This window comes from Rhinolophus sinicus, linkage group LG03 (assembly GCF_036562045.2).
Source record: "Rhinolophus sinicus isolate RSC01 linkage group LG03, ASM3656204v1, whole genome shotgun sequence".
Taxonomy (NCBI): Eukaryota; Metazoa; Chordata; class Mammalia; order Chiroptera; family Rhinolophidae; genus Rhinolophus; species Rhinolophus sinicus.
The window spans coordinates 166,672,266-166,744,354 of NC_133753.1; the positions used below are offsets into that span (position 1 = coordinate 166,672,266).

The following is a 72,089-nucleotide window of genomic DNA, read 5'->3' on the forward strand; positions in this document are numbered from 1 at the left end:
CAGCAAGGGTCCTCTGCCTGTCCCCCTCCCACCCATTCGTGTACTTCCTCTTCCTCTTGCCTCTCCCCCAATCCCTCTTCTGCAATTCTGCAGACATCAGAATTTTAAAAAATTAAAATCTGATGATATCCTTGGCCTGCCTGAACTTTGCAATGGCTTCCAATAGCACTTTGGATAAAATTTAAATCCTATGAGTTTTTGCATAGTCTGGCCCTTGCTCATCTCTCCAACTTCATTTTCTACCTTTCTCTTCCTCCCTTACTGAGTTTTAAACTCAATGACCTACTTACTGTTTCTGAAATAAACCAAGCTCTTTGATCCCTCAGAGTATTAGCACAAGCTGTTTCTGTCTGTCTGGGGGAATCTTTATCACCACCTCCAACCAGGTCACTGCTGCCTGCTAGTTCTTCTTCCACCTCCAAGTCTCAACTCCACTGACCCTCCAGTGTAGGTTAGGTTATACATTATTACCGTATTCTATACTTCATCTTTACACATACTACTTGTATAAGTAAAATTACTTAAACCAGTAGTAATTTTAATAGAAGTGCGATAGGTTATTTATTGTCTGTCTTTCTCACTAGATTTTAGCTCCACGAGGGCAGGGACTGTGTCTGTGTTGTTTATTATTGAATTCTACACACACAGCATTATGCTTGACTCACATCTGGTGCTTAATAAATATCTCTGGAATGAATGAGGGTGTAATATAGATGTTACAGGGCTCAATGGGAAACCTTGTCATTGCCTCCATGCTTACCTTGAGCCAGGATTCAGCTTTTTGTGTCATGTCAAAATTTCAAATCTAAATCACCTAAGAAAGTGAATGACGCAGATTTTTTAACTTTAATCTTTTATGATTAGTTTCAGGTGTACAAAACAACATAATGATTAGACATTGATACCCCTCACAAAGCGATAACCCCAACACGTCTACTACCCATCTGTCTGATACTGTACATAGCTATTAACTGTAATAGCTGTGTTACATTGACTATATTCCCTATGCTGTATTTTACATCCTGTGACTGTACATATATATACATACATACATAGTCACAGGGTGTAAAGATTCTTTTTTAGACTCTCTCTCTCTCTCTCTATATATATATATTCAATTATAGTTGACATTTTATATTAGTTTCAGGAGTACAGTGCAGTGGTTAGGCATTTATGTAATTTATGAAGTGATCCCCCCAATTAAGGCTAGTATCCATCTGACATCATGCTTAGTTTTAAAATATTATTGACTATATTCCCCATCTCCGTGACTATTTTGTAACTACCAATTTGTATTTCCTAATCCCTTCAACGTTCTCATCCATCCTCCCAACCCCCTCCCTTCTAGCAACCATCAGTTTGTTCTCTGTATTTATGAGTCTATGAGTATGTCTGTTTTGTTTGTTCGTTTATTCTGTTCTTTAGATTGCACATAGAAGTGAGATCATGTGCTATTTGTCTTTCTCAGTCTGACTTATTTCACTTAGCAGAGTATCCTCTAGGTCCATCCATGTTGTTGCAAATGGTAAGATTTCATTCTTTTTTATGGCAGAGTAATGCTCCATTGTATAAATGTACTACAGTTTCTTTATGCAATCATCTATTGATGGATATCGGCAGGACTGGTTCCTTCTCACTGTGAAGGCGAATCTTTTCCATGTTTCTTGTCTAGTTTCTGGTGGTTGGCTGGAGATCTTAGGCATTCCTTGGTTTGTAGAGCATCATCCTGATCTCAGCTTTCATCTTTTCATGGCGTTCTCCTTATGTACATCTGCATCCAAATTTTCTGTTTTTATAAGGACACCAGTCATAATGGATTAGGGTCCACCTGAAATGGCTTCATCTTAACTAATTACATCTGCAATGACCCTATTTCCAAACAAGTTCATATTCTGAAGTATTGGAAGTAGGACTTCAACATATTAATTTTCAGAGGACACAATTCAACCCATAACAATCCTCCTGCTCCTCATCCTTCTCCATAAAGAAAAGACTCTTTTTTAGACTCTATTTTCCTATACAAGGGGTTAGAGGGATTTATAGGTAAGGGGGATTATTAACAATGAATACTTTTTTGGGGGGGGAGAATATTGGGGAACATTGTGTTTCTCTAGGACCCATCAGTTCCAAGTCATTGTCCTTCAATCTAGTTGTAGAGGGCACAGCTCAGCTCCAAGTCCAGTCGCTGTTTTCAATCTTTAGTTGCAGGGGGCACAGCCCATCATCCCATGCGGGAATTGAAATAGCAACCTTGTTGTTGAGCGCTCGCGCTCTAACCAACTGAGCCATCCAGCTGCCCCAATAATGAATATATTTTATCTGTCCAAAATAATTTTCTTTTATAAGTGATCAAAAATTAAGAAATTAGTCAATCTTTTCTACAGATTTGTCTTCCAAAAACATAGATCAGGTGACATCATTCTCCTGTTCAAATACTGAGGGTAGGCAATATCTTGTCTCTCTCGGTGACCATTTCATCTCTAGTACCTGGCTCACTGCTCGTCACATAGTAGGTGCTAATAGATACTTGTTGGATGCAATTGAAAAACTTTAACTGCCTTTCACTTCCAGAACAAAGACCAAACTCATCAGCCTAACTTACAGGGATTTGACTGCAACTTATATTTCTAGGTTATCCTACTACTCCAATCCTTACATCCATATACTTTATGCTTTAGTCATAAAAATCATTCTACTATGGTTCTCTGATGACACTCTCCACTTTCACTCACTTCCTATGCTTTTCACAATAGCACTCATGGTAGAATTATTTAGAATTGTGTCTATTTCCCAGGTAGATTAGAATTCATATAGGACCAAGGTCATGTCCTATCCATGTTCTCTCTCACAAAGCCAAGCACACACCTTTGTACTATAGGTATCAGTCAACACAATTTTAATTAGTGAGTTTTAAAATTAAATGCAATTGATTTTGGACTTGTTTCCTTAAGCTAGCTTTTTAATTTTTTTCCAGTACAAATATTCTTTTGTAATTATGCTTTTTGACTTTCCTGAAAAACTGTATAATGACAAAAGCTACTATAAATTCAATGATGTTTTAAAATAAGTTTGTGTTCTATTTATCAACAAAGCATCTACAGACATAGGAAAAAATGAATATTCATATGTTATCAGACATATTACAATGTTTGGCATGTACATGAATTCATGGACCCTTTGCAGGCTCAGTAGCTTACAAATTGCAAACACTTTTCTAGGAAATAAGGACCCATTAATGGGTAACAACAAAGGAAAAATTGAACCATATAAACCATAAGATAACTGTTTTTCACAATACTCTGTTACCCTTTTCAAAAGGGTAACAACAAAGGAAAATTAAACCATATAAAGCATAAGATAACTGTTTTTCACAATACTCTGTCTTACATTCGTACCTTTATTCATTCAATGAATATTTGTTCAGTATCTAGTATGTGCTAGGCAGCATTCTACATGCTGGACATAAGGCAGGACCAAGTTGGTATGAGTGGAGGTGGTGAGAAGTGCTTGGACTCTGGGTATGTTTTGAAAGCAAGACCAACAGAATTTATGAACAGATTAGATGTAGTGTATGCAAGAAAAGATCAAGTGTGACTCCAAAGCTTCTGACAGGAAAAGTTAGAAGCACAGGGCTGCTGTTTGCGAGATTATAGAAGACTGTTGGAGGAGAGGTTTTAGGATGGGGATAACCAGGAATGTGGCTGTAGACATTAAATTTGAGATGATTAGTAGTCAAGAGAAGGTGTCTATAGATATATGCTAATGTGGGTATGTTCTTCAATAAGGATAAACACAGTTAGAGGTGTGCTAGAGCAGCCTTTCAGCAGGTCATGAGAGCTGATTGTTACATTTTAAGGAGTTTTGTGCGCCAGTTGTCAAAAATTAACAAATTATGATTCAAAAATAAGCTACAAAAATGTATAAAGTTTGATAATTATGCTGTATATCTGAAACTAAGATGATGTTGTATGTCAACTGAAATTAAAAATAAAAAAATAAAAATTATTTAAAAATGTATAAAATGTATTAAACAAATTATACTAAACCAAAAGTAATACACATTCTAAAACTAATCACATCCTAATTATTTTACCGTTTTCTATGGTGATGAGATTACGTCTGCATCGGTTCAGTGCAAATACTACAGAACGGTGCATATCTCTTTCTAGCGCTCGGTTCAGTAGCTTGAAATTGACTGTGATAGCATAATCAGTAAATGTCACAAACCAGGGCTTTTTCTCCTCCCTGGATAGCTGATTGTTGAATCATACTTACCAGCCCATCACTGAAAAACCTCAGTGGAAGCAAATTGTCTCTTCACTCTCATATATCCGTATATCCTCCTCCTCCTCCTCTTCATCATCATCATCACATTTGTTTTTATCTTCCCTGCTATATCAATGGTCTTACAAAATAGACTACGTTGTGTTATATCTCTGCAATTTGACACTTTTTAAAAAATGAGCCAGCTTTATATCGATGTGGAACTATCTATAAGATACAAAAAAATAGACAAAGCAAACGGCATAACAGAATTTTTACTACTACGGTACAATTTATGCAAAACAAAACAAAATAAAAATACAGGTGCATGCTTGCTTATCCACTGAATATTACAGGAAAATGGTAACATTAGTTACTTCAGGAAAGGGGAACTTGGTGGCTGGGGTATAGAGGTGGGAAACATGTTTTTCCTTAGATATCCTTTTGTTGTCTTTGAATTTCATAGCATGTGTATGTATTTCCCATTCAAATCAAACAAACATGCCTTTTTAGATTTTTAAGTGCTAAAGAAGTTTTAAGAACAAGACATACAAATCACTTTCAGCCTAGGGTGGAAGGAGGAACAAAGTTCTTCCACTTGAAATTTGTACAAAGTTTGTCTCTTTTATACACAATTATGATTCTTTATAAATTTCTATTAACATTTATAAGGGAATCTTTTATGATATGAAGCTTCTAAATATAAAGTTTTTTGGTTAACAATTATAACCTATAAACTTAAGGCTATGTTAATCTCAAAGTATGTTTAAGTATGCTTACTATAAGAAACTATGTATTATAATGTTTGTTATTCAAAATTACATTTATGTACTTAAAGTAATAAATATGTTTGTCTTAGGAATTTAAATTTATTTACCGACTTGTGATAATGAACACGTTCACTAGGATTTTACAGGTCTCTCCATTATACAAATAGGATAAGCTCCCTTTTTAATTAAAAAATGTAGCAGATTCTGAGTCTAGACTTTTCTCCTCAGTTAGGCAAGGAGATAAAAGAGTGCTTAAAGCAGACTCATTATCAAAAAGCACAATTGAAAAACGTGTGCTTTCAAACAAAATGGTACCACGGTTCTGGAGACAAGTCTGAACAGAGGGTGGTGGAATAGATTCTTTAACCTCCCTTAGGTTTTCAGGGGAAGCTGTCTGGCTTTGCTGCCTACTCCCAGTCTGAGAGCATGAAACTGCTGTATTCACTAAATTGGGTACAAAAAATAAATGCACACATTCAGGAGTATTGGGTAAGGATCCAAAGTAATGTTTTTTAAGGGCATGAAATGCGGTGAATCAACCTGAGAAGCAGTCGTATCAGGCTCTGGTAGAGAAACTATCCTCTCCCCGAGCGTTTTCTCCCTCCCTTTTCCTATATGAATTAAGGATTGATCAACCAAAAATCAGGTCTGAACAGGAAGTCTTAGAGGGCTCCTGTGTCAGTCAGATTTCTTGGCAGGAAGAGAGCATTCACCTCAGATGGTTTGTCAGAACCTACCTTCTTGACAGGACTATTTACAGTGGTGTGGGTAGGGATAAGGGTGTAAGCAAGTGAGGTGAGGCACTTAGACCAGCTACAATAGGAAGCCCTTACTTTTCCTACAGAAGAAAGGACAAGGGGAGGGAATAGAGTTTCTGGAGCTCAAAGACAGCTGGAAATGTATAGATCAGGCCACCCTGCTTTTCCTGAATGGTCATGGAGGAAAGCAGCTATTGCCAGAGATCTGGAGTTGAAAAAGGGACGGAACAGGAAATAAATAAAAGAGCACATCTCTCTGCTCTTTTCTCAGTGACCTGGCCCAACATAGAGGGAAACCAGCCTCCATGGGGGCATAGGAGATGCAGTCTACAGGGTTCAACCTTCCAGAGCAGAGAGCAGGAGAGAGAAGAACGGAGAATGAATGGGAAGTGGAAGTGCAAATAGAATAATCAGCAAACTCAGTGTTGCACACATTAAAATCCTCTGGGCAAATCCCAAGGTGGAACGAAATGTGTAAGTTTCTCTGGTAGGTAAACTATTAGTAATTTTAGTCTGTCTAAATGCCAACTAGCTTTGGGTGATTATGGGAGCACTATGTGAACTGAGGTAGGGTTTTAAGGAAAGATTCTCTCTGGATATCTGTTCATTTTTATATATACATATACGTGCATATACATCATTGCTATAGTATTTTGCATATTATATCTTGAAATATACAATTAATATTCTAGATAAACAACAAAGTGCTTGCACACATTCTCAAGTTTTCTTTCTCCAGAGGAATTGAATCATCAAATTAAAATCTGAAAAAAATAAAAAGTACACATCCTCCCAGAGAAGAAAAAGCCAGTATTACAAGAAATGTTAAGGAGACTTCTTTAAGAAGAAGAAGAAGACGAAGACGAAGACGAAGACGAAGACGAAGAAGAAGAAGAAGAAGAAGAAGAAGAAGAAGAAGAAGAAGAAGCAGCAGCAACAACAACACAGATAAAACATATGAATAATAAAGTGGCAATAACTACATACCTATCAACAATTATTTTAAATGTAAATGGATAAATGTTCCAATCAAAAGACAGAGTGGCTGAATGGATAAGAAAACAAGCGCTTACATATGGTGTCTACAGGAGACCCACTTCAGATATAAAGACACACGTAGACTGAAAGTAAAAGGATGGAAAAAGATATGTCCTGAAAATGGAAACAAACAAAAATCTGGGTTAGCAATACCTGCATCAGACAATATAGACTTTAAAACAAAGGCTACAACAAGAGACAAAGAAGGACCCAGTAATTCTATTTCTGGGTATTTATCTGAAGAAACCCAAAACACTAATTTGAAAAGACATATGTATCCATATGTTCATTGCAGCAGTTTTACACTAGCCAAGATATAGAAGCAACTTAAGTGTCCATCAATAGATAAATGGATAAATAAGAAGTGCTACATATATAAAATGGATTATTACTCAGCCATAAAAAGGATGAAATCTTGCCATCTGCAACAACATGGATGGACCTAGAGGATATTATGCTAAGTGAAGTGAGTCAGACAAAGAAAGACAAATACCATATGATTTCATTTATATGTGGAATCTAAAAAGCAAAATAAACTAACAAACAAAACAGAAACAAACTCATAGATACAAAGAACATTTTGATGATTGACAGGTGGGAAGGGGGTTGAAGGGATGGGTGAAAAAGGAGAAACGATTAAGAAGTTACAAATTGGTAGTTACAAAATATGTCCGTCCAGCACAACACAGGCAGTGAGCAAACGAGAAGGGGCGTGGAAGGGTTAAGAAAGTAAGAAACAGAAATCAAGAAAGTTATGAAACAGGGGCCAAGGGTCTCACAGCCTGAAAGGACTGAGAGCCCCGAATCCTGCAGCCTGTGGCTTTTATTGATGCACACACAAGAAAGCAACATTGTTTTCTCCAAGGTCTGTGAATTTCACACTAAGAAACTGATTTGAACTAATTACCCTTGCCTGCAAGCAGCTGAACCCTCAATTTCAGGATATACCTCCCCAAGAGACAAAACCTTTATGCTGAAATTTACTGAAATGGATAGATGGAGAACTGATGTTATTACACCATTGAATCTCTTCCCAAGCAGATTGTGGGAAGGAATGCAGCCACAAAGCCACAAGCTCGCCTTAACGGGGAAAATGGGGGTCTATGCCCACCTCTATCAACCCTGTGGGTTCTCCTGCTGGTCCCCACTCGACTGTGCCTGGCTTGAGTTGTTTCCCCCTTTGCCCCCCCCCCCCCACGTGCGGAATCTTACTTGTCATTGGCTGACCAGCCATCCTCTGGGGCCAAACAGGGAGACATAAGGTGTAAGTACAAAGGTGAAGCAAAGTCCCTGAAAGGATTAGTCTCACAGACTCTCCTTTCTTTAGAGGTAGGTACGAGGGGACAGATGGGTAGGCTGCTGCGTGGCAACAAAAATAGTCATGGGTATGTTAAGTATAGCATAAGGAGTATAATATAGTCAATAATATTGTAATTACTGTGTATGGTGTCAGACGGGTACTTAACTTATCAGGGGATCACTTCATAAGTTATATACATGTCTACTCACTATGTTGTACACCTGAAACTAATATAATATTTTATGTCTGCTGTAATTGAAAAATAAAAATTATTTAAAAAATGTGCACATCCAACTTTAAAGGATAAGAATCTGAGTAAGACTGGAGGATTTTGCAAAAAAGCTTGTTAAGGAGAAAAGACAGAATTAACTCTCTCCTCCTTCCACATTCTGAAAGGGAAAGCTGCAATCTTAAAACAAATTTGTGAAAAATAATTTAAATTAATTAAAGAAAATTAGCATTTAGATGGTAGGATCTAATTTTCTGCTTAGTTTCTAAGTGGGAAATACAGCATATTTATTTGGGGCATGAAAATTGTTCTTAAAGATGGAATAATTTGCTCTTATCAGAAAGATTGTGTATAAATATAGTTGCCAAAAGAAGTTGCAAACTTTTCGTTTCCTAGATGAAGTGTAACAAGTAAAAGTAAAATATTACCATAGATTAAACTGTTCTGTAGGAATTAATAATTCTCTTTCCCAGCATCACTTTTCACTAAAAAGAAGAAAAAATTGGGGTCCGGCCCGGTGGCTCAAGTGGTTAGAGCTCCATGCTCCTAACTCCCAAGGCTGCCGGTTCAATTCCCACGTGGGACAGTAGGCTCTCAACCACAAGGTTGCCTGTTCAACTCCTTGAGTCCCGCAAGGGATGGTGGGCTCTGCCCCCTGTAACTAAGATTGAACACAGCACTTTGAGCTGAGCTGCCTCCCAGATGGCTCAGTTGGTTGGAGCGCGTCCTCTCAACCACAAGGTTGCCGGTTCGACTTCCGCAAGGGATGGTGGGCTGTGCCCCCTGCAACTAGCAATGGCACCTGGACCTGGAGCTGAGCTGCGCCCTCCATAACTAAGACTGAAAGGACAACAACTTGAAGCTGAACAGCACCCTCCACAACTAAGATTGAAAGGACAACAACTTGACTTGGAAAAAAGTCCTGGAAGTACACATTGTTCCCCAATAAAGTCCTGTTCCCCTCCCCCCCAAAAAAAATAATAAATAAAAAGAGGAAAAAATTAACTTTGCTCACACATTGGCAGCACACCAGTAAAAACATGTGCTAACGTAATTAATTTCCTTAAGACTGTGACTGTTTTGATAGACAGGTGGGACCAAAATTATTCTTCCTCTTTTGGTAAAGTTCTTATATGAATTTGGTTGTTGTTCTTTTAATTTTATGCTAAATGCTTTTAGTACAAAAGTGGTATATGATAAGACTGGGATTTTTATCTTTGTCTTAGTCTGAGAATTTTCTTAGTAATGTTAAAAGAAATGTACATTGGTAAATTAATTTTTTTCCCCCCACAGAATTCTGACTCTTTTCCAACCACCTCTGTGGTCATAATGCAGTTATTACACTAATAAAACTGGGATAAAACTGTGGTATATTTTTAATCCATGGAGATTCTGGGTTTTTTTCCCACTGAACTAAAATCACTATATTTTCCAGAGCTATAATTTCAATGCTTGGTTTATATTTACCACCATCAAAACTGGTGTGTAAGGGTATAGAAATCTAATTTAAATATGGGTACACAACTAGAATGTGCTAAAGTATAACGATGTGTGTCTTTCATAAATTGATTCTTGTAAAACTAAAACAATTTGGAAATTAAGTGAAATTATTAAATTCTTCCATTTAAATTATCTGGGTGATTTAAAAAAAATAACAGTTTTATGAGATAAAATTCCTATACCATATGATTCACTCATTTAAAGTGTACAATTCCATGGTGTTTATATATTTACAATTGTGCAAACATCAGCACAATCAATTTTAGAACATCTTCTTGTAAAGAAATACTATACCCATTAGCAGCCATCCCCTCTTTCTCCTCCATTCCTCCAGACCTTGGCAACCACTAAACTTTCTGTCTCTATGTCTTTGACTATTCTGGACACCTTGACAAAATTTTACACCTTGACGCTTTGACAAAATTTTACAGGTACAATAGTTCTCTGACAAATTCTGAATTTTTATATTGGTTTACCAAATATTGTTATAAACTTGTTTATATTTTCCTCCCAACTAACTGTTAATGTTTTGCATTGATTTAATACTGAGGTTATATATAAGATTTTTAAAAAAATTATAGTTGAACCCCAAACTGTTGTTATAAAATATAAATGGATGACTATTGTGGTTTTTATTGGGGTGTAATATTGGCCCATAAAATGTAAAACACTTCAGGAGAATTTTAAACAGATAAACAATAAGTCAAACAAAACAACTTTCAAACTGTTTCATTCCCTCTGCCCTGGATGTTAGTGAAGGAAAATGTTTACCTTGATCTGATCCTTTTTCTTTTGTCCTGTAGATCTCTGTCCCATGTCATCAGCCCTGGAGAGCTGACTTTCCCATATAAAGGTCTTTGCTAATGTCAGAGAATTATTAATTTTCTACCAGCCTTTGCTTAAGGTTGAGTTCAGATTCTCAGTGCCACATTTGTCAGAAATGGCTCCTGCCCTCGTCCACTAGAGGCTGGAATTCAGGAAGCTTTCCCTGGCAAAACCTTCTCCCAAATGCTAACATGCTAACTGCTGTTCGTTCGTCATTTAGGAAATTGTGTTTTCTGTGTTTGCCTGATGTTGCTGTTCTCTACTCTGTTTTTCTGCCCTCACCATGTTCCTCTAAATTGTGCTGGGACAACGCAGAGTGCTTTTAGACTCTGCCATCTTATTGAATGGAGCATTTGACTTGTAGTAGATTATGAATGGCTTCTGGGTTGTGGAGTACTTCTGAGAAAATACTCTTGAACCTTGTTACAATTGGAAAAACCTATGCTCTCCCTCTGGCTGCAGCCACTTGCAATTCTACTTGTAACTACTTTATACTTACCTTATCTAGTAATAGCTACGCCATTGTGGCTGCCAAGATCTTTGGGACATCTTGTGTACTTTATTCTTCTCTAGGCTGAATTGTACCTTCCCAATTTAAAATGAACCCTGCCTTTTCCAGCTTCCCTTGCTAGGGACCAAGCAGATGTACTCTTATAAGATTTTGATTTGGAAGGAATCTATGTTAGGAAACAAGAAGGGTGAGGAGCACCCCTTTGTCGGGGGCAGTAGGTTGTGTAGGTCTCTCGTAGAGGTGCAATTTCCTGATCATAGAAGAGGAAGTATGATCTGAAGCTCAATAAAGTGTCAGGGCTGGTCATAGGGATCGACAGCCACTAGCATGTAGATTGAAGTGAAAACCATGATGGTACTGGAATGCTGTGGAATACACAGAAGACTGTGTAGATTGACAAGCAAGGAAGTGGAAGATGGAGTTCTTGGCTTACACTGTGATATCTGGTTTTCACATTTTTCAAGAGAAAGTAACAATCCAGATTTTTTTTGGTGGAATTTCCTAAGTTTTAAATATTGTCAACTAATTCAAAATTATTTTACAGGTTTGTGTGATCAAATAAAATATAAGTCAGATACAGTCTATGAGTAGCCAGCTTTTAATCCCTGCTCTACTGGTGAGAATACAAGGCATAAAGAAGCCACGTAAGAATGGTGAGATCCGAGGGGATGCGAATACAAAAGCCAGAGGAAGTGACAAGAATCTGGTTAACAGTGTACAAATCAAAGAGCATTCTGTTAGATAAGGACAGAATAATGTCGATTGCATTGGGAACTTGAAAATCACTGATAATCTTTGTCAAACCTCTTCAGATGAATAACAGGAGAAAGGTCCAAATTGCAGAGGGTTGAGGAATGTGGGAGAGGTGAGGCTGTAGAGATAGAGGGGATATTACTCTGCAGATCGTGTCTAGAGGTAGACACAAGGCTTTCCCGCCTGCCCCCCAGCCCCCTAAGGGCTAGCCAGGGCTTAAAACGTGTGTGTGTGTGTGTGTGTGTATTTGAGTTAGGAAAACTTTATTAATTATATTATTTCAATTTTCTATAACTTTATTTTTTTTAAAAATAATGAAGCATATTTATAGGCTCAAGTTAATAAAATCATTATAGAGGGAGAAATCTAAAATGATGGGTGGTGAATTTCTGGAGATGGAGTGAGGTGTGGTGGAAAACACAGATATGAAAATGAGATTCACTGAGATTGGAGAGAAGGTAATTAGAAATGGTATGGAACTGGGCAAGCTTATGGTTAATGCTGGCAGTGGAGGAAGCTGAGGTAATTTTTTCCGGATGTCAACAACTTTCTAGTTAAATAGATGTAGGAGTGGGTATGCTGCTTGACAAGAGTGGTGAGGGTTTGGAAATGCCAGAGAGGGGAATGGGAAAGAGAGATGTATATAAAACATTGCTCAGAAGGTTAAAGAACCCAGTTGAAATTAAATCTCATACTTGTGTAGAGGCATGAACTGGCGCTTTTTGAGGATTTCATCCTCGCTCAGCAACATATAGGTATTGATATGGAGAAGGTGGATTTCACTGATCCATGGTTAGGATTTTGGCCAGAGGGTGTGGGGAAATGGACAGGAATGTACAGAAACAAGGTTCTGATGGGAAAGTCATTGAGATGAGGTAGGAAATGATATGAAGCCAGGAGGGAAGAATAGCAGAAAACTGAGAGAGTGACCCTTTCACTCTTGTTTCATGCTATGGACCTTGGGACTCTGCTGCATCTGGCTGTATACTTGAAGGATGTAACTTACAGTTTCTTCGAGCCTGCGTGTCTATTGCATCTGGTTGCTTAGATCTCCCTGTTCTTGGAAAAGGTGGGTCAGACAAGTAGCAGTTTTGGCTTCCCGCCCCATGAATAAAGCTGAAGTGCTCTTCTAAGATAATGCAGATCTGGAAGAAGTTCAGGCAAGTGTCAGGGAAGAGAAGTGGACCAAATATCAACTGAAAGGAGGACCACGGTGGAATGTCACTACTCTTCATTCAAAATGCAAGTCTCTTCTTGAGAAACTTATCACTCAACGCATACGGATTTGAGGGATAACAGGCAAGTCCATAACTCCTAGCCAGCTGAGGTAATTCTTTCCTGATGTCAACAATTTTCTAGTTAAATATATGAGATAAAGTTCATTGAAAGTGAGAAGAGTAGGAGTGAATATGCTGCTTGACAAGAGTGGTGAGGGTTTGGAAATGCCAGAGAAAGAGAGATGGGAAAGAGAGATGCATATAAAATATTGCTCAGGAAGTTAAAGAACGCAGCTTAAGTCTCATTGGGAATACCTCATTTAGATGGTAGAGGATGAGAATATTCTTAGGAAAAATGTGCCTTGTGATGTCTATGGCCAAGTGCCTTTACCAGCAACAGGTACAATTCTGTAGGTTAAATTATGTGCGGGAACCCTGGCCAGGTCAGGCAGGGGAACAGGGTTCAACATGGCTCCCTTAGAGCTCTACCCATGCACAGTGTTCTGGTTGCCTTTAGGACATCAGGTAGCCAGTGTTCCCTCAGAGGTTGAAATGATGCTAGGGCAGCTGTTCTCAAACTTTAGCATGCGTAACAATCACCTGGAGAGCTTGTGAAAAAATAGATTCTTGGACCTTACTTTCACTGACTTTGGTTCAGTGTTTCTGGAGTAGTGCTCAAGAGCTTGTATTTCTAACAAGCTCCCTGGTAATGCTGATGCGATTGGTCCAGGCACTACACCATGAGTAGCATTGTTTCTATGTGAGAATTGTATTGACTGGGTCCTGGTCTCACATACCAAATGAATAAATTGCCATAAGTCCATTTTGATGACTTCTTCTGGGGCACCGATCTATCAAAGACTCTGCCTTAGGAATTGTAGGTGTTGCTGGCCTTTTGAGTAATCCAGTCCCTTCCATTGCAATCTCAAGAAGCTATAGCAACTGGCTTTCACCTTGGTCTTCAACTGCCACCACTATTTATGGGATGCATCAGGACCATGAAATCATCCCAACATTTTTTTTCATTTTTTTTTTTCGGTGCCGAAAAGGATAGAGGTCTATCAAGATCTCTTTTTGGAACTAGAATAGAGGTGTAGAGCCCCCTCTGCCACACCAGGATTGTAACTTTGCTTCTAATTTCTTGCTTGCCCCAAATTCTTCGGAAAAGCTTAGACTCGTTCTTCAGCCAGAGACCTGACTCCTTAAGGAATGCATACAAGAGACTTTTGGTGGGAGTATATCTGGCTCTAACAGTACCAGTTGGTTCCCGGGCCATATTCTTAAAATAGAAAAATGACAAATTATAGCTCTGCCAGGACTACATTTGGTGTAATCCAGAGAATATGTTTTTAAGTGTCTGAAGGACTCAGCCACAGGAATCTTGATGATGCCAGCCAAGATATCTGAGGTCCAAGGAGGGCAAAGCCCAGGGACCATCCAGTACTCATAGGGGGATTCCAGCTAAATAGAAGCTGGGATTCGGACATGTCTGGGCAGGTCTGCTGAATACGCAGGGCAGGCATGCCTGGAGTCTATTTACATGACAACTTTTGGCTGAAGAATGACCTTATGCTGATCTGAATGGAAAGTGGAACGGGAAAAACAAATTAGGACCCAGGTTTTGAAAAATGCTCTTTAATAAATGAGCTTATTAATTAAATAATGTATCATCTTTTTATATTGTGCAATTTACATTAAGATTTTTGATAGTTTGGAAATAGTTTATTACTATCTTTAGGAATCGATAGTTTTCATGTATCAAAATTAAAGAAGATTGATTTAATTTAGTTTACTACCAGAGATTATGTTGGGTCTGTGAATAAAAGGACAAAAGGCTAATTTTGTGACTTTGGAAATGTTAGTGGGTGAGTGAATGCTTTCTAAATTTCCAAGGGAAATAATGTATCTAAATCTGTTATTTTGAACTGTGTGCACTTTTGCTATAGCACCTAGAACCTCATGAAGTTTTGTTAAATATGGAAATGACTAAAATACTTTCAAATTATATTTACCTTCCATTAAAAACATTGCTTACACTTGTGCTTCTGATCTTGATTGGTGCCATTCCTCATTCATTGCATTGTGTTGATGAGCCACAATTCCACTTTTTTTGTTTGTTTAATTAATGACAATTATTATAATCCTAGAAGACACTTTTTTATTGACTTTTTAATGTGCCAGGCACTGATCTACCGTGTTTCCCCGAAAATAAGAGCCAGCTGGGCAATCAGCTCTAATGTGTCTATTGGAGAAAAATTAATGTAAAACCCAGTCTTATTTTACTATAAGACCAAGTCTTATATGATATGATATATGATATATGATATGGTATATGATATGACATAATATAAAATACCGTGTCTTATATTAATTTTTGCTCTGAAAGATGCATTAGAACTGATTGTCCGGCTAGGTCTTATTTTCGGGGAAGCACAGTTAGCACTTTACTCATCTTATTTCTTTTAAACCTCACATTACTATGAGGGAGACACTTTTATTATTCTGATTACATACATGGGGAACCAGGCACAGAGAGGTTAAATTATTTGTCCAAATAATATATAGCAAGCAGTGGGGAGAACTGAGGTTTTGGGTGCTTGGAGTGTTTTAGCAAAGCTACTAATCACTCTAAATTTTAAGATGATTATGGGAAAGAAAAGACTGTTTCTCAGTTCAAGTGTGGTTTAAGTGTCAGGAATTCTTATTGCCAATTTTGATTTTTTAAGTAAAGTCTCTGGAATTATTTTCCAGAGTCTTTTGTTCATATAAAATTAGTTTTTCAATGACGCTGATATTTCACTTGCTTTTTAAGAAAGTGGGAGAAGTAGTCTACTGTGCACCTCTCCTTTGTAAGAATGACTTTTTAAAATGTTAAACTTTTTTTATTTGTATGTAATTTCAAATTTACAGAAAACTTGCAGAAATATATTAAAAATACCCATATACCTTTTACTCAAATTCACTTACTTTTAAATATTACTCTTTTATCATTTGTGTGCTCTTTCTTCGAATACATATGAGGGAAAAAAACTATATAAAGCAGTATTTATTTCTGAATTGTTTCAGGGTAAGTTACATACATTTTGGCCATTTCTCCTAAATACTTCAGTGTATATTTCCTAAGTATAGGAATATTCTCTTACATAACACAATACAGTAATCACACAATACAGTCAAATTTACTGAATTTGGCATTGATACAATAATCTATGGACAATTTTGTCAATATATAGCTTTTTCCTCCTTGGATACAGGACCCAGTCTAAGGTCAGGTACTGCATTTAGCTGTCATGTTTGAGAATGATTCTAATTATGCCAGATTTTATTTTTGCCTTACTCTAGGAATCATACCCATATAGCACATAAAAATCTTAAGAGAACATCTGTTGAAAATTATACTTCTGATATTTTTCATTACTTGGTATTTTGCAATTCCTAACGATTAGGATGTAGTCATACTAATTAAAACTAGTTACCAGAACTGTTTCTGTTAAATACATTATATGCCTAAGTGAATTACTTTTTTGAATCATAGCTGAAATTCTAACAATAGCCTAATGATATTAATCTAATTTTAATTTTAAAAGAGACTTCTGTTTTTTGGTACTAATTAGCCTAATGCAGGATTACTGGAAAAGTAGGAAACTTCAAGAAGGAAAATGAGATTTTTTTTCTTCTTGAGAGGAATGATTAATCCTGACAAATATGAAATAAAAATTTTAAATAATCTGAATGTTGTTTTAAAGGCAAGCTGTTGATTTTATCACTCCCCCTTGCCAAGAAACACATCCATGCCTGTTAAATTTGACGTTTTTACTCTCATCATCAATGGCAGCTTTAAAGTGTCTGTACCATACCAGGACAGAGTAAGAAATAAACTCCAGGAAGGGCTGTGAAACCATGTCTACCAGCTCTTTCCTTTTACGAGCCAATCCCTAGTGGCAAGCCAGTAGCTCCTGGGCACTAGTCATGACCCTTGTCTTCTCCTGGATTTGTCTTTGGCCCTTTTCTCCTCTCTCTGGGAACCTGGGCTGAAGGCTAACAAAACCCTACAAATTCAGAATCATACAAGCACTACCCAAGAGGTCCCTCGGTCTTCACCAAATTTCTCATTTGGTGACCACAGCTGAGAGCCAACAACAGTCTCCTATGATCATTTTAAATGGTTATTTAAAGAGGGTTTTCACAAAAGGGATAAACTTTTAAAAACGAACTTGGGTCATGGTCTTTGAAAGAAAAAACATATTTTTTAGTAATGTTGGCAGTATTGACTTTTCTTTGTTCTTTCCCTCCCACGGTACCAATCCTCACTTCTTCGCATCTTGCACTTTTGATATTTTTAATGTCCTTAGGCAATGAATTAGCATGCAATGAATTGGAAACATGATTATCTAGTTACTATTTATTACAACCAATTACAGCGACCACTGATGCCCCACATGCCAATCTGAGCTTCTAATAGTGACTTGGCTAGGGTTAACTGCAAAATATTGACAAGTCCTCGAATGTCATTTAGTCCTAATGAAACAAGGACATCTCGGAAATCCACCCCTACCGCTTCCTCCCTTCACTAAGTCCCTAGAATTCCAACACTATGCTTATTTCTATAGTTGATAGTCTGATCTCTAAAATGTGCTTATCCAATATTAGCCTATTTTTACTTTTCCTTGTGACATGTGCTGTATTTTAAATGTGTAAGGTCCACTTTATTTAGATGAGGAAACATAAACGGTGCCCCTGGCTATGAGTATGGAGATAAGCTTGCAAGAACAGCTAAGATGGTGTTTTTAAAGAGGAAATTTTAGGCTCCCTACATTGCAGGGAGGGAGGAAAACTCATACCTGTAGTCCCTTTTCTCCTGTGGTTAGTCACAGGTATGCTGCTAATCCTACAAAGGGTTTGCTGGATCTCAGGTCTCTTTATCTTTCAAACTCCACTGAAGTGATTTGTAATTTACTTTGCTTTGGAGCTTCCATTTGTCCTGGCCACCTAATTTCAGTGATAACTATTTCTCAGCAAACGTATTAAACACATTTTTACTCAAAAGCCCAAACAACTTCTTTGAAATCATATCAGCAATTGAGACCATTGGCTTTTTAAAATTTTTTTATTTTTTCACTCATCGTTTATTTACAAATACACATTATAACTTTTATATACATTGCACATTTACATGGTAGAAAAGTACAAAACTATATATTTAAATGAATTTATATTTAACTTGCCATGTTTGAAAATATAAAATTGCATCAGAAAAAAGTATTATGAAAAGCAAGAAACTTGAACTGATAAAGCTTTGATATAACTTTTAGTGACACATTGGTTGAAAAATAACTAATTCAAAAGGTACAGCCGACTAGCTTAAAGGAAACACCTAACAAAAGGTTGAGAGTGTAGCATTCATTCCCCTTCCTTAAATCTCCCAACACCCATATCAGTCAATTTCTTTGGATCTGTAACATCTTAGAAGTACATTATTAGAAGTCTAACATTGCTATCACACCCTCTCACGAATGCCTTCATCACAAGAGAACTAAAGTAGGAGTTTCCTCAAAGATTATCCTCTGTACCTTCTATTTGAGTCAGTTATAATGCCTTTTGGTCAGTCAAGATTCCTTGTAAACAAAACCCGAGGATCATGTATGTACAGAACAGGCAGCAGAGAATCCAATAAATAAACATGACAGAAACTGACATGCAAATTTGTTAAAGTGAAAAAGAGTCTAACAACAGTGAAATGAAGGGAGACAGATGAGTGAGTGAATCATAAGGAATGGACTTAAATGGTTTACAAGAAAAAAAAAGCTTTTACTTTACAAGCAAGAGACCTCACAATAAATAACAACTGCTCTTCCTTTCACGAATAAATTTCTTCAAAAACAAGGTGTACAGTCAACCAGACATTTTATGTATAAATTATAAAACATGACACAGTATAAATAAATGTCTACAAGTCTCAACTATGGGCCTCATCCAGTAGACCTCACAATGACTGCCTCTCCGTGTCCAATGAGTAACAAGGTGGCATGGGAGAGAGCTTTAGGACAAAGGTCCTTTATGTATAGTTTTCCCCCCAAATAAATAAGCATACACTTATTTACAGTATGGACAATATATTTTTTCTTTTTCTTTTTCTTTTTTTTTTTTTTCCTTTTTGCCCAAAGGCTATGTCAACACTGAACATTGGTGGAGGGTTTACCACTCTAGAATGGAAGATATAGGAAAGCTGTAGTCCTGGTCTTCATCTTCTTCCTCTTCCTCGGTGTCTTCCGAAATGGCTAGATGGGGGAATACAGGGGAGCTGTTGTTTAAATATGGACAACAACAGCACGGAAGCAGCTCAGTGTATGTTTTCAAAGCCCTCTGATACAGCCATATTACAGCGTTGCATTTTTATGTGACTTGCAGTGAGATGCTTTTTTTTTTTGTTTTTGGCATCTGCTGTTATGCAATAAGTTTAAAAAATTAAAAAAAAAAAACCACCATAATCTATGAAGTCAAAAACTGCAGAAAGTTCTGAAGAATCAATGGCTCAGGTTTTACGGGCAGATTCCTGAAATTAGATAAAAAGCGCTCTTGTGTTCTAGGTATAACTGCTTTGGGTCCTTATTTCAGAGTTAGTAGAGGCAACTGCGAAAGCAGCAGCCTGGGCATGATAATATAAAGCTGTCTTTGAAAAAGAAAAAAAAACAAAAAGAAAAAACAACTTTTGAAGCAGTTAGTTGAGATTCAAGTGTTAATAAAGCAAACAGCAAAGCATACTACTAAAGCAAAAGAATTAGGGGCAAATGACTAGAAATAGGTTTTTAGAGGCAACCCCATTGATGCTCATTGGACAAGTTTTCAAAGCTAGGAAACATTCCAGGGAATTTTTCTGTGGATCTCTGAATTGCTGGTGAAGTTTAGCAGCTACCTAATTTAAACAGAAGTGGGCTTACATGGGGAGGTTTACGTGCTTTTCACTTCTCCATTCCCTAGGGCTTGCCTGGGAAAGCCTTAAATTGCAGCAAGTTTAAAAACCGCACTTACAGTTACAAGATCCGGAGTGCTTTACTTCCAGCAGCACACCTGAGGAGCAGGCAGCTTCCTTCATGGCACACTCGCTGGCGTAAGTGGCATTGTCACTGGCACAGACAGGCTCCTCAGACTTACTCTCAGGGCACAGCTCATCGCAGAGGGAACATCGGCCTCTGCCAACCTTGAAATCCCATAAACACTTTTTTCCACCAGTGCACTGGATATCTTCACAGGACTTTGCTTCTAGGATATAATATACCTGTGATTAGTAAATTGATTTTCCCTTTCTCTATTCCCCTATCAAGAAATATAAACATATGACCTATATCCTAGTACTTACTAATGGGGATAAGATATTATGCAAAAATACTTCATAATAAAATTGAAAACACACAAACGCCCTCGTCCCCCCTCCCCCGTTTCCTACATACTATATTAATGCATGAAAAATTTTTTTTTTTTTAACAGGATTTCACAGTATCCTTGAGTTAAATATGTATTTGAAGACTTCCCACAGGGGGATCTTTTTTTAAAAAAGAAATAATTCCATTAGTTATCAGAATCTAATGATAGATTTTAAGAACTGTTAAATAATTATTTCTAGCTTTCAGCAAGTATAGCACTTAAAAAAATGTGCAAAATTGTGTGAGTTCTAAGTTTTCTATGACGAAATTGTTTCCTGTTTCTTGCTGGCATTTCAATATACTGGGGGTGCCAAAAAATGTAGACACGACTTCTATTCATCTTTTGTTATCGGTATATATGGAGTATTCCAATTTTAATAGTTTTTTCCTTCTTAAAATGTGTATACGTTTTTTTGGCACCCTCTGTATATGCGAACGTTTCTGGAAGACAACGATTTCCTTGAGGAAAGCTGTGATCGGTCACTGGAGAGTAGTTCTCTCTTTGGTGAAACTTTGCAGTTGGGGAGGCTATGGGCTTATTTATTGGTTAACCCCACAGTTCTAACACTAGAACTAGCCTTTTTGCTCCTATTTTCTCTTTTCATTCCTCGATCCAGAATACCTACTGATACACTTTCCCTCATAGGCTAATCCAATGGATCTGCCCAGTAGGCAGGTAGCCTTTCTCAGATGACAGGCACTGGAATAGGTCACTCCATCATTCCCACAGAGATACTGTTCAGAGGAGGTGGGCTCCGGGCAAATCCGGTTACATGTCACACAGTAAGCATTATTAGTCTGGTCCACCACACACGTGGAGCTGCCTGGACAGAAAACATCCCGACAAGTCTCTGAAACAAAGAGGGAAACACACATTAATAGGCACCTGCGGGTCCTTAGGGAGTGAGCATTTGCTATTATCAAGGAAATCACAAAATGGAAGCATCCAGCTTTCAAAAGGTACTTTGGGAGCCCAAACTCTAGGTTGGTCTTTTCACTATTCTTAAGGAGTCTTTAAAACTTTAGAAAAGGGTTCCTTTATTTGGTCATTATTATTAGGCTCTTACAGTGGACAACACATCTCCACTAGGGTGGGTCACTGATAACTGACCTTGATATGGCTGTGGAGCTCTGGCTTCCGGCTCTTGCCCTCCCTCCTCCTCGCTGACCTCCCATCTCTTCAATCTTAGGGTGGGTCTACCCCTCCCATCTATTCAATTTTATGGTGGGTCTACTGCAGCTTTAGAAAGCTGGAGGAGGGAAAGCTGGAGGAGGGGAGGCATGTAGGACCTACTTTTACATTTGCCCTGGTACTGGACTTCTAATTCCGGCTGCTCTTTACATCTGGCCTTGAGGAGTGCACATTCATTGCGGTAGGTTTTCCCGTCCAGCCCACAGACTGGACCTTTCCAAGTGATGTTGGAGCAATCCGGGGCACAGACGCAGCGAGGTTTGTTCTTCTTGTTCATTCGGCATTTTTTCCCGGGTCCACAGTCCACGTTCTCGCATGTTTCTACCATTTGGAAAGAGGCATAGATTAAAACTAGGGCCAGGCAGTATGCAGGCCAGCCAGGACGACCGTTGGGGGCGGGGGCCTTGCACAATCACAATTGTGCAGCCATCAGTTAGCACCCCAGGGGCCCAGGCTCTCTCCTAGAAGTTGAGGATGGGGTAAAGTGGGGGAGGGAACGACAATTGGCCTCTCCCCATACCCAATCTCTCTCAGATAGCGTGGTGGGGTGGTTGGCTTCACCACCACACTTGGCTAAGAAGTCCGGGAACCTTTGCGTACCTTGTTTTGCCTGTAGTGTGTAACAAGCAAGATTCAACCCTAATGGCTTACCAAGGCTGGGGGAAGATAGGGGAGACCCACGAACAAAGCTGGGCAGTGGGGAAGTTGAGGGTAAGACGCCCTCTACTGAGGGCCTGCAAATTGGGGAACAGTTCTACCTTTACAGGGGATGCAGTTGGGGGCGCCCCCGTTGAAAATCATCCACTTGAACAGCGTGTTGTCATTTACATCCTCCTCAGTCCACGAAGTGCTCAGGCGGCCGGTGCTGCAGCACTCCTCCTTGCTCAGTTCTGTCTTGTACAGGACCTGGCAGCGGCCGTTTTTCGCCTGGCGGAGCCAGCAATTCCCAGCTGCAAGGAGGCAGGGGTGGGGAGGTGGGTGAAAGTGGCGGGGATAAGGGGAGAGGGAGGCCGCGAACAAGCAGGGGAAGGAGACCCGGCGGGGATGAGGGAGTGAACTGGAGGAGAAGGAGACGGGAAAGAAAAGCACAAAATAAATCGGAGTGAAGGAGTGGGGAAAGGGGGGGCGGGGGACCCAGACTGAAGAGATGGGAGGTGGGCGAGGGGGAGGGAGGGTGAGAGGCAGAAGCCAGAGCGCCCCAGCCATATCAATGTCAGTTACCAGTGACCCAGACACAACACGTGCAGCTTGCATTGACTTTTACTAGACTGTTTACTTTTATTCGTCCCATTTCATAACCTGCAGCGACTCGAAGAGCAGATTAAAGAACTTGACAAAAACAGGATGCGACGGATGTTTTTACATGTTGGTTTTTTGTAGGCAGTGTGGGTATTATTTGTGACAGGGGTTAAGAAAGTAGAACTTGAGAGAAAAAGAAAAAGAGAGGGACCGAGACAGACACAACACACAGGAACAAATCAAGCAAAAGGCACTTGGGAAAAATGAAAGCAAAAAAGCAACTGGTTCCTGCCCGGAGCTGCCCCGCGCGGCCTCGAGGCGCAGCCCGCCCGACGGGCCCGTTTTGCAATCCGCCAGACCCAGAGGACGCCCGCGGCCACCGCGATCTTTCGAAATCTCCGAGGGCTGCTCTCCGCGGCGCCCAAGTCCCCCGCACTCAGGCAGCGCCTCGCCCCGAAAGGCGGGCAACTCAGAGTAGTGCGGGGCAGACAGCGAGGGGCAGTGCCCGGAGGTGGGGGTGGGGTGGGGGAGGGGGCCGTTTACAACACACTGAAAATGTTAACGCTAAAGCCCGGAAAGTTTACACATCTGTCTCAAGAAAAGTGTATGCAAAAAAAAGGAGGGGGGGAGGAGGCTTCCTACCATTTCACGGTAACACATGCCTATCTCATACCTACCAAGAAATCTTTGCAAGTAATTCCCCCATCATCCCCGCTTTTTAATGTTCGGATTTGAGTTAGGCAAGCAGACTGCTTATGTATCATCCATATAATTTTAAGTGGACCACAATCTATTATTTTTAAAAGTCTGCTCAAAGACTAATTGAAATAAATCTAATTTAGAGAAAACAAACTTTAGAAATTTGCTTTCAATGCATCTCAGAATTTAAATCAGTTGTGGGATCCTTACTGTTCTACAGAAAGTTAACAGAAGAATGAGTCAAAGGGGAAAAAAACTGTAAACTACTCAAAACACTCCGGGGTAATAATTTGGGTCTTTTTTTTTTTTTCAGGGTTCGGGGGAGGGGGTTGGAACTAGCATTCCCTAGGCAGAAAGCTACTTCCCTCTAAAATTTTCAGCACCCACATTTCCAAGTTTGGGCAAAGTTTCTAAAACCACGTCCCCCAGCCACCTAAGAAATTTTAATATCCAACCCACCCTCGAACCCCAGTCATTTTTTAAAGTATCCAAAAGGTGTGGGAGGTAAAGAGGTTAGCAAATAGGTCGACTGAAATCTCCAGGCTACTGATGCTTCTCCCCTTCAGAGCCAAACGGGAGAGATAACATCTAAACTCATTATGTCCAGAACTTGGAGCATCAAAACCTAACTACTGAGAAAGACTCCGGCTCACTCCCTTTCCTTTTTAAGGATAACCACGCTCCAAACTAGGCTCCCAGTTCTAAAGTGTCACTGCCTTATTTCCCCACTCCTTTTCATCCCAGAGTCGTTAAGTTGGTCCAACATCTTCTGAGAGCAGCGTTTATCAGAACAGACCAAGTGGGGACGACAGAAAAGTACAAGCCCCTGCCCTCAGCCGAGCCCCCCAGCGCATCCACTGTCGCTTACCCTGGGCGCTGCGGTCCTCCATGAACTGGCAGAGCAGCAGCAGCAGGAGGCAAAGCCCGCCGGGCTGGTGCCTGGGACGGACCATCCTGGGGGCAGGCGCGGGGCGAAGAGCGCGGCGGCGTGGAGAGCGGACGCGGCAACGGGTGGCTCGCAGAGAGGCGCGCGTCGCAGAGGCGAGCGGCGGAGGGCGCAGCGATCCCGGCGCAGCCCCGCGCTCGCCGCCGGCCGCCCGCGCGATTCAATGGACGTCAGAAGCCGGGCGCAGCCGCGCTTTAAATCTAGACGGGGGTCTCAGCGGTTTGCGGTGGGCGGTCTCCCAGTGTGTGGGGCAGTGGGAGGGCGGCCGCAAGCGAGGGTGTGCGCGGCTCCTTGGGGGTGGGGAGCTTTTAAAAGTTCAGTGTGAATCAGGTGACATTTCCCACCTTCTGGAAACCCTTCCCAATTATCTGTTGGAGGTGCCCGAAATCAAAGCGGTGGAGGGGAATCGCTGAGTTCTTATTTGCGTAGGAGCGAGAGGGAGGGGGAAGGCGACCGGGGCGGGGGGTGGGGGCGACGCTTCGGGGGTGGGGAGTGGGGAAGAACACCCACTTCAAGTCCTGCACGCCGCTGCTCGCAGGCAGCGTGGGCGCGCCCAGGGTGGCGGGTGTGTGCTGTGTGTGTGTGTGTGTGTGTATGTGGGGGGGTGGTGAGGTGGGGGCACAGGAGGAGGCGGCGGGCGGCGCGGGGGAAACCCGGGAGTTTGTCTCCGCACTGTCTCAGCCCCGCTCCAGAAAGACTTTGCAAACGCCCGGTGAGCCCCAAGCTGCTGGAATATCCTGCGGTAGGGTCAGAGCGCGCCGGTCCCGCGGCTTCGCCGGGGCGCGCTGCGGTTTTAGGCCCCCGCTGCCTGGGCGCGGGACCCGGCGAGATTTTGTGTCTGGGTCTGTGCGTGCTTACTTTGCGGCCACCCCCAGCCCAGAGCTGTAGCCAAGAAACCAGGCAATCCACCCCGGCTGAGCGTGGCCGATACGCGGCCCTGGTCTCGACGAGTCAGAAGCAAACAAAAATGTTTAACACCTCAGGCCCGGCCTCCCCCCGTCAGTCTCGCGCTCTCCCTTTCTTTCCTCCCCTTTCACTTCGCCGCGTCTGGAGTCGCAGCCCGGAGCCGGGGCGCCGACGTAGGCGGTCTGCCCCCCTCCCCCGGCTCGGAGACTCCCCGGTTTCTGTCCTCTCTCTCTTCTCTCTCTCTCTCTCTCTCTCTCTTCTCTCTTCTCTCTCTCTCTCTCTCTCTCTCTCTCTCTCTCTCTCTCTCTCTCTCTCAATTCGCGGAATAAAAAAGATTGCAACATCCATAATGAACTTCTGTAGCCTCAGTTTATTAAGCACAGTGCCTGGCATTCTTCGCTGAAAGTTGGCGGGTCTCTCATTTATAACATTTTTTGGCATCGTTGAATGAAACTGAAGAGGCGATATTTCCTTTTATATAAAACGATTACTTCACGGAAAATGCTATATTGTTTATTCCAAAGCCGCCTTTTAAATTTCTATTCTTTTCGCTTCTGGAACCCGAAGGACAACAGACAGCGAAGTATGCAGACAAAATTCTTGGACATTCGCAGGTCACTGGGATTTGTTCTACGGATTTCAAATCCGCCCCTCTTCGCCGCCTCCTCCAACCTCCCTCGGCCAGACCGCCCTCCCACTTCTCCTTTCGCCCTCCCGCCCCTCATCGTCTACCAACTCCCTCTCCCACTCCCTCCACAACTGCAAATAACTCAGTGATAACAGATTTTTTTCCACCAACTGCAGGAGATAGTGCTAATCTTTTAATAAAAGATCCCATTACAATGGGATCTGTCTGGACAGACTATAATAGATCCCGAAATACAGCCGTGCTAATATTAGAAGACAGTTGTTTGGGTGCCTCTCAGACGGGCCCAAGCCCCCCTTTCAAAGTGGGCATGAATCACAAAGCCCCGCGGCCGCCGCACCTGCACCGCGCGCATTCGGTGCAGCAGGCTGGTAAAAACCGGTGACCTCGCCGCTGCTTTTCGCTTTATAATTACCGTCCTAAGGACGGGGGGGGGGGGGGGGGGGCAGGCGACCGGGGAACGACGGGGTGGGGACTTTTTTTTGCTCACTTCAGACGGTTCTGGGGCTCCACATCCTTCTTAATCTTTCCAGATTTATTCATTCTCTCTTCCCTCTTCTCTCTTTCCCTCCTGCCCTCCCACCCCTTCTCGTCTCTTCTCTTTCCCTCCCTCTTGCTCTCCCCCCTTCTTCTCCCTCCCTCTTTCTTTTCCCGTCTTCCTTTCTCTCTTCCCTCCAATGCAGCATTAATGTAGAGCTGTTTAGTGCCCTCTAATGGCAGACGACATTAACAATTAATAGCAAACTGTCCCCTTTTGCGGGAGCCGGTGCTCAATGGCAGAGATCCAAAGTTGAATTTATTTCTTCTTTATTCAGGGAGGTAGATATAGTGCTTATATAGTAACATGCTGGAGCGAAACGTTGTTTTCTCCCCTTCGAGTCTTTTTCCCCCCAGAGAAAACAGTTGAAGAAAAGGAGAAGGCTAACAATTATTGTCACTTGACTTTTTCTTTGGTTCAAATTTGCCTTTTAATGGCAGCAAGAGACACAGCTTCTGTTCTAGCTAGGTTTATTAAACCATGTATCTAGGGTTGAAATATAAATATTCGAAATACATAAAATATCTTAGATGGTAGATGGTTGGATCTTATAGCAGTGCTACCAATAACCATTAAAAAAATTTAAGACCCAAACATAATTACAAACTTTATATTTGCCCCCTGTTTAAATAGATTTATTGGTCCTTAATCTGCTGTAGCCTCTGGAAGGTGGGGAAAAATCTGATTGTAATTAGATTTTTCACCCTACGACCATATGAAACATTACAATTTTATTCATGGAGACTCATATATGTAGTCTTCTTGCCTAGAGAAATGTAGGGTCACATCTTGATTCAAGTTTATTTTCTCAATACTTTGGGGAAGATTGTTTTCAAAACCATAATTTTTTCCTATTTTGTCACCTTATAGCAAGGAAAATAGTGATGCAACTTTCATGTTCTTATTAGATCTTCATTCATTCATTTACATGTGCACATATAATATGTTAATATAAAAAGCATACAGATATATACAATATGACCTCTTTTTTTTTGGGGGGGGGCGAGGATCTATGTGACTAAATGAAAAATATAACAGAGGCAATTTTGGAGGTTAAACAGAAAAGACTTATCTGGATGTTTGAGCAAAAGTGTTTGGTTTATCCAGATAGTTATTTTAGTTTATGTATATGGAAACAACTGGTGTCATAAAAACTTTCTAAATTAATTTAATCCAAGGTGTGTCCACACAATTCCAACTGTTGTGTGAAAAGTAAAAATTCTGTTTCTATTTTATATTTTGTTTACATAATGCCAAATACTCAGACCGGCCATTTGACTAAATCAACTGCATTGACTAGCTGCTTTAGGATCATGTAATTGTCTAGGGTAGGCCAGAGCAGACACAGTAGCTCTCATTGTAAAAAAAAATGCCACCACTCATTGGCATGCTCCAGTACCAGAGGCAGACCCGATAGGGGATTACTTCTTGCACCAAAGAGGGTGGCTCTGTGGGTCAGGGTTGAGGTCACTGGCAAACACACTGTGGAAAACACAAGTGTTGTGTTGCTCTTGCCTTTGTGAATAAGCAGGTTGGTGTTTGTTCAGTGATACAAGCTCATCCTGTTTTTCAGCTGCACCTTGGATAGTATTGATCTGTTTGGGAGAATGTCTGCTCTGAATCGGCACAGATCAGTCACCAGGACTCTTTTGTTGGCCTGGGGTATTTTCTGGCCAATCTGAGGAAATGCAACACAGGTCAATACTGGCTCCATATGGGCCTCCTATGGGCATCAGCAAGAGATCCATCCAATTTCTGTGGTATGAAATGGTATCACACCTGTTCAGTGACATCACAGAAAAACAGCTGCTATTTCTTTCACTGTTTTATCTCCTGTAAATGTTAAATATTGGGTTTTGTAGATGTCTAAATGTCAGGGGGACATTTTAAAATAAAAATGCCTTCTTTCATTTTTGTTGTATGCCTCCAAGTTTGACTTCTTATTTTTTTCCTTTCTGCTCTGCCAAAAAAGTAAATGTAAATTATGAGAAACACAATAGGACCACTTTGTAACTGACTTTCTGGGCAGCACACAAAAAGACTGCTGTTCTCTGATTGTTTTTTTGTCAGCTTCAAAAGCTATCTTTCTTCTGAAGTTTATAAATTTAAAATATTAGAGTTTAGCAAATGATTCAATCTAGCTCCCAAGATAGCTATTTGAAATCATATAAAATTGTTTGAGACCAGAACTGACCTGGTTAAATTTCAGTCCCTAAAAAGAGAATATGGAGGGAGTGGAGTGAGGTTACATATCGAAAATTTGAAAGCCATGAACTGAGTAGCTTATACTTTTTGCCTTAAAATTAAATGTCAAAGTTTTTAGAAGTTAGGTGTTTTGCAAAATGAATATTAAGATTTCAAATGCAAACACTAAGTCTTATTAAATAACAGAATTTAAGCACTTGAGAAATAGGTTGAAATGGTTTGAAAATCAGATTTTGTTTTCTAGGTACAAAAACACTTACTGCGTCACGGTCTTTGGAATTGTGCAACTTCATAGGCGAGAATGAAGGTTTGAGGTAGGATGGGTGGTACTAGTTCTGTACCAGCTGAATTGTTGCAGAACTAAGAAGTTAAGAAATGTGAGTACATAAGAGTAATGTTTATCCAAGATGTCCAAACCATGGGTTGATTAAGTTTTTTTAAAAAGTAATTGGAATCTATGTTTTCTATATAGTGCTAAGAAAACAATTGATTACCTGAGTTTTTCTGTTTCCATTGTTGCTTTGATGTTACATAGAGTCAGTCAATCACAGACAGCCTTTTCTTTTTGATACTACTTTCTGTGTAACATTTTTATTGCCTTATTTTCCCCTTCAACTTTAGAAATATTTTGGATTTCCAGAAGTGATCTGAGATATGTTGCACATAATCACTTAAACTAGTTGTATCAACATATTCAGGTTTAACATAATTAAGTCGTTAAAATAAACCTTAATAAAGAATTCAAATTATGTCTCTGAATAGGAATGTTATAATGGATGTATAGAAATTTCTAAATAGTTTACCGTATTTTAGGTCACTTTGACAATATAAATAATTCACATGTTTGGTTATAACTGCAAATATCAGTGTGTGACATTTAGCACTTTTAACCCTGATTCCTTTTATACTTTCTACTGTATTGAAAGTATGAGGAGAGCAAATCAGTATTTGCTGTTCTGTTTCCTACTTCATGGTTGAAACATTTCCATCAAAGTAAGAGCTACCACCCTTGGTTATTCACTGGCTTAAGGTGAGTTGGTGTGCTGTAGTTGCTTTCTTATATTTTGTTTTTTGTTACCTCATTTAGCTTTCCACAGAATAGCAATGGTTTGCACATTTAAATATTAGTTCTTTTCTAAGTGCTTGTCTATTCAATATTGGATCAATAGTTGATACAATTGCTATTTGGTCATCCATGTTTTCATCTATATTTTTTTATTTGACATGAATCCTGTATCATTTCTGATGTCTAATTTGCCACCAAAATGACATGTTATGTTTACGATAGGTCCAAAGTTCACAAGGCAGTTAGACATGACTTTAGATATTTTATTACATCTTCCTATGGATTTTTTAGTCATTTTTCCTCAAAGGGGAATTCATTGCAAATCCATTTTTCATTTTGCCTTTGTATGTTTGTCAGAAATCAAATGATCTCATAAGTGTGGATCTACTTTTGAGTTCTCCATTTTGTTCCATTGATCTATTTGTTGATCCTAGTCCAGTACCACATTATCTTGATCACTTTATAGTAAGTAATGAGTTCAAGTAATGCAATTCTTCCATCTTTGTTCTTTTGGATATTCTGGTTGCATTGTCATATAAATTTTAGAATCCACTTATTGAATTCTACAAAAAAAGCTTGATGAATTTATGACAGGAGTGGATCAATTTGGGGAGAACTGAAATTTTAACATTAAGTTTTGAAAACCATGAACATGGTATATCTTTCCATTTACTTAGGTTTTCTTAAATTTCTCTAGACTGTGTTTATAGATCCATTTCATGTTTTGAGTGTCACTGGAAAACATGCTGAAGTAGGATACTAAATGCAGTTTTCAGCTTCTTATCTCAAAGGAACTCAGTGGGTTATAAAGTTTTCCTGGTGCAGGCTTATACTTGTCTTTATACTTCCTAAGGCTGATTCTCTATGGTCAATCAGAAAGAATGTATCAAACACACTTTCCAGGAGTGGTGTGCTAGCTCATCAAAATCTGTTGCTTGCATTCTTTTGGCGTTTCTCTTAGACCATAGTCACTCCTTTAAATGAATAATTTCTGTCACCATTAGATTTACACTCAGTGAATGTTAAAAATGATCCTCTGTTGATTAGTATTTTGTTGAATATTTCACCATTTTCATCTGAATAGATTCATACTCAAAACAATCTATCATTATGCTTAAGTTTTGAGAGGTGAAAACAGGCATTGCCCATTGTGCCAAAATTTGGGTGGCTGTTACTTTCTGCCTTTGTTCTTTATTGGAGAATTATGGCATCTTTTCATTAGTCATTGCTCTACCTGACTCATTCATCATCACTGTAGTTTCCTTTCCTCTTATAGCTCACTTCCCAAGGATTAGTACTATAACCTTAACATTGTACCTTTTGCAGCCTTATTGGCTTATTTATTTCATGTAAATGCTACTTTCAAAAGTAAACTATACTTTGTATTGTTTATCCAACAGTACTATTAAATATTTAACAATGGGTTGAGGTCAAATGGTGATGACACAACATGTGGAAATACGGGAGAGATGATGCATTAAGTGTTGAAATAAATTATTTCAACACATAGCGAGCCTTGCTATTTTTTGGACTAGAATAGGAATATATATATATATATATATATATATATATATATATATATATATATATATGTAATTTAGACTAGTAGGTGAATGATTTAGAGGCAGCCTTGGTCAATGTATACTTTTAATCTCTCCAAAATAATCACTCTTTAGCAATGTAAAATTGTTAGTGTATGGAGGAGGCTAATTTATTTGGTTTTCCAATACATTAGGTAAATGATTCTTCTAAACTGGTCTCAGTGTAATTTCCTTGCAAATAAGGATATGAAAATAATCAGCAATCATGTGTTAATAGCTCACATGCTGGGCAGATGGAAACAGTGTAGAAGCACCATTTAGTTGAGATCATTTTGGCTCCAAGACTTCTAATCTTTGCTTTAGCAGAAAACATTGCTTTGGCCAGTCAGATGACACTATCATCACTGTCAACATTTTCTTTTTTGCCAGAGCACCATATTTCCTGAAGAAACCGTTAGGCAGTGATTCCTCTTTTTCTTATTCACAATCCCTTCAAGGAGTTATTGAAAGATATGAAACATCTCTTCAGAATAGGGCACAGACACAAACACATATACAGCCACCCAAATTTTACATTCATTTTTAAGGGGATCATAAACATTTTGAAATCCATGTATTGGTCCTCTAGAGTTTCATGGACCCCAGATTAAGACCTCTGATTTTGAAAGATCCAGCAACTAGATAGCTGATTATTCTGCCAGTATACCCCAATCAGTCTATTTGTTTTTTTAAAACCTTTCAGACCTCAGTCAGAGGGTCCCCTCTGGAATAATTCAATATAGTAGAATGTCATACATAATTAAACAGTGTCACCATTCCAGAAATTGTCTTGAAAGAGTTCAAACACACACACACACACACACACACACACACACACACGCCCAATATGCATCTATCTATTATTTTGTTTTTTAACAATAGTTAATCATGTGTGGAGTACCTATTCCACGCCAGGCAAATTAAATATATAATCTCTATTTTTTTTAATCTCTTTTCCAAGATAGGTTTTATTGTCATTATCACGATTTCATAGACTCTTCCACAAAACACAGGACAAAGCTGAACCAGGAAAACTTTATAGCCCAGTATTCAGGAGGGTATTGCACTTTAGGTTTTCCAAGGATTAAAGAACAAAAGAAACAGCTCTGTAATTACTACTATATTTTAAATCACACATTTACAGATAATATTTTTCTACTGTTTATTCACAAAATCTGCAGCTGAGGCACACAAAGTATGCTAGCATAAATAGCCCATGGTCTTTCTGTAGCTTAATTTTTAATATAATTTCAACAAATATTTATTAAACATCTATTATATTTTCCAGACTCTATGATAGAGGTAGAGAAATAAACAAGACAAATCTAGTTGCAGCTTTCTTGGAAGTTTTCGGATAATAGAGAAGGCAGATAACAAATAAGCACGTTCAATAAATTGTGATAAAGATGGCCAGGGAATAGCTTTCTAATGAAGTGATATTTAGTTGACACCTCATGTTTGAGGAGGGGTTACCCAGGAGAAGGTGGTGCTTGGAAGAGATGGTGAAAGAGTATTTGTTTAGCCCAGGAGGCAAGAGAGGAACCAAAAGAAGTTTGGTAATGACCAAAGCACCTATCTGAGAGGAGGAATGGAGTTGAGGAGATGGGAGAAGTTGATGGTGCAGATTATATACATAAGCTCTTGTAAAAACCTTGCGTTCCAGAGGAAATCCATGGGAATCAGTAGAGGGTGACATAAGCGATGTTTCACTCTCTGCCTGAACTGTAGAGATAAATTTGGAAGGCACGAGCACCGGTGAAAAGCTACCTATTGGGATGCCATCCCAGTAGCAGAGCTCTATCAGAGTTAAAGAAAAGGATAGATTCAAGAGATTATTAAGCGGTAGAATTAATAGGTTCTGTTGATTGACAGAATATGGGGGGTGAGGGAAAAGGAGGAGTCAAGGATGGCTCTTGGGTTTCCCGTGTGAATAAGTTAGTGAGTGGTGGTATCATTTACTGAGATAAACAATAATAGAGGTTGGGCAGGTTTCTGTTTAGGGCTTGTGTGTAAGGAGCCTGTGGGATTCAAGAAAATTTGAGTGCCCTAAATATCCAGGGTTACCTTTATGAATAAATCTACTATGGGTAATACAAGTCAATCTTCCTTTCTGACCCTGGAAACAACCAAAATCTACCTAGATATGACCAATTACAACCAAAAATAAAAAGCACTTTGGGATGAACTAACCAAACAAATTAATGAGAAGCACAGTTGTTTCATAAACCAATATCCAAGAAAATACACATTTCCCTTTGGACTTTCTAAACACTAACTTTAAAGGATGGCTGTAACTCAAGATGTAAAACTTACATGAGTATAGGGTGAAAGGGGCCCAAGCACTCTCTCAAGATACACAATTGTGTGGGAATTTTTGTCTTGGGTAAACCAATCTCAATCTAGAATGCAGTTCCTACAGTGGGGATGTAAAGAGTAGAAGATGAGAAGTCCATCTTCAACTACTTCTGACATTTATTCATATATTAAATAATATTTATTGTGTGTACAGAATTGAGTACAATTGAATACCAATTGATAGTAAGACTGTTAGATAAATGATTGTTGGGGAATTGACATTTATATGGTGGCAAATAAACTAGATGACTTTCTAGTTTCAGGTGGAAACCACCACATAATGGAGGGAGCAGGCTATCTTCCCCCAAATACAGAGGTCAATCCATGTATCAGTATGGGGGCAATCAGCTATTGGCTGTGTCCTGATTTCATGGAATGCAAAGAAATAACATGACCCATGATGAATTCTAGCCAAAATGCGTAAATTGAATCTGATCAAGATGTTAGCTCTAACTTCTCATTTACAGAAAATTCAGGAGGAAGAAGAACTACACCAGAGGACAACAATCAGACAAATCCAGGTGGTGGGTCATTCTACGGAGTAACTGACCTAATCTCATAAAAAACAAGAGCCTATCGATAAATGCTTCCCCTTTCTTCCCCCAGATAGATGATCCTGAGAAAAATGTCAAGTTCTTCTGTGGATTGAACAGTCAGTGACAGTAAAGCTGGCCAGCTCAATAATGCATCTTTGTATTGGCTCTCCTTTCCTTCTCCTCACTACTGACCCCTGAATCACCCTTTCCAGTAAGGAGCTTGAACCTAAGCCTTCGTTCAGGTTGTGCTTTCTGGAGGACCTTCCTAAAATGGAGAGGAAGTGAAGCGCTGCCAACAGGCTTAAGGAACCAATGAGGCCATTAGATTTTATAATATTTTCTATATAACACAGACTTTCTGGCTCAATTACGACAAAGGTTACACATATATGCTTCCTAAGATTATAGAACAGGAATGAAAAGTAGATAAATTTGGTTTAATGAGAGCAGAAAATGATTCTGAGGCTGTAATCAATTAGCAGTATCTGTTTTGAGCATCATAGGGAGCTGTGTCATCCACCCAGATTTTCATCATTAGATGAAAAGAAAAAGGTGATAAAAGATAAAATGGGGGGTGATTACATACACTAATAGAGAAAAAAAGGGCCATTGTTTCCAGGTGATTGTTGTCTTTGATTTAGTTGTGGAGGGTGCAGCTCACAGGCCCATGTGGGTATTGAACAGGCAGCCTTGTTGTTAAGAGCACCACACTCTAACCGACTGAGCTAACCACAGCCCCCCTAGAACATTTTTATTACTCTAAAAAGAAACCCTGTATCCATTACCAGCCACTCCTATTCCTCCTTTCTCCTGGCCTTTGGCAACCACTAATCTATTTACTGTCTTTATGGATTTGCTTATTCTGGACGTTTGATGTAAATGGAATCATACAATATATAGCATTTTGTATCTGGATTCTTTTTCTTAGCATAATGTTTTTAAGGTTCATCCATAGTGCACTATTGGTACTTCATTCCTTTCTTATGGCTGAAAAATATGTCATTGAATGAATATACTACATTTCGCTTATCTGTTCATCAGTTGATGGACATTTGGGTTGTTTCCACTTTTTAGCTATTATGAATAATGCAGCTATGAACATACTCATACGAGTTTTTGTGTAACAGATCTTTTCATTTATCTTGAGTATTTATACCTAAGAGTGGAATTACTGGATTATACGCTACCCAATTGTTATCCAAACAGTATTTTGGAAACTGTTCATATTATTTTTTATTCCACCAGCAATGTATGAGTGTTCCAATTTCTCCACATTCTTGTCAACACTTGTTACTGTCTTTTTTATTATAGCCATCTTAATAGGTGAGAAGTGGTAGCTCGATTTTTTCTTTTTAAAGTAACAGATTCTACTTGAAGCTAAACTCACAAAGATTTTGTAACAAGGAAACAAATGACAGCAACTTTTGACAAGAAAGTAGTTTACAGAACCTGCAGCACAACATAAATGATCAGTTTCAGAAGGAGACAGTTCCAAGGTAAGGTGAAAAACCCTAAGATTATAAGAAGGCAGCTCCCTACCAGCACAGAAACATTTACTGGTAAATCTTGCAACTAAAGCACTGGAGGAGGGTGGGGAGAAGAGGAGGGTAGAGGAAAACTACAGTGCTGGAGGTGATTTGGTTTTGTGTCTAGAGCATAATTCCTAGTGTCCTGCCTTCCCCTCTTTGTGGCTTTTGTTTACATTTTCCAATTCACGGTGCCATGAAAATACTGATTCCTTGTATTATTAATAAATCACTTATCTTCCTTTTTCTCTATTATATAGGATATGATTTCAAAACCTTGCTTTTTTAATGTTACAAAAGATTTTAAAATTTTTTGAAAAATGTTTTCTCTTAGAATTTTTTTAGATTTTGGCCTCCTTTGTGGAGAGAAAGCTCTTTTCTCACCAGGCTAGATTTGGAAAAGAGAAGAGAATTTACTGAAGCAGAAACACAGGGGAAGGGTAACGGTATGTCTCAGTAACTTTAAGAGAAATACAAAAACTGTTTTTTCCCTGAATACAAAGGTACTATGTGTTACTGCAGAACATTTGGAAAATATAGTAAAGGAGAAAATTGAAATCAGGTGTTTTCTTACCACCCAGAGATAATGATTATTAATGCTTTGGTGCATATCCATCCAGATTCTTTGCTATGTCTAAAAGCAATGATTCAGAGGATCACCAATATCAGTCCAATAGGGCAAGCAGAACTTTGCCAAGAAATATACAGGCATTCTGGAACTTCTCACTTTTCAGGATTTCTGCCAACATGCAGGGTCTAGCTCTGGGAAGGAAGGCTGGTAGAAAGTAACAGGTCCACGGTTCTCAGCTTTCTGATTGGGTTTTGAGCAGGGTTCCAGATCTGGTTGTCATCGAAGATAAAGGGAACAAGATGAGGGTCCCCTGGGTCCGGGGAAACTGGCCTTTTGCCAAGTTCTATAAGAATGGCAGGGTTATGGATACAATGTGCCTCTTTTTCCTGTTGGGACTATGTTAAAGAGAAGGGATAGACTTAGCCTCTATAGCATTTTGCGTTCTAGGAAGAGAAAGTCAGACAACCAAAACAAGGACTAACATCGTGCGGGTTGAAAATGAGTCTTATTTCTAATATATTATACAGTTTTTGAAAAACAAAATGTTTAAACGTGTTCTTTAACATGGTGACTTTGTTTTCAGCTCAAGCTACTAGTGGGCTTAGTGGAATGTTTAAACAAGTACCATAGAGATGTGCTCACAGAGCGTATTATGTTAATGACTATTTTTAATAAAAGAAGCAGAAAATTGCACTGTGTTATGGGAAGCAATTAGAGATATTTGAGGAATGTGTATTCTTGTTGTCCTTACAATAGTTAAACAGCTTTTAGCTTTCAGCCAAAGTGTTTGTTTCCTCAGAAAGTTCTAATAAGATGCAAGCTATACATAGGTAGAGAGCCTCATGCAGTAGTGGGTGTTCAATAAATATTAAACACCATCAACAATCGTTGAAGTTTCCTATGTTATGTCTGCTCCAGAAAGGACTTTTTCAGCAGAACTATGGATTAAGGATAGCCTGGGGCTGCAAGAAAGAGAGACATAGAAACTTTGCCCACAGCCTAATCCCACACACCAATGTATCAGAACAAAAAGATCAGTATATGGCGGTAACTCCTGCAGTCCTCCCGGCACACTGAGCAGCCTTTTCTTGCTATTGGCCCTTTATGAATAAGGAGTTGAATCAGCCTGTGATAAGGCAACTGAGAAGTGCTGGCCTTTTGAAAAGGATAACCTGCGAATATGGTCTTGGGTTTTACTTACATATTTACATCTCTCCAGGTCTAGCTGCAACTTGAGAAGAAGTTGGAAATAAGGAGATAAGTATTCTTTGGCCCAAATGAAGGGCAGAAGTCAGTCTCCCCTCCGATCTGCAGTCTGGATCTCCTATCTGCGAGTTGAATCTCCATTGCGTGAGGGGCAAGTGCAGATTGTGCAACAGAGGGCCCCTGTGTGCATCTGACAGGAGAAGTTTGTTCCGAGTGTCATAGTGTTGTTTTCATCTTGATAGACTAGCACAGTCTGGGTCAGATGGTGGGGGGAGGGGTGCCGGGGAAAGGAGAAATGCTCAGGTAGCTGAACAATGAAAGCTTACATGCTACATGGACAGAAATGAAAGGGAGCACGCAGACGGCTCAGTGAAACCACTGGTTGGCTGAGGCAACTGAGAAAGTGGAGTGAAGATTTCAGGAAGAGTAACATTTGTGAAGGCTGAAAAGAATCAAGGGGATCAGAAATGTGTACTGGAAAAGTGATTTGAAATACAGCAATATGTCCATTAACCACAGTGCCATCACCACCAATCATCTTCAATCTTGGAGGAGAATTCAAAACTCAAGAGAGACCTGTCTTGGCCTGTGTCTATACTTCATATTGAAGTATTTATTTTTGTCCTTGGTATGAGGAGATGCTGCTACTGACGGCATTACTATTCATGTGTGTGAGTGGGGCTCAAAGCTGCCTGATTAATGACGCACAGTCCAATCCTGTCTAAGCACACATGTAGACAGGCTGTCTGTCACTGTTGGTGGCTTTCCCTCTTCATGTCGGGGACTCCATGAACTCTCAGTTAACAAAAAGCTCCTCCAGGATAGAAGTATGCAGCATCCATCTGTTGACTGCTATGGTTTCCCAGGATTCAGAGGATATCCTCCATCGCTAACTGTTGAGCTTTTATACGTTCATTCTTCCCACTTTGCTTTTGTTGACCCTGCTTCTAATCAAGCCCCTTTGGCTTGTGGTGGGTGCAGCTGCTGTGGTTTAGTGCACATGTCCAGGGGCAGAGATTCAATGAGCAGAGCTTAGATGGTGATGGAGTGACTATATTCTGGATCTTTGTTTTTGGCACTCTTGTATTTCCACTGATGTTAATTATGGCCCATGGGGGATGCTGTGGAGACTGCTGGAGGAAGCAGGTGTCCCAGTTACTGTCGTTCTTCCCTTGGAGAGATGTTTATACTGCAGAGGTTTACTTTAGTTGACTGGTGCCATGTCTTGGTCCTTTTGGGGTGATGTCTACCAGAAGGCAGCTTTTTTGAACAAGTATCTTGTTTTTTTATTTTTAGTTTTTAGGCTGCCCATGCATCTCTGAACAACAAATTGCCTAGGAGGTGGAATTTACCTTTAATTCTTCCCAGTGGATTTCTGGAAGTTTCCTCTGTGAGGATGGCAGTACCACCTTGGGCTTTGGATTACATTTTTGCATTGGTATGATTTTGCATCATCTAGGACAGAATTCCAAGGAATCACATATACTTTCTTGCACCTTGAGTTTAAAAGTATGGTAGCTGAATATATAGAATTTCCTGAATGATTGCATCAATGTTGCATAATACTGCTTTCTGTGCTGGCTTGATTTTTTTTTTTTTTTTTAGATTTTATTGGGGAAGGGGAACAGGACTTTATTGGGGAACAGTGTGTACTTCCAGGCCTTTTTTCCAAGTCAAGTTGTTGTCCTTTCAATCTCAGTTGCGGAGGGTGCCGTTCAGCTTCAAGTTGTTGTCCTTTCGGTCTTAGCTGTGGAGGGTGCAGCTCAGCTCCAGGTCCAGTTACTGTTTTCTAGTTGCAGGGGGCACAGCCCACCATCCCTTGCGGGAGTCGAACTGGCAACCTTGTGGTTGAGAGGACGCATTCCAACCAACTGAGCCATCCGGGAGCTCAGCGGCATCTCAGCTCAAGGTGCCGTGTTCAATCTGAGTTGCAGGGGCTGCTGCCCACCATCCCTTGTGGGACTCGAGGAATTGAACCGGCAACCTTGTGGTTGAGAGCCTACTGGCCCATGTGGGAATCGAATCTGCAGCCTTCGGAGTTAGGAGCATGGAGCTCGAACCGCCTGAGCCACCGGGCTGGCCCTGGCTTGATTTTTAGGAGGGTGCTGGGCATAGTCTGATTCTGGCTTTTAGAAGCATGGTTTTGTCTAGCACACTGCACAAATAGATGTACCCAAGTTTAACTGGTGGCGGAGAGCAGATTTCATAGCTTTAGTAAAGTCTGCCACCAAATCTAACATGCTAGGTTCATCATTATTTTCAGAGTTTAGGGAAATTTTCTTGAAAGATACCTACTTGTTAAGAATCTGGTATTAGAGTCTGAGGCTAACAAAATGCATTGAACCAATAGTATTAAAGATGTGAAAATAAAGTGGGTCAGGATTAAGTTTAGTTTCAAAAATTAAGTTCTGTGGTTTTTGAGGATCATCTCTGATACCACAGAACTTGGCCTTCTTGTTTCATTGAGGAAAAAAGCTTGTCTGTAAGACAGATGTAACATTTGGACACTTTTTTCTTTACCATATTCCATATTCTAGTTCTTATCAAACCTGTTCTTTCCCAAATAGGTTTATATGAGTTGGAAAAAAATCAATCAATCAATCAATCAATCAATCAATCAATCAATAAAAGAAATGAAGTATAGATATAGAAATATATCTACTATTTATTAAGTAGAGTGGTTGATAGTATGATTTATGGGTTTAAATTAGAAAAAGTATATATTTATTATATGAAAGTGTATATGAAAATGAGATGTGTTATACATTATGAAATAAATTGCAAAATTGGGGGATTAAGGAGGGATTTGCCTTTCTACTTTTAGGTATTATTTGAATCTTTGTAATTAATGTATTAATCTTTTTATTGTGCTTCATTTTATTGTGATTTGCAGATATTGGGTTTTTAAATCAAACTTATTAGAGTGACATTGGTTAGTAAAATTGTATAGGTTTCAAATGTACAATTCTATAATATATCATCTATCTATTGCATTGTGTGTTCGCCACCCAAAGTCAATTCCTCTTCTATCACCAAATATTTAACTCCCTTACCCTCTTTTATATTAATTTTATGAAGAAAAAAATACATATGTTTATTGGTCTTTTGGGGGCATCTTTGAGGAGACCCCACTCTTTTATAAAGTGAAGCAGCATTTTTTTATGGATGCTTAGGTGTCTAAGGAGAAAAGATAAATTCAGGCAGACTCTTGGTTGGATGAGAGAGCCCTGAGTATTGGGGTTCAGCAATCCTCAGAGATAAAATTGAAGAGAATGAACACTAAGAGTTAAAGTATTTGAATGAAGCAACAAGGTTGCCAATGCTCATAAATATGTGGCTATTCACTTTATTATGTACAGCTACCGTGACTAATGCTCTTGACCCACAGGAGAACTAAAGAAGAGATAGATGTGATCTAATCTTTTAAAGATTGTCTAATTAATTAGAGAGTGAAGACCTGAACAATAGAGTAATCCCAAAGCAACCTAAAACCAAGTGAATGACAATGTAATATACACAGTTAACATTATTTCTAAAGGAATTCAAGACAGGAAAATATTCTGTGCGGGTCTGTTAGCTTAGCTAATCATGGTCATTATGCTTCTAAGAAAGGATCATTTGAAATCAACAATTCTCATTCAAACAATAAAGATAAATAAATCATACTTAATGTTTCCCAGAAAATTATAATTTTAATAATATTTATAGATAAAATACTATGGGAGAACGGAGGAATCAGTAATTAATTTCTCTGAAGACGTCGAAGAAGTGTCATAACATATGGAAAAGACCCCAAAAGATGAGAATTATTTTTTTATGAGGAGAATGGGTAGATAAATATTCCAGACAAAAGCAGAAGAAATAGCACAAATATAGGAAGAGTATAGAATTGTGGGGCAGGTAGTTGATGAGTCTGGAAAGATTAAACTGTGCAGGTCTTAGAATGACATATTAAGACACTTAGACTTGATTCTGTAGACAAAGGTCATTAAAGGCCACAAAGCATGACAAGATCTGAAATTGTTACGTAAAAAAATTACAGTTTAGAAATTAAAACAACAGTTCTGCACTGCGCAGGCGTAGTCTTAGGGCAGAGGATGCGCGCGCAGCACTTTCGGCCATAGTGGAAGTTTCCTCTGGGCAATTAAAGTCGCTGTTAAGAAGGAGTTTCCAGCCCAGTGAATCTGAGGGTCAGACCGTGGCCCCATAGAGTGTGATGACCTTCTGTCTAGACTATGGCAAAAGTATAATATCAAAGCAGTGTTCAAATTCTGCCATTACTGCGGAAAGCCTTTGCCTATAGAGGGGCGTGAGAGGCCCGAGACCTTTGTCAGAGAGCTGTGTCACCCTTCCGAGACTCAGGGGGAGAGCTGAACGCCAGTTCAGAAATCTCTTCGAAGAAACAAACTCCGTCATCTCTCCCCCAACATCCCTTTTCTTAGACAGTGACAGTGCTGTGTCTGAAGATACCTTGAGTTCCTGTGAGAGATACAAAGGGTCCTGGAGCCGACCCCCAACCCCCAAAAGCAGCCCGCAGAGGACCAGGCGAAGCCCTCAGACACGGAAGCGGAGCTGGGTGAACACTTTGCTTGAAGCCTTGCCCACAGGGACTATACTGATGGACAAGAGTGGGCAACACTGAGAGCTGGGATTCCTCCAGACCAGGAGAACCAGGACATTCTATATGAAGGTACATTATCCACAGGTGGGCAGGTGATGGGCTGGGCTGGGCCATCAGGAAGCCACTGCAAGGGGAGGGGCACCCCTTTCTGAGAATGGGAAGGAAAGCCACGTCCCAGATTCAGACCTGCTTCAAGGCAACTTTCTCTTCCACTGGGGACTCTAAACCTACCTACCTATGGGGGTTGGGCAGGAAGAGTAAATGATTGCAGTCATGTAATTGGGAATGGTGGGGACTGTGGCCAACTGGGGATCATGTGCCTTGTGTAAAAGGGCACTCTTTCAGTTCCACCTACTATTGTCATGTGGGAGTGCAGGCCCAGTGTGCCGGAATGATAAGGATGATGATTGTTGTAGCCACCCTGCAGAGATAGGATGGACAATCCCCTCCATCCCAACCCAAAATTTGGTTTGGATATAGGGACTGATGATGTCACACACACACACACACACCAAGAAGAAATGAAATATTTATTGTCTGTGTAATTGAGGTCTCTGGTGAGAGCAGGTTTGAAATGCCTTGAGATAACCAGGCAAGGAGCCTCGCCTGGGTTTTTGCTGTGGTGTAGGGGTGGGGCTGGTGTGAGGGTTTCTGCACATGGGCCAGGACCTCATGTAGTTTGAATTTCTCACTTGCACCAAAGGAGGGAACACCCAGGCTTTCTTATCAGCTTGCCCATATGTGGGCAGGAGGAGAAGACGGAGGGCCGGGCTCAAAAATCCGTCAGAGTCAAACGTCAAAAACTGGAGTCAGACACTTCATTACAATAGAGAAAATAATAACTGTGCTGGGATTATTAGTATTAATCATATCTAAGATTTATTGAGTGCTTATTCGAGGCTTGGCCCTGTTCTAAGTGCTTTATGTGTGTATTTTTGCAATTTTTAAATTGAGATAAAATTCATATAACATAAAATTCATTATTTCAAGGTGTATAATTCAGTTGGGTTTTAGTATATTCACAATGTGCAGCCATCACTACTAATTCCAGAACATTTATATCACCCCAAAGGAAACACCATCATACCTATTAGCAGTCACTTCTTATTCCTACTTCTCCCCAGCCCCAGGCAACAACTAATCTACTTTCTGCCTGTATGGATTTGCCTGTTCTGGACATTTCATATAAACAGAATCATACAATAAAAACAAAAAAACTTCAACAGTTCAGATGGAAAGCCATAGAATAAGTTCATAACTTCTAAAACAGATGCTGTTGACATTTCAGACATGCCTATTTAATCATACCACCTATGATTATGACCAAAAGACATAATTTATGCATTCTTTGGTACCTTAAATCTTTTCCTATATAATGCTGAAAAATTATAGTTTTGTTCACAGTCATAGCTTTTTGCTAAATGTTGTACAAAAAAAGAAAATCCCCAAAGCACTAACAAAAATGAAACAAAAAGCGTAAGAATAAGAAATTCACAATTTTACTTAAAAGTTTTTGTTGGTTTCCCATTATTATTACTACTAATACTAACAATTGCTATTTACCTTTTTTGAGTGCCTGCTATCAGCCATATATATATATATATATATATATATATATATATATATATATACATATATATATTATATATATATATAATAAAGTAGTTTTTTATATGTTTGGATATATATATATATATATATATATATAGCCATATAAAAAACTTTTATATATATATAATATGAATTAAAAAATGGTTTTTTATTCAGGAAAAAAACACTTAACAGGAGATTTATCCTCTTAACAAAATTTTAAGTATGCAGTATATTATTGTTGACTATAGGTGCAATGCTGTACGGCAGATCTCTAGAGCTTGTTTATCCTGCTTGACTAAAACTTATACCTGTTGATTAATAATTCCCCACTTCCCTTTTCCCCCAGCTCCTGCCAACTGCTATTCTGCTCTTTGATTCTATGATTTTTGACTATTTTATATACCTCATATAAGTAGAATCATGTAGTATTTGTCTTTCTGTGACTGGTTTATTACACTTAGTATCATGTCCTCAAAGTTCATTCATGTTGTATACTGTAGAATTTCCTTCTTTTTTGAAAGACTGAATAGTATTCTATTGTATGTATGTACCACAGTTTCTTTATTTATCTGTCTGATGGACATTTAGATGGTTTCCACATCTTGGCTATTGTGAATAGTACTGCAGTGAACATGAGAGTGCTAATATCTCTTTGAGATCCTGATTTCAATTCTTTTGGGGAAATACCTGGAAGTGGGATTGTTGGATCCTATGGTAGTTCTAATTTTTTAAGGAACTGCTATACTGTTTTCTATGGTGGGTACACTATTTTGCATTCCCACCAACCCTACAAGGGTTCCAGTTTCTCCACATCTTCACTAATACTGGTTATTTTTGTTTGTTTGTTTGTGTTTTTTGGATAATGGCCATCCTGAGAGGTGTGAGGTGATATCTCATCATGGTTTTGATTTACATTTCCCTGGTGATTAATGATGAACATTTTTTCAGGTACCTATTGGGTAATTGTGTATCTTCTTTGAAGAAATATCTATGCAAGCCCTTAGTCCATTTTTTAATTGAGTTATTAGTTTGTTTGTTTTTGTAGAAGTTCTTTATATATTTTGAATATTGACTTCTTATCAGAGAGATGGTTTGCAAATATTTTTCCCATCCTGTAGGTTGCTTTTTCACTCTGTTGATTGTTTGCTTTACTGTGTAGAAAGAAGCTTTTTAGTTTGATGTAGTCCCACTTTTGTTGTTGTTGTTGTTGTCTGTACTTTTGGTGTCCAATCATTGCCAAAGACCAATGTTGCGAAGTTTTTCCACTATGTTTTCTTCTAGGAGGTTTTCAGTTTTGGATCTTATGTTTGTCTTTAATCTACTTTGAGTTTAGTTTTTGTGTATGGTATGATAGGAATCTGATTTCATTCTTTTGCATGTGGATATCCCAACACCATTTGTTGAAGAATCTGCTCTTTCCCCATTGTGTATTCTTGACACCCTTGTCAAATATCAGTTGACCATATAGCATGGATTTGTTTGTGGGCTCTCTGTTCTGTTCCATTGGTGTGTATGTCTGTCTTTATGCTAGTAGTAGTACTGTATTTTATCATATGTTTTGAAATCAGGAAGTGTGATACCTTCAGTTTTTTTGGTCTTTCTCATGATTGATTTGGCTATTTGTGGTCTCTTTGGTTCCATATGAATTGTAGAATTGGTTTTTCAGTTTCTCTAAAAAATGCCATTGGGACTTTGAGAAGAATTGCTTTGAATCTATAGATGGTTATGCATATTATGGACATTTTAACAATATTAAGTTCATATTTTATTCTAAATGCTTTACCTATAATATTTAAACCATTTTTTAATTCTAATTTTTACTGTTTAAATAAACTGTTTTAGGGTTGATTAAGATTTATAGAAAAGTTGTAAAGATAGTACAGAAAGTTCCATATACCCTCTACTCGATTTCCCCTATTATTATTAACATTTTACATTAGTATTGTACGTTTGTCATAATTAGTGAATCTGTGTTATACATTATTATTAACCACAGTCTATACTTTATTTGAATTTCCTTAGTTTTTACCTAATTTCTTTATTCTGTTCTAGGACCCATCCAGGATACCATACCACCTTTAGTCATCACGTTTTCTTAGGCTCCTCTTGTTTGTGACAGTTTATAGTAGTATTCTTATTATATCATCACAGTAATTTCATGTGGTAGGACTATTATCTTTTTTTTTTCTTTTATTTTATAAATGAGCAAACTGAGGCTCTGGTTACACAGAAATGGAAGTCAACTCTGCAAATCTGGGCCAGAGCCCCCGCTCACAACCACTGCACTGAACTGCTGCTAATATATTGGATACTCAATAAAAGGTAAATGAATGCATAACTGCATATCTGGACCATGATATAAGGCAGCATGTGGTAAGTGCTTTAGAGCCCCCAAAGGTAAATGTTATTTCTGGCTTGTAGGCGTTTAGTAAAATTTGTGTAAATTTTCAACAGTGAGGTGAAGTTTGAGCTAGGCTCTGAGAATTGGGAGGAATAATTGTATAATACTTTTCAAAATGTTAGAATTGTCCTGATTCATTTTTATAACGTCTCCAAGGACAGATGAATGGTTTTTGTCCTGGAGTGAATGGCTTGAGGACAAAAAGTTTTGGGCCATGGTTTAATAAACTTTCGCTATCTAAGCAGAGTCATGTCATAGAATTTTATTTCCAAGAGGACAAAACATTTTTAAAATGTGTTTTTTTAAAAATATTTTTTAACTTATGAACATTTAGTCTCACAATTAGCTTGATCACATTTCTAAACTCTTTCCCAACCAATTGAAGATGAGGATGAGGTCAGTTTTGTTTGATTAATGCATCGTTCATTCTTTTACACCATTCTGTTACATAGAAAGTCATGGATAAGTATTTGTTGAATGAGTGAATGAATGAACCTAATTCAATCGAAAGAGATGTTTAAGATTTCTAGGTAATACTTTTGGAGGTGGAAGCAACACAGGGTTCCCCTTCTCAAAGAAAAACTGTTAGAGAATCCTAGCATCGTTTAAGACTTGTGCATGGTCAGACTCCCTGGGGTCTGTGAACAGAGTAGTTCTAGAGAGTCTTTGCCCTTTACTCTTCCTATAATACCTGCTTCCCCTAACTCTCTGAATTTTAAAAAATCATCCCTAGAATGTTCTAGGAATATGTTCTATTAATGTATACAAGTTTTCTAAAAAATAAGGGGCAGGTCTTAGAATATCAAGTTTATTTGAAATGAACTCTACTGAGAATTGTTTTAGAATGACAGCTAGCAGTTTTACTTTGTGTTAATTAACTATGTTCACATGGGGCAACAATTACGTGATTCATGATTGGTTTTATAAAGTAGTGACTGTCTAAAAAAACTGCATTTTGCCTCAGAGGAGAATGTGATACATATGTTATATATTTGATCTTTAGTGGTTTTGGGAAAATAACAGAATTTCCAAAATTGGAACATGGTACTTATATCAATGACAGGTCAGACTGAAAATCCATTCTTTGGAATTATGACCCGGCTTCCTGCTGCCATCCCTTTCCCCCAACTAATGTGATATGTTTAAAAAAGGAAACTAGCCAATTGAAAATGTCCTGGCAGATTAAATTTAACCTTGCAGGAACCTGGAAAACTGCCCTCTAGTGGAGCTTATTGAAATTTAGGCCTGAAGGATTCCAGTAGAGCTCTGTCTTAGGATCAAGGGTTGGATGAAATTCCATATTGGTTCTCAAATTTCTCTAAAGCAGTGATGAGAATGACAATTTAAAGTGTAAGGAGTAGAGGTCAAATGTCACCTGTAGAAGATACATTTATCATTTTATTCTTTTTGCTTATAAGCTCATGTTAGTAAGGCCTATGTTTTCAAGTAGTTATAAATGTGTAAAAAAGATGTTATAAGCCAAAATAAAATTAATGAAAGAAAAAGATGTAGGCAGAATAATTAAACCTATGAAGAATAGAGGCATGGTCATTTACTATGTGGTAACTGTTTTTGGTGTTGGCTTTTAACGATGATTTTGAGAAAAATGGCAACATCTTTAAATTTAAAATTAAAAAATTGTGTTTTCTCTATAACTATGTTCCTGTGTGGATAGCTTGGACATATTCAGATGATTCTGTGGGCTTATCCTGACAAGGCAGAAATATGTATTGGCAAAATGAGAGGAAAGCTTCAAGGTGAATGTGTAGGTGAGCAGTTATCTTTTACAGGGTTTGATTTGAGCACTGTTGACAGGATGGATGATACTAATGAGGGAGCACCAGAAATGATGATCTGCATTTTAAATATTCATTCTCTAGCCAACATTCCACCATTGGAGATGTGTATCTTCAGCTCTGCATACTCTAGTCAACAGTTCTTTGTTAAAATCTAATACATTATCAATGAATCTTTTAAGTACTAACAAACACCCTAATGCAATCTTTCTCCATTGGCTGGCCATCTGCATGCATCACAATCACCTGGAGGGCCTGTTAAAATCGCTGATTCTGACCAGTTTGTACAGAATCTCTGGGTTGGGAGATGGTTGAGCCAGGGTGATTCTTACACCCAGTGAAATTGTAGAATCACAAATAAGTTGAGTGTCCTCTGAGAACAAAACTCTGTAGAATACAGAGTAGGCACCTGAGGAAGAGGAAAGCCAATGCCAGGATGAAGGAGAGAGCAGAGAAGGGGTGAATGGGAGATACCAAAGCTGAGCTTTGGCCTCTTCATGATTCTGCCCAGGGTCAGTCCCTAGAAGAATTAGTGTTGCTCTGTCAGTGGCTCTATGACTAATCTCCCTGATCAGGAAAATGGGAGACATGAAAACCTTCTTTTGGAGATGGCAGTACTAGCCCACAAGAATGCATGAAAAACAAAGAATTCTCAGAGATAAACTCCCTTAATTTAACCAAACCCCTAGGGGCAGTAGGCTTTTCATTTGTGCTGGCCCCAGTGACATGTGGTGCATATCCAGATATGTCCTGGGTCTTGTGATCACAGTCTTTCTTTTGAAAACAGTTGCTGACAATCTGTCACTCCTTTGTGTTAGAGCTCAGCCCGTTTGAAAATGCAGGGTATCAGCTGCTGTTGCTGTAGGTCCATTTCTGTTTTCCAGCAGGTGGGTGTGTCTATTTCTTTCCTTTCATCTCCATCCAGGCTTTCTTCTTTCAAGCACTTTCCGGTTTGTCAAGCCAAGTATGCCTGTCATGTTGGAACCCAGCCCTGGGACACTCACCAACTTCTCTTTGTGTTAGTATCTCCCTTGACTATGTTTCCATTCTTCCTTATCTTCCTAAAGCCTACCAGTCCATTCATATGGTCATCTATGTGTCCTAGTCTCTTTTTTGTGGATGCTCAAAAACTACTAGTTAACCTTGTAGCCTCACTTCGGTGCTTTTGCTTTATCTAGACCTGCCTTGTGCTTTCCTTCTGGATCACCTTGTCTGTCCCTTCTCTCTTCTTTCCAGTATTTTCTGTATCAAGTCATACTAAGTGCTTCAATAGCTACCCTGAACTGAAATATTAGAGCTCAGTAGAAAGACAGTGGGTTTCAGACTCAGGCTAGGGTTGGAATCCTCTCTTTGCTACTTATTGGTAGCTCTGAAAACAATAATTCTGTCATAGAGTTGTGAAAATTTAATTAGATAATATAGAAATATGCCAAGCACAGCACCTATAACAACAGATGTTCAATACATGGTAGCAAGTATTATTCATATTTTTGTATGAAAACTTTCCATACTGCTGTAGCCCACAGTGCCTTTTCTTCCACCGTATTTGTGTAGATTTTCTTGGGTTTGGGATTCCAAAAGAAGTGGGAGACTAGGATATACAGCCTTTACCCATGTGACCCAAGAGTAAATAGACTTGTGAGCAGGAGGAAGTGCTGTGATCTACAGACGTGCTACCCCATAGGCACAGGTTTCTCTCAGGACCAGGCTGCTGGTGGTCTTTGCCTGAGTGTTCTAGTGGTTCCCTCTTTAAGCACAAGCCATCCCCAGAGGAATCAGCTTTTTGGAAGGCACATGGTTTCCTCATATTCAGTTAAAGCCTTGGAGTTGCAATCGGACCAGCTCAGAACATCTTAGGTAAGCCAAATGCTGTGGGACCTGGAACCTCCACCGTGTTATGGGTGTTTTTGCTGTGTCCTGGCTCTGGTGCCAACACAATTTTCCAGTCTCCTGACAATCTGTTCCCATTGCTACTTGCTTCTGCTATTCTGCACAAGAATTTTCTAGATTGAGGAGCCCATAGAGAATGATGCCTTTGGCTTGTTAATCTCTGAGACCCCAGGGATGAGTTTTGCTGGTCTCCTCTTCCTTCCCTTTTGAACTTACATAGTACAACATGAACATAAACATCTTAAATCTGGGACTCTCTGATTGGTTTCAGCCTCTGATTGGTTTCAGCCATAGTCTCTCACATATGTTCAGATATGTGAACCTAGGGGTTCTCAAATTGGTGCCATACCGGGGAGCCTTTCTATGAAATTCCGCTATGTCCTCCTCCGTCTACATTCTATTAAAAGTTACTGTTGAGAACCCCTTTAAGAATGTTGGGAAAGAGCCAGATTGATTTGAACTCTTTGATGGAATGAAAAAAATATTTCCTATTTTCCAGCTTTATTGAGATATGATTGACATATGACATTGTGTAAATTTAAGGTGTACAACATGATTATTTCATATATGTATATGTTGTGAAATGATTGCCACAATAAGGTTAGTTAACACCCCCGTTTCCTCACATTGTTACTTTTTTGTGTGTATGTGGTGAGAACATTTAAGATTTCCTCTCTTAGCAACTTTCAGGTATATGATACAGTAGCATTCTTAACTTATGCTGTATGTTAGAGCTCTAGAACTTACTCATCTTATAACTGGTAGTTTGTACCTTTTGACCAAACTCTCTCTTTCTCCCACCCAGCCCCGGCCCTTGGAAATCACCATTCTACTGTCTGTTTCTGTGAGTTCAGCTTTTTTAGATTCTGCATATAAGAGAGATCATATGGTATTTGTCCTTTTCTATCTGACTTATTTCACTTAGTATAGTGCCCTCAAGGTTCATCCATGTTGTTGCAAATGGCAGGATTTCCTTCTTTTTTGTGGCTTAATATTCTTTATCCATTTATCTTTTGATGGACACTTAGGTTGTTTCCATGTCTTGGCTATTGTGAATAATGCTGTAGCAAACATGGGAGTGCAGATATCTCTTCAAAATCCTTATTTCATTTCCTTTGGATATGTACCTAGAAGCAGGATTGCTGGATCATATAGTAATTCTATTTTTAATTTTTTGAGGAACCTCTATACTGTTATCCATAGTGGCTGCACCAATTTGCAGTCCCACACAAACACATTGCACAAGGGTGCCTTTTCCTTCACATCTTGCCAACACTTGATATCTCTTATCTTTTTGATGATAACCATTCTCCACAGGTGTGAGGTGATATCTTCTTATGGTTTTGATTTGCATTTGCCTGATTATTAGCGATGTTGAGCATCTTTTCATGTATTTTTTAGCCATTATATGTCTTCTTTGGAAAAATAGCTGCCCATTTTTACAGGACTTTTTATTTTTTTTTGTTATTGAGTTGTATGAGTTTCTTACATATTTTGGGTATTAACTCTATATTAGATGGTTTGCAAATATTTTCTCCAATTCCATAGTCTGCCTTTTCATTTTGTTGATTGTTTCTTTTCCTGTGCAGAAGCTTTTCCATTTGATGTAGTTTCACTTGTTGAAATAAACCTATACATACATAGTCAACTAATATTTGACAGTGGAGCCAACAATGCTCAGTGGCGTGAGGATAGTCTCTTTAATACACAATGTTGAGAAAGCTGGATAGTCATATGCAGAAGAATAAAATTGGATGCCTATTTTATACCACTCACAACAATTAACTCAAAATGGGTTAAAGACTTAAACATAAGACCCAAAACCATAAAATTCCTAAAGAAAACAAAGCTCTTTGACATTAGTCTTTGCAATGATACTTTGGATGTGATACCAAAAGCACAAGCAAAAAGAGCAAAAATAAGAAAAATATTTCTAAAACTCTTTAGTTATCTGCGAGAGTAGACAATATGGGCCTTGTCTGTCTACTCTTACTCCTCCCCCAAATATTCCAGTTAAGCAGATAAAAATATCTAAAGCCAATTAACCAACCAACCAACCAAATAAACAAACAAATCCAACCTCCCCACAAAATTCCTAAAACTATCCTAAAGCCAAAAAGATACCCCCTTCTCTTCTACTCTCCCAGACTCTATTCACGCATTCTTGGACTAGCTTTTCCTTAACTTTCCCTTTACATAATTTTGCCCATCACCAGCAGCTCTGTCCTTGTGGTCCTGGCCACCTCTCAAACTCCGCCTTTCCTCAGGACCCTCAAAAACTTATTGTTTGTGCTTCATTTGATGCAGATTAATACTGTGTGGTTTTTTTTATTTTATTAGTAAGTTTGCACCTTCATGCTTCATGAAGGTGCAGCAGCTTGTTCCCCCTGTAGAAGGTAGCACGATTCTTTCCTAAGAAGCAGCTGCTCAATAAAAATACCTTGACTTCTTATTGATTTTTTTGCCTTAGTTATACTTCACAATTTTCCTACTTGCCAAGTCCTGTTTCTAGCCAACATGGGATTATGTCTGGCACCTGGGAACAAAGATGGCCTGGAGAACTCAAACCTAGAGATAATCCTATAAACTTCATTTAGAACAAAGGTTTAATTATCCCCCCTATCAACTGAGCCTTTTATCTGAGCTGAGTTGCAGTAAGCAACAAATTGGTGAGTTCCATGCTCTCTGCTTGCTTTGGCTACCGTGACTATCAGAAGGGACACAAGTCAGCGTGAGAGGAAAGCCCAGGATCTGCACAGCATAGGTGGGTTGTGTTTGGTTATGTTGGCCAAAGAGCAACGTGTGTTAAGTGAATCATTGAACAAGTGTTTGACCTTTCTCTGTGGGGAAACAAGCATCTGACAGTTTGTTTCACGATAGACTAGAGCTAGTCTGGGAATGACACTTACTTTCTAATGCCTGATTTTCCCTACTTATAAACCAGAAGGCTAACTGGTGCTGTCTTTGGAGTTGGAGATGGCCAAGTGCCAGTGGGGGGGGAATAGAAATAAGAAAGGGGGTGGGGACTTCCCAGTGTGGCCTTTTATTGCTGCCAAATGGGTGGACTCTTTCTCCTGACCTCACTACCTCTCACTGCTTTGAGGGTCAACAGCCAGAGGAAGCTGGTGACCAGCAGTAAACCTGATGGCATGCCGAAAAGGTATCATTTCTACCTCCTGGAAACTTTTTGAATCCATCCATCTCTTTCCATCTTCACCACCATCTGCCTAGCTGTGGCTTTTTATTCAAAATATTTAATAACTAGCATGGCACAAGGCACTGACCTATCGGGATGGAACTGGTTATAAACAATCAGACTTGTCATACTGCTCAGACCTGCTCTTTGGAATCTAAGGTCCAATTGCCTCTGGTCTGGACCGTGTAAGGGCCTTCCTTCTAAGTGGATCCTTTAGTGCCCCGTAATCCACTGCACAATAGCCAAAGTGGTGTTTTTCAAGAGCAAATCTTGTTTGGTCCCCTTCCACCTCACTTAAAACCCTTCCAGGGCCCTCCTTAGCTCTTAAGATAAAGAGAACTTCCTTAACATAGCCTTTGAAGCCTTACATAATTTGTCCCCTATCTCCTTTTGATATAACTGATAGTCTATTTCCCACACTGAGCTGTAGGTTCCACAAGAGGAGGGACTATATTTGTTTTCCCCCCACAATTATTTCTCCAGTGACTACCTAGTATAGTGCCTGACAGAGAGTAGGAGCTCATTAGATACCCTTTGAATGAATAAATAAGTCATGAAACAACCCCAACTTTTCCAACATGTATATTCATATCTAGCCCTGGATTTTTATTATATATACATGTGAATGTGTTTTTAATCAACAGTTTCATAGAAGATACTTATTCATATTTCTTATATTGTTGAAGAGTCACAGTATTCTTTTGTGGTGGATGTTAGACATGTGGGAGCTATTCTAGGGTGTCCTCTTTGCCCTTCCCCTCCCCCACCACCCATGTCTAAATAGTTCTGTGGCACTAGAGTTCTATTTCCCAAATGATTCTCCCAATCGATCCCTCCTTTCCAGCTGCTGACTATGCTCTGGTTCAGTTCTCATCATTTTTTGAAGTTACTTCCAACCTGGTCTCCCTGCCTCTTTTTTACTTTCCCTCAGTCCATCTTCTGTTGAGCTGTTAGGGGAAATTTTCTAAAACCCAAACTTAGTCATATCATTCTCTTGCCATAAAATTCTTTAGGGTATCCCACAGGGGATCAAGTCTTAGTATAACATATTTTGGGACCTATCTACTCTTTGAGACCTTATTCATTAAATAAATAGTTACTGAACACCTATCACATGTATATACGAGGGGTTCTTTTGGAAATATGGTGAATGAGGTAGTATGTCTTTGCCCTTATTGAAAATACTGTCTAATATTGGATTCATCGCTTGGAACAAACATACAGAACTACTATTTGTGGGTACCAGAACCTGCCATACCCTCATATTTCTTTGCTATGACTGGGGTGCCCCTTCTACTCCTTACCTCTATCCACATTGACCTGATAAGCTTCTATATTTTTCAGAACTTAATTTAAGAACCATTTTTCTTGGAACACTTTGTCTGATCACCTCCTGTCCCCTAAGAAAGATTTACTGTTCTTTCATTGTCAATCCTCTATCAGAGTATTGATAACACTCTTTATATTTCTTTGTCTTTCTTCACACTAGTCTATAAACTCCACATCAAATGATATTTTGTCTTAGCCATTATCATCTCTCCAGAGAATAGAAGGGTACATGTTAAGTGGTAAGCAGGCATTCAGTAATGTTTGTTGACTGAGAAAATGTTTTCTTGGAATGTCAGAGCCAAGAAGATATGGTATGTATTTAATTGGTCCTGTGCCCAACAGATTTTAAGATCTTAAGAAACCATAATTTGTTATAGTAATTTATTGATAAATTTTAAAATTCAGTATATTTTAAAATGTAGGGATCCACTTAATTCAATATCCTTTGTTTAAGTGGAATCCAATTGTAAACTGACTCCTTATAAAGCTTCTGATCAACCATGACAATTAAATTGTATACTTTGAATGATACACAGACATTTATGACGAATCTCAGGAGTAAAAATTTCATTTGACCCTTTTCTGCTTTGATTTATCATGGACTTTGGCATAGTCTGGTAAGGTAAACATTGATATGATTCCCTCCTGGAATTTGCCAGACTTTCTTCCAATTGATGGGGATAGATATTTTAGCAATTCATTCTCAAGCTAGGTCTCTCAGCCATCTCTTTTTCCCCAGGACACCTATTTTCATTTCCATCTCTTGGTTATCCTTAAGCATAAAGTTAACATTAACTACTACTTCTTGTGAGAGCAGACCCTGGTTAGAGTTCTGTAGGGTTAGAGCTCTGTATATATACATTTTATATATATGTAATTTTTTCTTTTTTTAAGGTGGGCGCAACTCATAGTGGCCCATGCGGGGATTGAACTGGCAACCTTGGTGCTACCAGCACCACACTGTAACCAGCTGAGCTAACCGGCCACCTCACAAGTATTTATTAAGTACCTGCTCTGTGCCCAACTCTCCAGTAAGGTGCAATTATTTCTTTCTTAGTCGCCACTGTGTTTTCAATGCCTAATAAATGCTTGATGAATATTTTTTGAATGAATACATTTTTGGAAAATGCGCAGCCTGTTCCTGGAGGGATTGGGAAGAAGAGCAGGGAGAGAACTATCGATTATGCCCCTACTATTGCCAGGTCCTATGTTCCCACTTTTCGCACCTAATAAGTTTTGCAATAGCCCTTTGAGGTAGATGTGCTTATTTTATTTTCCATGCATCCTGTGTTTTCCCTGTTGCAGAGCTAAGGCATAAGATAGGAATCACATACTCAGTATCATTGTGTTCCTATCTCTGACTTAAGCTGCCTTTATTGTCAGACCTTAGCTCTTCCAAAGCCCCCTCAGTCATTATGGAAAATCTGGTGGGGTCCCCTATGGACTCAGGAAAATAGCCTTTGCATTTATCATTTCCCTTCCATTTCCACATTGTGTCTACCATGTTTTCACTTCTTGGACCTGCTGCTGTGGATGTTTCTGCCTGCTTGCCTATGTCTCCTGGGGTTGGGCTGCACCATTCTCTGTGGCACTGGGGCTGCTGTACTGTAACATCATGACCTATTTTGTCCACAGATGCAGGTGTCACGGGTCTGTGACCAGGTTATCTTTATGAGAGAACAGAGCATGTGGAGGGAAGGGCTGATGGGGGCAAGGGGCTCATGTGATGTCTTGCGTGTGGGGTGGATGTCAGAGCATGGAAATTGCTGCAATGCTGCTGGGGGAGGGAAAGCAGCTGGAGCTTCAGGTTAGAGAGTCCACTGTCTGGTTCAATCCACCTGATAAAATCTGCTGTTAAGATAAACATTCCAACCCCATAGGAAGAGAGAGATAGAAGACGTTTGGGATCCGATGGGAAATAACCCTTGGTGAATAAGTGGTATGTCCTTCTTTGTAGAGACCAAGCAGGCTTTAACTAGGGGGAAGGCATGAGAAGAACAAAAAAGAAAATTAACCCGGGCCAGCCCGGTGGCTCAGGTGGTTGGAGCACCCAGGCTCCTAACGCCGAGGTCACCAGTTCGATTCCCATGTGGGCCAGTGACCTGCACCCTCTACAGCTAAGATTGTGAACAACAGTAGGCTCATAATACCAGCATGGGCCAGGGAGCTGTTTCCTACACAACTAGATTGAGAAACAATGGCTTGAACCGGGGTTGGGGGAGGGGGGAGACAGATGAAGGGCGAAAAAAATTAACCTGGTAAATACTGTGTTAGCCTTTTCCTCTTTCTCCACCTTCGAAGGAGGAAGCTTCCTTTTTGCTTCTACAGTCCTCAGGGACTGGGATTTTGTTCTGGTTAGCGTCTGGGGTATACTGTTGGAAGGAGCGCCAACAGTCTATATTGATATCCAAGAGACAGGGCAGGGAGCTATTGAGGAAGAATAATAGATTGAGAGGTAAGGGGATACTGAGAAAAACAAAGCTGTAGTATGTATGGATTAGAATTTGACAGATAGAGAATATAAATGAGAGGGAGAGAGAAGAGTGATTACTGAGTAGCTGTTATAAAGACTTCAGAGACAATGATGGAAAATGAGGATCTTTGGCATATTTGCTATCCCTGAAAAACCTCAGTAAAAATTTAAGATATTTTAAAGTGTATCTTTGGGTTTTGGTCTTATGTTTCTGTTGGATACAGCACTGATCTAAGGCTGGCCATGAGAATGTTTCAGCTTTGTGTTAGCATCTTTGAGAGCCAAGATGAAGCCATGAAACCATTGGCAAACAGAGTGATGGGTTTTGAGCTGCAGACAATACGCGTTTCCAGAGAGAGACAAATCAGGAATCAATATGGGCTGTGGTTGTTGGTGAAGGTTTCAAAGAGCTTAATGAAGCATAGCTGGGAATCAGATCTCAAAAACTACATAGGATTTGAATAGATGGAGAGAAGGAAGGACATTTTAGCCAGTGGAAATATATCTAAGTAAAGGCTTAAGGTAGGAATGAACATTCTATCTTAGAGGGGTTAGGCAGGAGTTCAGTCTAAGGGGAAGAGAAAGAAGAGTGATGAGTAACAACTGGGAATTAGAATATATCGGTAACTGGGGTCAGGTGATGGAGGGCTTTAGAGGCTACACCAAGGATGCTGTATGTGATCTACAAAGGACAACAGATATGTTCTCTAGAGTGATGAAAACTAGGGTTTTAAAAAGAATCATCTGGAGGAAGTGATTGAAATGGAGGGAGCCTGGAGACTTTTTGTTGTAAATCCATGTGTGAGATTTTAGGATTTGGGCTTAGTGGAGAGGAAATGTTGAAAGGATGAACCTTAGGACTTATAACTGATTGGATATTCAGGACAGATGTGATATCAGATTCTAATTATTCTGGTCTAGATGAGATATTTTGGAGAATTGTGGTTTCATTCATTCATTTATCTATTTATCTTTTCACATATTCTGGAAATATTTATTAAGTATCTACTGTGTTCTCCATACTGGGATACAATGAACAAAACCATTGGCAACTCCTTGACCTTATGGAACTTACATTCACTAGAAGGAGAAACAGAGAAGTAAAAATACAAACAAGTAAAGCATGTAGCATATTAGCTGGTGATAAGTTTTTTGAAGAAACAAACAAGAAGGGGAATTATGAGTTGGGGTAGGTAAAGAAGTTACAATGATAAGTAATTGAAATGGGGCTTTGGAAAAGGAACTAGTTGTCAGGAAAAGATGGATTTGGACACATTAGTGGCTTTATTTTCTGAAAAATGTAGGCCAAGAATTCTCGTGGGATGTCAGGATTGGGAGTGTAGATTTGGGAGCTACCAGCATATAGCTGTAGTAATTGAAGCCTTTAACCTTGGAGGAACTCTTACAAAAGCAGGAAGATGAAAGCCTGAGGTGTCAAACCTAGAGGATGCTCATTTTTTAGGAGAATTCCTTGGTAAGAGGAAGAAGACCCAGGAGGGAGGAGCAGTATTCACATGTCACCAGGGTTAGAAAGAGAGGCAGGAAAGGAAGGGGACTTGCTTCTTAAGGATGTTTTTACTGTTCTTATGTAGATGATAAGTGACAGGTATAAGCTCATCAATATACACACAATCTTAATCATCCTAATATCTTAAGACAGTTTCTGTAGCTATCTGGAAGATTGCTGATGGAAAGGGCATTGAACTACTGTGTTGCCCAGAAATGGATAATCAAAGTAAGATTCATTTTTCTCTTAACACCAAAATGAACCATGAGAATGACAGTGCCCCAGTTAATGAACACCTTACGAGTGCTAAAGACTGTAGAAGTGTTTATTTCAAATTTAACCCATCCACTCACCCTCTGTAAAGCTGTTACAATATGTCTCTTTATTCCATAGCCCCTGATCTTGAAGTTTTATAATCTAGCATGAACAACACCAATGTGGCAGGGCATGAAGACTCTTTAGACAGGGAAAAAACAAAAGCAAATATAAAACATGAAATAAAAAGTAAATGAATAGGTGACTAATGCTGTGGTCTGAAGGGAATGGCTTACCAATTAGTCAATGATTTCCCATTATTTTACAAGGCAAAGTTACTAATCTTTTCCTATAAAGTCAAGGCTACTAATGTACCTGTGATTTGTTTCCTCTGCCTTAGAATATTTGCTTTTTAATTTAAAAGGTTACTGTGATAGAAAAATGAAGCAAAGTGTGCTCTAGGATGCTGAGGGATTGAATTATGAGTTTTAGTCTGTGAATTGTAAAAGATCCTCTGCTGACACTCCTGTGTGAACTTGCAGGCTTGTATTATACACAATAGTGACGCAACATCAGCACAGTTCTGGAGACTTTAAATGATTGTGACCTACATCTCACGTTACAGAAACTTAAATATTAATGATCTCTTGTAAAATCAGTATGTATTCAACTGTATGGAAATTTAATAAGAAAAAACAAATAATATTTAATATAGGTCAAAAGCCCCTCAGGCATTCATTTAAAAATTAATTTACTACTTCTTTGTCATATTCATTAACTTGCATGGAAATTAAAATAATCTCAAGTGATGGCAGTGATTGCAACAAAGTTTATTTTAATAATATCTCATGAAATACTTAGAGGCTGAAAATATTTGTTTCTATCCTTGTATTATACAGACCATCTTTTGGTAATGGAAAGAAACTAGTGAGCATCTTTAGTTTTGATGCTCATGAATTATGACTCACCCCCAGTTTGGGAACCCAGAATGGCTGACTAGTATTATCCCTGACTTGTAAACTCAGGTTTTGCTATTGGAAGCAAATGCTTCCATTCCCACCTTTTCCTCTGCTCTTTTCTCTCTAAAGTTCAGGACTGAAAGGGAGTAAATATTTTTATTTTTGCTTTTTCTATAGATAGTAAGCATACTATTACCATTCTTGAACTACTAATGACAGATATTTGAAGACAATATGATGTCATTTAATTTAGTTGCCTATTTTTTGTCAGACTAGATATTTCTGTTACTGAAGTTGATTCAGTTTTGTATTTCTTTGTTGTGAGAAAGGAATGCTTACTTTCTTAAACTATTTAAAAATATTAAAAAATTAACATATATCAACCCAACACCAGTCTCACTATAACATTTAAAGTAGCTTAAATATTGTTTTAGTTATGAAGTTCTATGCCCCTGTAATTGATAAATAGAGCAAAGGAAAGTCTAGGAAACAGTAGTTAAATTGATTTTCATAATCCTTCTTCCATAGGATCATCTGGAATGTATTATACACTTCTACCCTCTACCTTACCATAAAAATCTAAGGGGAAATAAATATTTTTACAGAAGTGAATCATTCTTATTTGAAGTTGGTGAAAGTGAGGGCACACTCATTTCTTTCTTTGTTTAAGTAATTCCAAATACTTTACTGCATGGTTTAGTCCGGTCAAATAAAAAGAGGAATTGGGACCCATATTCAAGAAAAGTATGTGTAGTGTACAATATCTGTGTTGCTATGTGCTTTGAAAGACTCAGAAAAAACTTTACATGTATTTCAACATGTCACATACGTTTACATGTTATTAACATCTTAAAACACTGGACACAAAATGAAATGTATAAAAGCCAATCTTATATCATGAGGAACAGAAAAGAGAAGAAGCAGACATTATAAACTTTCTTATATACTTTATACCCAAATTCTTTAAAAAATAAACTAGAATGTGGCTTGAAGCCATAAGTGTAAAATAGATTATAAATTAATTTGGAAGCAGGTGTTTCCATGGTTGTGGGAAAAACAATGCCAACTGAACATTTCCATAGCATTAAAAGAGCAGACTATGGTTATTCTTACAGCAGGCCAAAAAAGAGAAATAAGATCATAATGCTGGAACATATTTTTCACTTTCTGAAACAAAACCTGGAGCCATAAATGCTGCAGCTGGAAGAGTTTTGGAGGAGTTTTGATCTTGGTGGGCGAATTCAGCATTAACGTCTTTACTCAGACGCACAGCTTGTGGTAAAATCCATATCCACAAGGTATTTTCTATTCCCAACTGTGAAGTTTCTGTTCTTTTTTTTTTTTTCTTAAAAAGAAATAAACAAAGACCAAAAATTATTGTATTTGTTAAACTTCAATTTGTCATTTCTTGGAGCAAGTAAAGTTGCAAAACAAATTCTCAAGCTAGCCATACATCTAGTTACGGTATTATTATACTTTATACTCACTGGCACAGGATCCACTCCATTAGTGAGCTGCACTGAAGAGTGACAATTGTCTTTGCGTCCATGGGCAGTATTTTCCTCTGATAAGAGCTGTGTTTCCACTTGATTACGGATTCCATCTGCTAGTTTTCCAACACCTAATTCTAGCAATTCCCACCCCCCACCCTAGAAAAAGATCTCACACAGGATTCAGTTGTCATTTTATCACCTGGCCTTGGCTAAATGACATCTTTCTCACTCTACTCTCCATAGAACTTGGACATGTTATGGGATACATATATACAAATTAAAAAGAAGAAGCTACCTGGTTCTCCTGATAGTCACTTGCTTGATTATTAATGGTTGTCTCACATAGTACATTTGATTTCATAATTAAACTGTGCATACACATTTAATATAAAATATATATTTGATATATGCATATAACTACCACAGATGTAGTGAAATTAATACAACGGTTGCTTTTCTCATGTTTTAGTGGTAACTTTAATCTCTGCTTGTATTTTCAATAACTTAAAACTACTAGGCAAAAATAAATAAATGAATCACGTATCAAACAATTATTTCCCACCATCCTCCTTAAATTGAGTAATCATCTACTGAATTGCCTGGTTGTTTAGATTTGGTTGAATCATGGCATTGTTATTTCCACAAGAGAAGAACAGTTGAACATTAGTAACGTCATATGGCTCAACCTAATGGATTCAAGATCAATCACCAATCATGTATTTCCCTTAACTAAAAAAATTTGGACGAGGAATCTTTCCCCCATGCACTTCCATTTGAGGGACTCAGCTTTCTCCCACTAATTTACCATATGCCCTTGTTTCTTCTTCAAGGACCCAATTTCTCTGCCTTCATATTCTTTCATCTTTCTTCTATTGTTTCTGGAGAGAGAGAGAGAGAGAGAGAGAGAGAGAGAGAGGAGCAGAGAGAGAGAAAAGATGGAGAACAATGGGATGTGATCCTTCCCCATGAAACTGTCCCCAAATCCTCCTACAAGTTCTAAACTAAAAAAGTGTTTGGGTTTAAGTAGATTTTTTGCAGAAACCAATGAACAGACTAGGCTTCCTGACTGGATAGAGGTGTGGGAGCCCAAGGCAGCCAGTTCTGAGCACTCACGAGAAGCAGGAGGCCTCTCAGCCTTGCACAATCCTATAGGACGTTTTTTTTTTTGTTTGTTTGTTTTTTTTTTTAAGGAGGGCGCAACTCACAGTGGCCCATGGGGGGATCGAACCGGCAACCTTGGTGTTATCAGCACCACGCTCTAACCAACTGAGCTAACCAGCCACCCTAGAATGTGGTTTTGCCCAAGTTTAAACAGATCTCCAAGTTCTCTATTCAACATCTGTGTTTCATTTTGGGGCCCTGTCCAGTATCGTTTGAATTAAGACTCAGAGCTGAACGGCTGTATATTGACTTCCAAAAGATGGGGTATATTGTGTGGGGGGATTAGGGGTTTGTTGGATTGCCTAAAAATCTTGATGATTTTGGAAATTCCATTTAAATTTAGAGCAAAGTTGTGGAAACCATTCAGATATAGGCTTTTGGGGGAAAATGCACTGCTTAATATTGGCTGTTTCAGAAAGAAGCCAAGTATGTGCTGAATCATAAACAAGATGGGTGGTAAATTCTGTCAATGTAAGATATATGAGAACATATATAGGACTTCCTGTATGTGGTATGGTTTTGTTAATGGAGAGAAGAGACAATTTGTGGCAAATTCCTACCAGCAGGAAAAATCATTGCTTTTCGAGAAACTAAGGTCAGGAAATGGGCAAGAAGCCAGAGAGGTGAACTACCCAGCATCATGATCAAAACTGCTCGTATGTAAACACCTAACCCTTTCTTGTATGTGGATGAAGCCGTAGAGGGAGGAGCTGCAGAGGGCAGGGTGCCCATTAAACAATGTCTCTTCCAGGGTGGTCTCTGCTTCTGAGGGTGCAGAAAATATGGCACAAGGTTTCGACTGCAAGTTTTACTCCCTTCCGGGATCTCCCTTAAGCCTCGTGCTGTTGACTGTAGTGCTACATTCACAGACTTCTCTCTAGGTTCTTTGGAGACCTCTGCCGCCAGAGAAGGCCTTGTCTGGTTGGGAAGAGTGGGAGTGATCCCTAAATAAATGAAGAGGCGAAGCCAGAAGAGGATTCCAGCAGGATCTTCAGAGACTGGATTTCTCTAAGTCCATAGGAGAAGGATGGGGGAACTTGGAGCCATGGAGTGAAGAAGGTGTGTGATGTGCAGGGGAAGTGAGTGCCAACTAATCAACCTGCTTTATCTTCTTACCTTTTCTTTCAGGGGAGAAATTGGTAAAAGCTATAAAAGACTGCCAGTATTCTCCTTCTCACCTTCACTGAGGGATAATTTTCATAAGATGGAGAAAATTGTACTCACTAGAATTAGATGGGCACATGTCCTGTTTAGGAAAGTGCTTGGGGTATAGAATGAGATTCTAAGGCTATGGATGGAACTCTTTTGAGCTAGACAAACAAAGAGCTTTCTTCTCGGTGGGAAGGAAAGGAGAGACTGGTACTGGTGGCCCCACCTGACTGATGGAAGGTCATGTGCTCTATGATGCAGTCTCTCTTCAGGACCGTGTAAATTTGTAATCAAGGGAATACATTCAACAAGGGCTTAGTGGGTTTTTGGCGGAAGCCGAGGATGAAGCTCTGTGTGTAATTATGGGAGCACATGCATGGCAGAGCATGAAGTCAGACAGAAGGATGAAAAACTTGGACCTCACCTGGAGTGTTCTGCACTCTCCCAGTTCGTATAATTGGCAGCTAAGTTTCACCATGTCTGTGATGGGTGTGTGTGTGTGTGTGTGGTCACCTAGCTGAGTAAAAGGAGTCATGTCTTCCTGGGAACTTTCCAGCCCCAGGACTCTGTATTCCCATGGCAGCACTTTACACACTGTATTGTAATTACAATCCTTCAGACTACTTTTCTCCCCCGACACAGACATTTCTAATCCACTGAGCTGTCACTGTTCTTTCATTCAAAGGTTCCCTTGTCTCTCTGTTTCCATAAGAAGGAAAATTCTTTCAAATAACTCGAACCTTGTCCCCATCAGATGGATCTAATAAGAACAAAAGAAAAAGGGAGGGGAGAAACCCCCTTGTGAATCGCACATGATACTGCCATACTCCTTTCTGCCTTCACATCTCTGTTTATCTTAGCCTCCTGCCTAAACGCTTTCCTTCCACCCAAATCTGACCCATCGTTTCAGGCCTCGCTAAAGGCACAGCTCCTCCTGAAGTTTTCTCGGATCCTTCCAGGTCTTGCTGCCCTCCTTTCTAGCACTGATCCTGTCTCACTAACTCCACCGCCTCTTCCTTGAGGATGAGGCATGTTTCACACTTCTGAAACCTCTGCAGTGCCTAGCACAACGCCGACTGTGTAGTAAGCATTCCATTGAAACAATTGTAAGGCTAGCTATGTGCAAATGTGGTCTACCGATTGAAAATGCAAGCCCCTAGAGGGTGGGCCTGGAGCTTGCAAGTGTTTTTTTACAGGGCTTCACACATTTTAGTTTGTTTGACTATATTGAACAATGAGGACCACGAGAGTACTAGAAATCTCATTGAAAGTCTCCATAGGATGCACGCCTGCTCTGATAATTTATGATAGATGGGAAACAGCAATGAGCTGTTCTGTAGGTGTACTCCCAGTGGCCAGGCATGACAGGAGAACAATTCTTACAGTTGTTATCTACTGAGAGTTTAACTGCTTTTCCTTTGTGCAAATATTTCTGTAAGCCTTCTGAAAGGACCCAACATCTTGGGTCTTTGAATTCATCCCAAATTGAATAATGAATTTTTATTACTAGAAAAGACACAAGAGCACAGTATAACTAGAAAATCAGCAACCATTGGTCCATAGTAAGACTGGAAAAATGGAATTAAGCCAGAGTCTCTTTACTCACTCAGAGAGCTCATACCTTCCTTAAAGCCTTGTGTTATTAATAATAATAATAAAATACTTTGTCAGCTACTTGGATCCAGACAGCATTCCAAGACCAACAGAAATGGTTTCAGGGAGCCAAGTCTTCAGGGTTTGCATAATTGCTAAACACTGTACTTCTCAACTTTCATAAGACAAACCCATCTTCAAAATTTATTTATGAGATGAATAATTGAGCCTGAAAATTTGATTCTGACATTTCCTGTCCCTATTGTGGACCTCTGAAGAGTTGTCTTAATCACGTTTTCAGTAGTGTCCAAGAATGACATTCTTTTGCCTCCTTTTAAGCAGAAACCACAGAAATTTTTTAGTGTAAGTGATCGCCTCGATTTTGGTAACCATTTCCTTTGGGGCATGTAATTGTGCCTCTTTCACTTGTGGAGTAGGTCCTACAGAAATGGAGGAATCACATCCTTCCCCCACACCATCAGTGCTATGGAAGATTTGACTTCATGAAGAGCCTTTATGTATCACAGACAAAGGATATTCTTTTTCATCCCTGTAAAAGTTATCTTGCCCAGGGAGTCACATAGAGAAGGGTTGGGTGAGGCAGGAATGAACTGACTCATTGATATATCTCTCATGAACTCTCTGGATTGCTTTGGAGGGATGAAATTGAGCAGTTGAATGATTGTCTAAATTCCGAGGCAGGGAACTGGCTTAAGAACAACAAACACAATTTGGGCCTGCATGAAATAGAGGGCTTTCTAGGGGATCAGAAAAAACCTGTTTTGCACAGGTGTTACTCTAATTGTGATCCAGAGCTATGGAGAATTTCACAGTGGGCTGCAGTTCCTGTACTGAGACCACAGCTGTTATAATTCAAGCCCCTCCCCTCCCTGTGTGGTGGTCTTGTATTGTTGCATAGGTCCATAATAGGGTGCACATAGAAAAATAAAACAGGGCATCAAGGCTCATGCCTGGTTCCAGTGAGTGGGGGTAGCTTTGCTTCCATAGTTTGATTTTGGTCTGTTTAATAGGCCTTTGGGGAGGCACTGAAAACTTCTTCAACTTGTTTTAGTGGTTACCAAGTGAAGATTGTACATGCTTTTATTTTAAATTAAAGTAGAAGGCAAAAACAGTAAAGGAAAAAACTGGTGTTTCAAAGACCGACACCCAGGTCAATAGGATATGTTTCTGTTAATGGGATTTTTTGGTATTATCATTCTTAAAGGGTGGTTTGGTTCTGAATGTTAATATGTCTTTTGAATACCAAATTTTATCTACTATATTTGGCTCTTGGGGTAGGAATAGAAAGCATCCATTCCTTTCCATTAATGAATTCACTTGATTATACGTGGGTAATTTAGTGGTCTGCTTTTAGACTGGTGGGTGGGGTTTCCCTGGCGGTTGTTGCCCTGTACAGTGTTGGCACAATATTATAAAACACAAGGCCCAGTGGAGTGGACCAGTTTTTAAGATTGCATGGTTGGTTTGCTGTACTTTCTGGGGTGAGGAAATAAGATACTTATCTCTGTAAATTTAAACTTTTAAAAAATATCAACAACAAATAACTTTTCCTTGGTTATTCAGAACTCCTTATTGCACTATCGGTGTCAGTTCTTTTTAATTTTGAAAATCTTGTCACCCTATCCTAGCTGACGTATCTCCAGTCTTACACTCTGTCTTAGGTATTCTTACCTCCTCAGCTTTCTACAGAGCTTTTCTTTTCTCACTCAGTTCCATATAACTTGCTTTATAGTCACTTTCACACATAGCTATATTTTAGTGCTTTTCCCTTCCTTTTCCCATAACACCTTATATATTTTATTGGTAAAGGGGCTGCAAAGTTTTCAAAGGTTAGGAACTGTTGTATGCTTATCTTTATTTCTTTATTAATTTGAACGTATTTATTAGCTCAAAGATTATTCCCCACCTCTTCTTTCACAGCCTTTGTTTCTTTTCTTACTATGCCCTCTTGCCATCCCACTGAGAGATATACTTTGTTAATAACTTCAGTGCGGTGGTCCCCAACCTGAGCTACATATTGGGATCACATGAAATGCTTAAGAAAATACTGATAACTGGGTCTCATCCCCAGGAATTCTAATTTAATTGGTCTGCAGTGTGGCCTGGACTTGGGTTTTATACAAAGCTCCCTAGGTGATTCTAATATCCAGCCAAGGTTGAGGGCTACTGCTCAAGTCCCCTATCAATTCCAATCACGAGTTCACTTGACTTTGCACTTCCTGCAAATGCATAGCACTTCAATCTTTGAAATGATGTTTACTTAAAAAGATGATGATGATCGTAATATAATAATAATTAACAGTTATTGAGCACTTCTTATATGCCAGGCATATTTAACAAAAATAATTAGAGGTAAATAGTACAACTCCCAATTTACAGATGAAGAAATTTAGACACAGAGAGGTTAAGTAAATTGTGCAAAGACACATAGCTAGTGAATGACAGCTGAGATTGATACCCAGGCAGGCTAACTCCAGAGGCGACACTCCCAATGACAACATTATGCTGTTGTCTATCACACCTTCTTTTTGGGACAGTGACTCCTGATTAATGTGGATTTCCAATTACCAGAAAAAAAATTGCTAGCTGGTCACATAGCATCTTTCCTGTTGCCTCTATCTATACAGCTCTGCACTGAATGTATGAAGAAGAAATTTCTTCTAAAGAGAGAACAGACAGGTCAAAATATACAAGAAAATATGCCACAGCCGTGGAAACATCTAATCCAGTGTTTTAAACCACGGCACTATTGACCAGTAGCAAACACCTCCTCCAGTTTTGACAATCAAAAATGTTTCCAGATGTTGCCTGATGTCCCCTTGTTGAGAATCACCGCTGTAATCAAACAGCTTTCAAGCTAGTAATAGTAATGAAACTTAAAGTAATAAGATGTTTTGATTGATAGTGACAACTTTTTTCAAAACAAAGATATCATTATTTATTCAAATAAGTGTTTCTATCTAAGTCATCAACTTGGAAGACCACATTCTTATGCTAACAACACTGCTGTTGTCCAAAAATACTTTAACAATTGTCTTCAGATGATTTTTAAATGTTCCCAGCATAATAAATCATCCTTTAATGGTGAGTTTAATATTTAGAAAGCTCTAAAAGATATTTAGAGTCAAGTCTGGTGAGCAAGGTGTGCTGATAAAGATGAACTGTAGTTTATGTAACTAACAATACGGTCCTTCTTGTGTGGCTCGTAAACTGTCTTTGACAGCCATTAAATAAGAAGAGTTCAAACTAATGTTCTGATTAGTGATACTCTTTATAGAAGTTTTCCCAGAATTTCTCCTCTGAAATACAACACTGTCTAACAATACTGTATAATGCTTAATTTTTGTTTGAAAAATAAATTTCATTTTCTAAACATCGCATATCATGCAGGTACTAAAAATTTTCATTGGTGAACAAGCTCCAGTACCAGAGAAAAGTGGGAAGGCTTCCAAAAGGGAGTTAGTTTTGAAAGAAGGAAAAGCCAAGGATTGTATGAGAAAAGTTGGGGAAGCCATCCAGGTAGGGGCAGTCATTTGTGCAAAGCTTGTGAGTGGGAGGGAGTTAGTCATGAGTTAGGGATGGTGAGCAGGTGCACTTACCGAGATTGGAGAGTCTGAGTGTAGGACTGTAAGTCTCAATCCTGGCCACATATCAGCATCACCTGAGAAGTTTAAAAAAATGATAGCGGCTTGAATCCCACCCTGGACCTGTTAAGTAAGACTCTGGGGGTGGTGCCTTGAGCCTCTGTGTTTTGTTTTGAAAGTCTTCACACGACGTCTTAATGCATGGACATGTTTGAGAATCAGAAAGACATAAACTTGGTTGAGTAAAAGGAGCCTGCAATCCATATATTCCATGACTCACCGAGCAACAGTGGGCCAGGTCAGGCTGCTGAGCAGGTGAGTAATAACCTCATGCAGTTCTGTAGATACCAAGATAATGATACTGATTTAATATCAGAGCATCCAAAAGATGTTAAATAACTTGTCCAAGTTCACCTAGCCAGTAAATGCAAAGCTAAGGCATCATTTCAAGTCTTTTTATTTCAGTTTGGTGTTTGTGCATGGGGCTGACCAGAGAAAGAATTAGGAAATTTGTTGGAGAGGAGGAGTAGGGGAGAGGTTAGAATAATATGGAAGGTATCAGTGCGTTGAAAGGGATTTAGGAAGCCAGGAGGGAAGAAAACTGAAAATTGAACACCCACCGTATGCCAGGCTATCTGATTTAATCTTCCCAATACCACAACAGGGCAGTCATGGTCCATGCAAGGGTACTGAGGCTCAGAGTGGTCAATAACTTGCCCAATGTCACACAGATAAAAAGTGAAATTTGGACCCACATCTAGCTCTGTCGGCTCTAGAGCTCATGCTCTTTTTCCTACCCCATTTGGTCCCTTATCCTAGAGCAGTAGATCTTCACCAAGGACAATTCTGGCCCCCAGGGACATTTTGCAATGTCTGGAGACATTTGGGGTATCACAGTTGCTGGGTAGGTGGGGGCTGCTACTGGTATATGGTGGGTAGAGGCCAGATATGCTGCTCGGCAATGCACAAAACAGCCACAAAAAATTATCCAGCTCAAAAATGGCAATTGTGTTGAAGATGAGAAACCTTGACTCTGAAGCATGGTTGTAGCTCAAGAAGTTGGAAATGAAGGACAACTTTATGGGTAAGATGATGAAGTGGCTTCCAGCATTCACGTACAAGCACCCCTCATTTTATTGTTCTTTGCTTGATTGTGCTTCACAGGTGTTGCATATTTTACAAATTGGAGGCAAGACCCTCCACCAGCAAAAGAATTACGACTTGCTTTATTGCGATACTTGCTTTATTGTGGTGATCTGGAACCAAACCTGCAATATCTCTGAGGTGTGCCTGTATTAGTTAGGTGTTCACTTAAATTTAGATTTGTCTCATCTCCTTCTGCCTGAGAACTACTTGAGGCTGAGGTGTTGCTCACTACAATGTAATCTAGCAACTGAGTTTCTCATGCCTTAACCAACTACTTCTCTACACAAGCCCTCCTTCAAGACCCCGGATGGATTTACCACTTAGAGTAGCCTTTGTGCCAGTTTCTAACCACCTGTTAAGATGAGGAGGCTTTTTACCTCCCATTTTTTTCTTTCCTTTTTTTTTCTCTCTTGGTTTATTATTGTTATTTTTCTTTTTCTTTTCTTTTCTTTTTTTTTTTTTTTTTACGGCCCATTGAGTTCTTGGCACATCTGTTAGACATTTGCTCCAAGTTTCTCTTTTTGGGGTTTTTGTTTGAGGGAGGTGGATCCTTGTTTACTAGGACCCAAGTGGAAACGTCCAAGCCCAGAGGCCACAATAAGGCAGCCATTTTTTGTCACTTTCCACCTGGGCTGAATCTGAGCCAGAAGATAAGAAGGAAAACATATCCCATTATCAGGCCCGTAAGCCATCTACTCCCCTGATTTCTCCCACGGATATTCTTGTTCCAATGCCAGTAAGCCCACATATTCTGTTTGTGGTGGCTTGGAGCCAAAATCCAGGTGTGATATTCCAAAGCATTCTTGTAGAGGAGTTTTCAGCTGGTATTTTGTTTACCTGCATTTTTGGCCAGTCTCAATCCTTTGGGAGCCAAAAGGTTACAGAACTGTAACATCTCTGGCTCTTGCCATACCTGTCTATAAAATATGCATGAATACAGACTTTACACAATGTGTCTGTGGCCTTTGGTGACCCCTGTCTTGTCTTTATCTTTCTTCAGGAAATTCCAAGAGACTGTGGAAATACTCCTATCTAGCTACTGCTCATTGGAAATCTGGTACCCTCACAAAGTGCTCTGAGGTCCTTGGCAGGAAAAAAGGCACCCTGTAAAATCAAGGTATGTTGTTCTTGGGATTACTTCCTATTTTTTAGTAGAAGACTCTTCTCGAATGTTCATCTTAAGGCAGCCCTGGAGGAAAATCATAATAAATATACCAGTCATAAATGAGTTCTACCACTCTATCCATTCTAAGAAAAGACCTGAAAATAATCTAGACTTGGATTTTGGTGTTTTTGGCTTTGAGAATCACAGTCATTCCCCAAAACCTCCTCTTTGGCTTCTTTGGGGCCTTTGTGTTGTTGCTCTCCTCTTGGGGCTTGGATATGTGTGTTCTGGCTGGCTGTGTGACTTCCTGCTGTGCTCACCTCTGCTACTCTTCTCGGCCTAATCTCTGATGTCCGTCTGCCTTAGCCTCTGGTTTGCAGGGCAGTGGGTCAGGTAGAGGGCCACGGGTTAGTAGACAGAGACTTATGGCAGAGGGCCTGCAGGCAGGTTTTCTCCCTTTTGCTTTCATTGTGGACACATGGATGCTCTCAGTCTTATTTCTGTCATCTGCAAAATGGCGAGCATTCTCTCTGGCTTCTTCACCCTACTTCTGAATTAAGAGGACTTTGTCTTGCTCACCATTTCTAGGACAATGCCTGGTGCTTAGTAGTCACACAGTAAATATAGTTGACCCTCGAACAACGCAGGTTTGAACTGTGTGACTCCACTTGTATGCAGCCTTTTTAAAATAAATACTGTAAATATATTTTTCTCTCTCAATAACATTTTCTCTAGCTTATGTTATTGTAAGAATACAGTATATAATATATATAACATACAAAATAGGTATTAATTGACTGTTTATGTTATTGATAGGGCTTCCAGTCAACAGTTGGCTACTGGCAGTTAAGTTTCTGGGGAGTCAAAAGTTATATAGATTTTCGACAGCTGGGGAGGTGTCAGTGCCCCTAACCCTGCATTGTTCAAAGGTTAACTGTATATGTTGAATTAATAAATACCCAACGAAGTCTCTAATTCTAAATGAATTTAAGGTACTGCTTTTTTAGTTGCACTTTAAACT

The 72,089-nt window shown here is 39.3% G+C and overlaps 1 protein-coding gene across 3 annotated transcripts; it reads right to left on the reverse strand.

The window, feature by feature from the left end:
- Nucleotides 1-19,226: 19,226 nt before the first annotated feature.
- Nucleotides 19,227-25,057, reverse strand: FST (follistatin). 3 transcript variants are annotated; one of them, XM_019736263.2, is made up of 6 exons: nucleotides 24,584-25,055; nucleotides 22,536-22,727; nucleotides 21,880-22,098; nucleotides 21,212-21,436; nucleotides 20,194-20,424; nucleotides 19,227-19,442 (listed from the first exon to the last, which is right to left on the reverse strand). In XM_019736263.2, the coding sequence occupies exons 1-6, from the start codon at nucleotides 24,666-24,668 to the stop codon at nucleotides 19,360-19,362; spliced, it is 1,035 nt and encodes a 344-aa protein (XP_019591822.1). In that variant the 5' UTR covers nucleotides 24,669-25,055; the 3' UTR covers nucleotides 19,227-19,359. The 3 variants fall into 3 exon arrangements, with proteins under 3 accessions (XP_019591822.1, XP_019591819.1, XP_019591820.1); XM_019736260.2 differs by having other exon boundaries at nucleotides 20,194-20,421; nucleotides 24,584-24,816; XM_019736261.2 differs by having other exon boundaries at nucleotides 19,288-19,717; nucleotides 24,584-25,057.
- Nucleotides 25,058-72,089: the final 47,032 nt, after the last annotated feature.

What these genes read in the sequence shown, in the direction of transcription:
- FST (XM_019736263.2), bottom strand. Translation starts at nt 24,668, where the DNA reads ATGGTCCGTCCCAGGCACCAGCCCGGCGGGCTTTGCCTCCTGCTGCTG. An exon ending in GGAGGACCGCAGCGCCCAGG is followed by an intron (nt 22,728 to 24,583) that starts GTAAGCGACAGT and finishes GCCTCCTTGCAG; the next exon opens with CTGGGAATTGCTGGCTCCGC. An exon ending in CTATGAGGGAAAGTGTATCA is followed by an intron (nt 20,425 to 21,211) that starts GTAGGTATTCTG and finishes ATTATATCCTAG; the next exon opens with AAGCAAAGTCCTGTGAAGAT.